The sequence below is a fragment of the Vitis riparia genome, chromosome 9 (assembly GCF_004353265.1).
Source record: "Vitis riparia cultivar Riparia Gloire de Montpellier isolate 1030 chromosome 9, EGFV_Vit.rip_1.0, whole genome shotgun sequence".
In the NCBI taxonomy this organism is placed as follows: domain Eukaryota; kingdom Viridiplantae; phylum Streptophyta; class Magnoliopsida; order Vitales; family Vitaceae; genus Vitis; species Vitis riparia.
The window spans coordinates 3,006,318-3,068,677 of NC_048439.1; the positions used below are offsets into that span (position 1 = coordinate 3,006,318).

A 62,360-nucleotide genomic window follows, 5' to 3' on the forward strand; every position below is an offset into this window, starting at 1 on the left:
GAATATTTTATTTAGAGGTGTGTTTAAATAAAATACTATAAATGATTTTTGAATTCTTTAAAAGCGTTTTCTAGTTTTTCATTAGTGTCTTAGATTTTATTTTTATCTTTTAAAATTCAAATGGAAATATATAGAGATATTTGATGGATGCAAATATAAACACGGTGCCGAAGAATAGGAAAAGATAAAACTATTTTTCAAATTTAATTCTTAAATATAATTTTGTTTCAAAAAACAATTTATTGCTCGTTTTAAAAGTTGTTTTAAAAAAATTTAAACCATGACCAAGAAAGGCCTCTTTCATATAAGGATTTTTATGGTCAGTTTGTATTGATTTATTAATTGATGTCTCTAGTTGGGCCGGAGAGATTGGATATAAGACTAGTGGACTTGGGCTGAACCCACTAGCCTGGGGTGCTTAAGAATCTGTCCAACACATGCTCGAAATAAAGCCACTTGCCGAATATTGCTTTGATTGTGGCCAGGCCCATTGTTACAATGTGGGCCTGGGCTGAGAAAGACCCAGTGATAGATCATTCCCTTTCATAAAAGATTTGAAAGCAGAGCTCCCTAAAGCACTTAAATTCATCAACCGAAATATCCAAAGCAAATCTTACATGGGATATCATAAAACCCTAAACACGGAAAATATTACACCCTTTTTATCTAGGGTTGGGGGTGCAGGATAGGGATTGGTGGATTTGTGCACATACGCCAATGGCCATTTGCCACATGGCACTGTTGATCCTCACTTGCGCCGACACGCGGTCTCGACGGGCCCCACTTGTCTTGCCAACTGAATCATTAAAGAAAATGAAAGCAAATGAATAGATTGGCTTGGTAATAAACAGAGTAATGTACACATTTTGGAATCTGACTCTTCAATTTTCACCATCTTCTCAAACAGAAGGGAAAGGAAAATGACCTGAAAATAGGTTTCAAGCTTCTTTCTCAGAACTGCATAATCTTTCTTCAGCTGTTGGAAGGTCTTCATACATCTGCATGAACAGCATGTGTTCATGCAAAGCCATCAGTTAGAAGCAAAGATTTTAATTCAATTGGTCTCTTTCATACAACATGAATCAATCAATAGTAAACAGCAGAGAAGCCAATGAATCAAGATTTGGGAAAAGGGAAAAATCAATAATCTGGACTGTCTACTTGGGGGTTTGATTATGAAAAAGCTAAGTAGAAATGGACTTACCCTTCTCCATTTCCTGCCTTGCAATATTCTCTAAACAGTGTGCATTCACCCTTTACCTTTTTGGCTCCAATGCTGCATCCAATAAGAAAAAAGGAGAAAAAAAGGGAATTATTTGTTAAAACAAGACAGAATATACTTGGTGATACCTTAAATGAATATTTGTTTTATGGGTTTTTTTATATTTTAATTTTAATTTTATTTTATTTTATTATTTTTTATTACCTTGAAGCACTTCCTTTGAACTGGTGCATGTAGCTGTCCAACTTAGAAAAATCAAGAGGGGTCTTGTCCCTGCATAGACCCACAACAACATGACATTAGTATCTTGAAGACATTTTCTGGACAGACATTACTGTCAATGCTTTTATTAAGAATAAATTTTGAACGTAAGCAGATAATTCATCTGAATTCACTTACAGTGCCTGGTCTATGTTAAGGACGAGTCGAGCTGAATCCCGGTAAAACAATGTAACAACTTCTTCTACAAAATTAGGGTTAGCATCATCCTGCAGTTCCTCCAGCTGAACGAATTGCTCATCAAGAAGTCCCTGCAATGGCAAATGAATTGCTTAGCAGTATAGTCAGGTGCATTTCAAGTACCCACATGCATACATGCATACGTCCAGCTATGAACACATTCAAATCCTAGCTAGCTCCAATTCTCCGTATACCTGGTGGGATTTTCTTATATTTCCAACACAAAACTACACAAAGCCAACACTTGGAAGGTTAAGAGGTTCAGAAGAGAAAGGAGAAAAGGAAAACCTGATCAAAGAGGGACTGCCTCATGTGGGCAACTTGTCTATGCTGTTGAGTTCTTTCCATAACACAGAGAAGAAAGCAAGGAGAGAACAGAAGAAAACTATACTACTTGAAGGGTTTGTAGTAGTGGTGAGAATGCAATATGCTGTATGGCATGGGCAAGGAGGGTTTAAATAAGAGAGGGAGAGAGAGAGTAGTGTGAAGGACAAGTGAGATTTGGGTATCAAAGCAATGAGAGCTGGCTTTTCCCACTTGATTCTTGTCAGAAAATAAGAAAATTATCTAGTTTATGTACCAAGTGCTCTAGCGTTTAGTGCACTCAATCCCCCAGGATTCTGTGAAAGCTTTCTGAAAAATCATATAAACGGAGAGCAAGGTGAATCAAGGTCGAGAATAGTTCTGCAACTAGTCTTATCTTGCAGGTAATCACAAAGAAAGATGAGGATCCGTATTCAAAATAAAGTATAATAAAAAAAAGAAGAAGTCGGTTTGATTGATTGACATTCAATATTCATCTTATTTTTCTGCAACACTCAGGAAGAGTTCATGTAAATCCACAACAGAAAGTAACATATATAATTTACAGTGGTGGTAGGCATTTCAAGAAACGGAAAGAAAACAGTATAAAACGCTTTTGAAGAGATAAGAGGAGAGAGTAAGGTGGGTAATTGGCATTGAGAGCGACAATGCTGATGGTGATAATGATGTAAGGAATCACTTTTTCTCTGGTTTTGTGTGCTACCAATATAATATTGTTGTGTTCTACGATAGCTGAATCAATAAAAAAGATAAAATATATGCTTTGGCATATACCATTTTCCTTTACTAAAAAAAAAAAACCATGCTGATGGTAATGGATTTTGTTGTACAACAAGAGAGTGTTCGGTTTTTTGGCTTTTTAGTGAAAATAATTTGTTTTCAGAATTTAAGTTATTTATTTTTTTACTTTTTCATGACTTATTATAATTTTTTATTAAATAGAAAAAATAAAAATATGTAGGTTTTTCTAAGTTGAAAAAATTACATATTGATTTTTTTATTTTTTAATATTTAATAAAAATAAAATACTATAAAAACAAACAATCTAATATTTAATATTATTAAGTATTAAGATTTTATTTAGAATTAAGTCAAAAAAAACAAACGCCACATAAGACACATACAGTGAAGATGATGAATTAAATTCCAAATGGGTACCAAAATTTTGAAATGACAATTTCTTTAAGTTATCTATTTGTTCGATACAATGTTACGTGGTATAATTCCTGTCATTATTATTATTATTATTTTCATGGTTACAAAGGGTTGGAAACTCAAATCAAAAAAAGGCACATATGCAAGAAAAGACAGCCCACTCAAAGCCCCATTTCCCTTTCCTAATGCTATCAACCTTTTGCCCAGACATTTTTCCAGAGAATTTCCTTTCTACTATTCTATCAAACACTTGTTTCATGATGAAACAAAACCATATTGATGAAAAGACGGGTCTCTTTATAAATGCCTAACCTACTTAGACAACTAAAAGTGGAGACAGCAGTTGATTCTATGACAAGGAGATTTTATTTTTATTTTTTCATTTTTTTATTTTTTTTCTATTTTTTTATTTTTATTAATTAAAAAGATCAAGAACATGAAACAAGAGACATCTTTCCATAATATACAACTCAGAGTAAAAGTAGATTTGATTGATTCTTTCTTATTTTTATACAATCATAACCCTTTGTTGTTTCATCACCTCTATACATTGTTTTCTTTTCTCCCTAAAGGAATTTATACACTGCAAGTAGTCCATATCGGGAGAAAGGCCTAGAATGTTTATTAGGTTCTATTGCAAAATCGAAAGATATTTTTTTGGTACTTTTGAATCCCGGGTTTTGTATTCAAGTTTCATTTGTTTATACTCTTATACTTTGATTTAAATTTTACCGTGCACATTCAATGATCGAGATCAAAAGTTGTGATTCAAATATTCTGCCGCATCAATACATGCCAAAGTCTATGATTTTGGTGACATTATGTGTCTCAGTTGGCATAACTTGTCCCGAGCTAATGGTGCCATTTTCAACCCTATATCCATGATGTGATGAAGGGATCAAGGGCAGACTATGATGGTAGGCAGGACTCTCAGTCCTTCAAATCAATGTCTTCACGGAAGAAGCCTAAAATATTCTGTTTCGAGTCAACCATCTGTTATATCTTACAAGCTCGAAGTTCATGTGCCAGGGAACCTAATCATGGTGGTCATCTGCCTCATGCTGAGGCCAAATCCATTAATGATGAAGAACCCCACAAGCTATGTCCTGAGTTTACATTACAAAAACTTCCCGATGGAGTCATGAAGCATAAGGAAAGTAGCTAAATGGACAGGTGGTCTTTAGTTGCATGGGCATGGACAAAGTGGGGGAGGGGGTTCATACATATAGGTAGACAGGATCATATTGTTCTATATGTTGCTGTGTGTGTATATATTGTTTGAATTTTAGGGAAATAGGAAAATGCCTGGTTAAGTGGGATTGGGTGGGAGAAGAATAATGGCAAGACCACACATCAAGGGAAGAATCATTGGTACCCAAAAGAGGAAAAAGAACAGCCAGAAAGGAAATATCCCAATAATGATTGACAAAGGAACTTTACCTTGCAATACTCAGTGGTCCTTAGTCATGTCTTTCTCAATCTCACCCTCACTCTGCAATTTTAGCAAAAATGTTAAAAAGGGAAATGAGTGTCAACGAGAGGGAAAATTCTAGGGTACCAGGAGGTACCCTACCCAAAAGTTTTTAAGCCATTGGATGTCCAATATTACATCTTGGCCATCCATTTTAAATTTGAAAAAAAAATCCACTTAACTGGTTAAGGGAAGAACTGGTTGTGGCCTTCCGGTCTCTTGTTCTTTAATTTCTTCTGCTTCCGTTCTCAACAATTTTGGGTTTAAATAAAATAAATATTGAGATAAAAATAGAATTAGAAAAAAATAAAAATGAATTTGATGTAAAATTTGAAAACATATTTATTAACAAAAAAAATTTTCATCATACACCATAACTACATTATTTTATTTTTAACAAATTATTAAACATTTAAATTGGACATAAAAATGAATATGGTAATATTTTAATATGAAATGGATATTTGTATTAAAATTCAACATTTTGATAATCATATGTAAAGCTTAGGTAATTAGAAACTCTCCAAATTTTATATTTTTTGAATTTAAGTTTTTAAATTAAAATTACAATAAAATAAATTACTAATACTTTTTTGAGTTACTAATGATAGTATTTTTGAAAATAAATTTATAATTACAAAAAATTAAAAACTAAAAATCGATATGAAAAATGTGATGAAGGTACCAAACATATATTTATCACATTTTTCATATTGTTCTCATATTTTTCGTACCCTAAATTATTTGTATTTTTAAAATTTTAGATTTACTTTTTAACTTAAATGACAATAACATAGTTTAATAATATTATTTTGAATTATTATTGATAGAATGGTTTAAAAAACAAGAATTCAAAATTTTAACATTGGAAATGATGTAAATTATCCTCAAAAAATTAGAAAATTAAAATACTAAAAAATTGAAAATAATACAAAGAATATGAGGAAGTGTACGAAGAATATGAAGAATCTTTACATTCTCCATACTTTTTTCACAATAATATTGTTTATTAATACTAATTAAGCTTAAAAATCTTCACATCCTTCATACCTTACTTCACATTCTCCGTACCCTCCAAATTTTCAAATATTTCAAAATGTTCAAATTTTTTTTCACTTAGAAATACAAATATTATTGTTTATTGATACTAATCAAGTTTAAAAATGATGGAAATTATTCTCAAAAAAATCAAAATTTAAAATACTAAGTAATTGTAAAAGATACAAAAAATGTGAGGAAGAGAACAAGGAATGTAAGGAATTCTCACATTTTTAGCACTCTTCGTCATATTCTCTTTACCTCGAAAATTTTACAATTTTTCAAAATTTTCAATTTTTTTTTTCACATGGAAAAACAATAAATATTATTTATTAAAACTAATTAAGCTTAGAAAAGATGAAAATTATCCTTAAAAGAAATTAAAAAAAAAATAAAACAGTAAAAAATTGAAGAGGGCACGAAGAATGTGAGAAAGAATACAAAGAATGTAAGAAATCTTCACATTCTTCGTACTCTTTCCCACATTCTTTGTACCCTCAAAATTTTTTAATTTTTTCCACTTAAAAATATAATAATATTATCTATCGATATAAATTAAGTTTAGAAATAATGAAAATTATCGTAAAAAGAATTAAAAAAATTAAAACACTAAAAAATTGTGAGAGTATGAAAAATATGAGGAATCCTCAAAATTTTCATACCCATTCTTGCATCTTTCATACAATTTCTCACATTTTTGGTACCTTGGAAATTTGACAATTTTTTTTTTCATATTTTTGAATTTTTTTCCATTTAGAAATATAATAATATTGTTTATTGATATTAATTAACCTTAGAAATAATAGAAATTATCCTCAAAAAATTTAAAATTTTAAAGCACTAAGTAATTGTAAAAGGTATGAAAAATGTGAATAAAGGTACAAAGAATGTGAATAAGGTACAAAGAATGTAAGGAAGGGTGCGAAAAATGTGAGGCTCATATTTTTCTTACCATTCCCCACATTCTTAATAGAAATTTGACGGTTTTTCAATAATATAATAATATTGTTTATTGATACTAATTAAGATTAGAAATGATGGAAATTATCTTCAAAAAAATTTAAAAATTAAAATCCTAAAAAATTGGAAAGAATACGAAGAATGTGAGAAATGATACGACGAGTGTGAGAAAATCCTAATATTGTTTATACCCTTCTTTATATTCTTCATATCTTTGAAATTTTATAATTTTTGGAATATTTTGATTTATTTTTTTATTTAAATTTTTTTGCACTTGAAAATACAATAATATTGTTTATTGATATTAATTAAGCTTAAAAATAATATAAATTATCCTAAAAAATTAAAATTTTAAAATACTAAGTAATTGTAAAGGATATAAGTAAAAGTATAGAAAATATGAGAAAATGTACGAAAAATGTAATGAAGAATACGAAGAATATGAAATCCCTGCATACTCCGTACCCTATAAATTTGACAATTTTTCATATTTTTTGAATTTTTTTCCACATGGAAATATAATAATATTGTTTATTAATACTAATTAAACTTAGTAATTGTAAATGGTACAAAAAATGTGAGGAATAGTACGAAAAAAGGTAAGGAATGGTACGAAGAATATGAGAAATCCTTAGATTCTTCGTACATTTCCTCACATTTTTCTTATCGTGGAAATTTGAAAAATGTAATTAAACTTAGAAATGATGGAAATTATCCTAAAAGATATTACAAAGTTAAAATACTAAAAAGTTAGAGATAATACAAAGAACATAAGGAAATGTATGAAAAATATGAGAAATTTTATATTCTTAATACTCATCTTTACATTCTTCATACTCTTATTCACATTCTTTGTACCTTTGAAATTTTACAATTTTTTGAATTTTTTTTCCACTTGAAAATATAATAATATTGTTTATTAATACTAATTAATCTTAAAAATGATGAAAATTATCCTAAAAAAAAGTTAAAAACATTAAAAAATTTGAAAATCTTTTTCAAATTTTAATAATTTTTTTCTTGAAAATATAATAATATTGGTTATCCATACTAATTACGCAAATAATGAAAAATATCCTCCAAAAAATTAAAAAATGATACACTAAAAAATTGGAGAGGGCTCAAATTATGCTTAGAATTAATTGAAATCATGCAATTTTATTTTCAACTTCCATTGGTTTTCCTATTTTCAATATTTCATCCAACTTGTCCCAACAAAAATAATCAAATTTACAATAAAAAATTAATAATATAATTTTCAAATACTATTTAACAATAAATACTTATTTTTAAATTTATTTTAATTTATTTAAAAAAATTCCAACTCCAAATAGTTATTATATTATTTAAAAAATACTAATTACACACATTTTTCCTACCTTCTAATTTTTCTAATTTTTCTAATTTTTTAATTTTAACTTTTTTTTGTCACTTCTAATAGCATCAATATTGCTCGGCATACTAATCACCCTTAGAAATGATGGAATTTTTACCATTCCAACATTCCGCTACTCTCCAAAATTTTCAAATTGTTTATTTTAAGAATTTTTTTTCCACTTCCAAAAAATCTTTTAAATATTTAATCCCATCTTCTCCATTAAAAAAATAAATTACAATTAATAAAAAATTAATAATTGATTGATCACAATTCTAATTTTAATAATAAATACTCATTTTAATTTAACTATAATAAAACCCAATATCATAAAATAAGTGGCAAATTTTATTTCAAAAAATGATCATTTTTACAAAATTTTAAATATTTTACAATTTTTATAAAATAAATTATTCAATAATATAAATGGTGGTTGTAAAGATAATTTAAATGTAATGTGGATGAGATGGCCGGTTGGTAACTTGTAGTATTGGTTATTCTGAATTTTTTATTCATCTATACCTTACATGTGGCTTATTCTTATTGGTTAAAAAATGGAGGTATGGTACCGAAAAGGACTTTTCACTACCATAGAATGACCCAAAGAAGAGATTCTCCCTTTATTCCTCTGCCACACCCAAGTGATAGGAGAAGAGATGTTTTCACAGTGCTCTCTCTCTCTCTCTCTTGTTTTCTTTTGCCAATGTGTGGTCACATCTGCTCCTTTGTTAAAGAATTAAAAGCTGGGGGTGGGTGGAGTGGGATCAGAATATGATTTTGTGTTTCTTGGCATATATTGTGATTCTTTTCTTCCTATCACTGTCTCCTATGTTGATAAGAATCCCACTCTGGACAGTGATCACTTCCGGCTAGTAATATTAGGTCTGCTTCTAGACGAAAATTGGTTTTTTCTCATTAATCTATCACCCCAAAAAGGTTACATCAGCAAACTGATGATGACCTAACAGTGCCCTTGCTTCTTATCCTACCCAAATGGAAGCCAAAAATTTCAAACAGTATATCGTCATAAAAGTCAAATTCATGATTAATAGCAATAACAACATAGCTTCCACATTTACTATAAAAAAAAAAAAGAAAAAAAAAAAAAGAAAAAAAAAAAGAAAAAAAAAAAGCTGGTTCCAATTAAAATTTTATGCAGTTGATTCCAAGTAGTTCAGATGAAGATGTATAAAGGTGGATTTGAGTATTACTGCAAGTGGATTTGAGTATTAATGCAGGTGTTGATTCTAAGTATTGGCAAGAAGGATTTTGTGTCACAATTTACTCTATGTAGACATATTTCAGCACAATTCTTTTTCAGTTTTTTAATCTCTTTTTATCATTTTCATTGTTGTATTCGGCTGTTCACTTATTCTCCAACCTTTTAACTTATACGTACTGCCACTTCACATTAGTGGGGGAAGGTCCTTACCTATGGGGCCAGTTGTGGGCAAGGAGGAATTTGAACCCCTGACACGATGTTTTTGTATCATAGTGCATGATAGGCACTATGTGCATATCATCCAAGAATCTTTAACATCTTCCTTACTTTTCCACGTCTCGAGACTACCATGCTGTATATGAAGGTTATATCTTAGTTAGTCCATCCAACTGCAGCCATCCAATCACCTTAACAACTTCAATCTCATTCATAGAAAGATGATTTTCTTTATCCTGTTGATAAGAATATGTCCCCAACCCAACACCAAGAATAAAAGGAAGAAGAAAAAAAAAAACAAAAGTTACCAACCTCATTTGTAAGCTTGAATTGTAAGAAACAGCATTGAGTCAATCTAGAAGCACTCCCATCTGTGAGCAGACATTTCAATGAGGCTCCATTTGTAGCGACTAAGATCAATTCCTGACCTAAAAATTGAAAGAAAAAAAGAAAAAAGGAAAGAATAGATCATCATGTTTCACTTGGTTATCTTGTCAAGTCTATATGATAGTGTTTGGTAGCATTTTTTGTCAAATTGCATTATGCTATGCATTAATCTAAAGGAAAATTTTTTGCCAGTCTTGCCTGGCATGAAGAGAAGCACATGAGTAACTACAGGCATGACTTTGAAGCCATTGCTGTATGATGTGATTTCATCGACCAAACACCAATGTAATTCTCAGTTTTGGAAAAGCAGGTGAAATTATTTGGAATCTTCAGAAAACAACAAAGGCAAAACTGGATTTCTTTGAATTCAATAATCAAACTTACATCAACTAGTGGTTGCAGAAAGAATAAATCAAGAAGATTCAATGACAAGAAAGGAACATGGTTTCATGCAATGGTTTAGGGAGAGGTTAGTGTTGCCGCATCAAAGAATTAGCCACGTGGAACCTTCTTGAAAAATATCCATTTTCCCTCATCGAGAATGTGCTCATAATCAATTATCCAAACTTGTGGGCATTGATGCAATCATACAGGAGTTTAACTTTAAGGTTGCTTTCCTACTGACCGTTTAACAGATATTCTTCTCGCAGCATCAATTCCACTCATCTTCACAAGAATCCCATTTCTTGGTAGACATTATTGAAGCATCTGCACTGTAGGCAGCTTTTGCTCCCTCTGCCGAAATTCTATCCAAGTAAACTGAATGAGACATGATCCTCGTAGCAGTCCTGGAAAAGTAAGAACACAATGATGATGGAACCACCAAAATGAGTGATGATAGAGCATTGGCCCAAAAAGGGAAAAGTTAAAATGGTAAACCTTTCAAGAAAGAAAACATCGTCCTCTACCCGGTGGTTAGAACTTATCTAACAAATGCAATAGTTTCAGCCATACAATTTTCTTCCTCAAGATGCACAAGTCTGCATTTCAGTGCAAACAATATTACATGAAAGTGTGAGATCATTTCTAAACAGCAGTGCATAATGCGGAAAGTTCATACTATACAAACATTTGTGGTACATCAGATCTATGTATATGTATGGAACTTAAAAGGACCAAAAAACAAGAAGATATTAGGAACCAGTTTGGTTTGAGGTTAAGTAATATCCTCTTTAATTGTGTTTCAAACCCTCCAAGGATTACCACCTAGTTTTCAAATTCCTATCATAGATTCATATCACATCATGGATTCGTTACATGGCAAACCCTATCCAGCTTTTGCACAACACTTCAATCCACATTCCAGGCAACATTATTTTTTGATGGGAAAGAGTCCTAAAGGAGATTCTCTGAGATTATAGAGGATTTAGAGCTAAGGGACCTACCTCTGCAGGGAGGTCCTTACACTTGGTGGGGGGCCGTGAACAATCAGTCTAATTCTAGGCTCCATCGGTTTTTGGTTTTGGAGGATTGGGAAGGTCGCTTTACAGGGGTTGTTCAGTATGTCCTCCCTAAACTGGTTTCAGATCATTCTCCAATTTTGGTAGATGGGGGGGTGTGGTGTGAGGAGAGGCCCAATGCCTTTTAGATTCAAGAACATGCGGTTGAAGGAGGGCTTCAAGGTTAAGTTGCAGGCTTGGTGGGAGAATCTCAATTTTAGTGGAACTACTAGTTTTGTTTTGGTTGCGAAGCTGAAAGCCTTGAAGCCATTATTGAGAGAATGGAACAAGAATGTCTTTGGCAAAGTTGAAGTTAATAAGGATTTGGCTTTGAATTAGGTGGACTTTTGGGACAAAGTAGAGGTTGCTCGGCCACTTGTTGTTCATGAGTTGGAAGCTAGGAGAGGTGCAAAGGAAGGTTTTAAAAAGTGGGTTCTCCTAGAAGAAATTTCTTGGAGGCAAAAATCAAGGGAATTGTGGCTGAAAAAGGGGGATAGAAATACTAGATTTTTTCACAAGATGGCTAATGTGCGCAGGAGGAAGAGTTCAATGTCACAGGTTAAAATCAATGGTGTTTGGTTAACTGAGGAGAATGAGATCAAAGAAGGAGTGGTGAATGAGTTTAAGCTTTTGTTGTCTGTTGTAGGAGGGTGGAGGCCCAGTATTAGTGGCCTGTCTTTGGTGAGGTTGGAGGTTGTTGAAAGGGTGAGGCTGGAGGAGCCTTTTTCTGAAAAAGAGGTTTTCAAGGCTCTTAAGGGCTTTAGTGAGGATAAAGCGCTTGGGCCTGTGACCGAACTTCTCTATTGTACCAAAATACTTAACCTTTTTACGTAGAAACTCTGGTCAAGAAAAAACTAGAGAAAGAGTCACTACAGCTTTTGTAATATTCTGGGTATCGTCCTCAAGGACTGACTATTGGAAATTGTCAATACTAGAATAAATGAATTGCTTTTGTTTATATCCTAAAGTGAAAAAAAAAATGTGAATAATGTGAAACTAAGTAAAAGAAATTAAATTAATAAAAAAAAATGAATATTGATTTTAAATTCAATTGATTCAAGTTTGGGGTTTTCCACAATCCAACTTAGGGTATAGAAATTAGAGAAAACAAGGGTCTTTTAAGTAATATGATCTTTAGGGTTTTGGAATCCTTAGCCGCTCGCGATCAAATTGAGTTCTATAACTCAAAATTGCATCCAAAACCCAATTTTTCCTTTTTAAAACAGATTCCTAAAACTATCAAATGAATGAGACTGATTACCAATTTAAGATTTGACTTTTTAACCCTTCCTACTCCTTATAGCTTTGTTTAGGGGCAAATAACGTTAGGGAAGACGAGGATAACTAATGATCAAGAATTACCAAGAATCACTAGTATCAAGTAATAACCTACTGTATTTCCCTAAACGAACTCACAAGGATAGGATAAAAAAATGATAAATTGTCACCTAACCAATAATTAATCTCATTGTTATAATAATTTAATCATTGTCCCTATAGATTTCCTAGCCCTTAGGTTTTCGTGCTTCAAGCCCCAAGTTGGCTCTTAGCCTCTCATGGGGGTGATGTCACATTCACAATCCATAATAGGGTAAAAATTCATAATTTGAATTAAAAGAAACTAAAAACAATATATTTAATAAAGAAAAAAAAGAAAACAAACCAATGTTCTCATCTTCTTCCACCTTCAATGTCAAACTCTCCGGAAAAAAATCCAAGATCCCTAAAACCTAGAATTGGGAGAGTTTATATAATACCATCAATTACCTAACATGTGGCAAACTCTCATTAGCCACTTATTACAAAACAATTTCCTAAAAATGATTAAAAAATAATAAAATGGTGATTTCTAGTCGTGTGGGGTCCACTTAGGGCGGATGGAGTGCCCTAGATGCCATTCCCGAGGTAGAGGGGGCAAAACATCAAAGCGGCAATGGGTGAATTCGAAATTGGTGTCATTTCAAAGTGGATTTCAAATTCATAAGTAGAATAGATGCAATTCCCAAGGTAGAGGAGGCGAAACATCAAAGTGGCAGTGGGTGAATTCGAAATTGGTGTCATTTCGAAGTGGATTTCCAATTCATAAGTTGAATTTCGAAATCATTTCGAAATGAACCTCCAGCTTGGTGTAATTGTCTTCAAATGGCCATAACTTCTTCATTTCAGCTCCGATTTGCACACCGTTTGAAGCATTGGACCCCTGACTTCCCGAGCTTCAAAACGATATATAATATGTATACAATGGACTCCAGGAAGTGCTCTAAATTTGTCCTCAAAGTCAGAATATATAATGCCATCAGATTTTTAAGTTCTAAATTTCCATGCAACTGAATCTTGCTTTATGCCTCATTTTCCATGTTTTCTTGCCTTCTTTCTTACTCCATAATGGTCATTTCTCATCTTCCAAACGCATTATATCCTCGTCTTGCCTTTCCTTACGGTCCATGAGTCTTGACTCACTTATTTCTTCATTTAGCCCTTTCTTGATCTTTCAAAATCTAAAGTGGTTCAACTTGCACCATTTTCTTCCCTTGAACCTGAGATAAGTCTCCAAAGTACAAATTAAACTCATGGCTAGGGCCTTAGCATTGATTTAGGTCAAGTTGGGTGATTTGAATGTCTTTTGGTGCATAAATCATATAGAATATGTGCCATTATAGCACATATTTTGGCTCCAATCAGCCTGATAGTTTTTCTATGAATTTCTAGCAATCCTCATGGAGGTTTGTGAAGGAGGAGGTCATGGGGTTTTTTGGGGAGTTTCATGATCACAATTGTTTTGTTAGAACTCTTAATGCAACTTTCCTAGTCTTGATCCCGAAAAAGGGATTTAAGGGAGATTTAAGGGATTTCAAGCCAATTAGTTTGGTGGGAGGGTTGTACAAGTGGTTGGCCAAAGTGCTAGCCAATAGGTTAAAGCTAGTAGTGGGTAAGGTGGTCTCCAAGGCCCAAAATGCCTTTGTGGAGGGTAGACAAATTTTGGATGTTGCCCTTGTTGCTAATGAAGTCATAGATTCGATTTTGAAGAGTAATGAGGGGACGGTGTTGTGCAAGCTTGATATAGAAAAGGTGTATGATCATGTGGATTGGTCCTTCTTGCTTTCAATTATGGGTATGATGGGTTTTGGGGAGAAATGACTCCGGTGGATGCAGTGGTGCATCTTTACAACGAGTTTTTCCGTTTTGGTTAACGAGACTTCCTAAGGATTCTTCCAAAGTTTTAAAGGTTTAAGACGGGGGGACCCACTCTCACCGTACTTATTTGTGATTGCTATGGAGGCACTTAGCTGTATTCTAAGGAAAGCCGTAAGTGGGGGTTTTTTGTAAACCTGTAAGGTGAGGGATGGAGGGGGTGAAGGGGCTCATGTGTCCCACTTATTGTTCGCCGATGATACTTTGGGTTTTTGTGGGGCTTCTCAGGATCAGATGAAGTATTTAAGTTGGACTCTACTGTGGTTTGAGACCATTTCAGGGCTGAGAATTAATTTGGATTAAAGCAAGTTAATCCCAATGGGATGTGTGGAAAATGTGGGGGCTTTGGCTACAAAACTTGGTTGTAAGGTCAGGAGTCTCCCCTCCTCTTATTTGGGATTGCCTTTGGGACCTTCTTTTAAGTTTGTGGCTGCATGGGATGGGGTGGAGAAGAGGTTTCGAAAGAGACTAACAATGTGGAAGAGACAATACATCTCTAAAGAAGGGAGGCTCACTTTAATTCAGAGTACTTTGGCTAGTTTGCCCATTTATTTCGTGTCTGTGTTTACTTTGCTTAGGACGGTCAGATTGAGGTTGGAGAAAATTCAGAGAGATTTTTTTGTGGGAAAATGAGGCTCTTGAGCGGAAACCTTATCTTGTAAGATGGACGCTTGTTTGCTTAGACAAAAGAAAAGGGGGTTTGGGAGTGAAGTGTCTTTCTTCTCTTAATAAGGCGCTTTTGTGCAAATGGAGTTGGAGGTTTGCAAATGAGAGAAAAGCGTTGTGGAATCAAGTGATTAGGGGAAAGTATGGGGAGGAGCAAGGGGGTTGGTGCTCCAAGGAAGTGAAGGGTGGGTATGGTGTGGGGTTGTGGAAAGTAATTAGGAGGGAGTGGCATGTTGTAAGCAATAGACTCTCCTTTGTGGTGGGCAATGGTCAGAGGGTCAGATTTTGGAAGGATAGATGGTGTGGAGATTCACCCTTTTGTGTTGCTTTTCCTACTTTGTTTGCTATATCTACGTCCAAGGACGTTTGGGTAAAAAATGTGTGGAGTTTCATTGAGGGAGAGGGGAGTTGGAGCCCGCCTTTCTCTAAACCCTTCAATGATTGGGAGATGGATGAGGCGAACAGTTTTTTATTAGGTCTCAATGGGAAGAGTGTTTAGCGGAATGTGGAAGATAGGGTGCTTTGGATAGAGACTAAATGTGGGAAGTTCTCTATTAAGTCTCTCTACAAAGCCCTTAAATTTGGCCCATCAACCTTTTTCCTATCGATTATCATTTGGAATTCATGTGTGCAGCCCAAAGTGAGTTTTTTGGGTGGGAAGCAACTTGGGGGAAGGCTCTTACTTTGGATCAGCTTCAGAAAAGAGGATGGCCACTAGCGAATAAATGCTACCTTTTCCAAATGCATGAAGAATTGATAGATCACATCCTTCTCCACTGTGCCAAGACAAGGACTCTTTGGGCGTTGTTTTTCACTCTCTTCGGGGTGGGGTGGGTGCTACCAGCCTCTGTTAAAATGACGTTCTTGGGTTGGAACAGGTCTTTTGTGGGAAAAGAGAGAAAGGAAGTTTGGAGAGCAGACCCTTTACGTATTTTTTGGACTGTTTGGAAGCTAAGGAACAAAATTGCGTTTGAAGAAGTTGTGTTGTCCATTCAAAGACTTAAGAGTTCTTTTATTTATCTTCTTCGGTCGGAGACGAAATTGTTCATAAAAGATGGTCCTTCGACTTTAGTTGGTTTCATTGATTAGATAGGTTCTCATTGAGGGTGGTTTTTTTTTTTTTTGGACCCTCTGCTTTTGAAGGCTGTTTTTTGTCCCAGCCAGGGAGGGGGGTGCTCCTATGCTGTATCTTTTTGAGTCGCTATTTTAGCATTTCTTTTCAATACAATTTCTTCTCGTTTACTTAACCCCCCCCCCCCCCAAAAAAAAAAAAAAAAGGAGTCGGAGACCTTGAATCCCAAACTTCATCACCTTGGTTTCAGACCTCGGTTTTGACTTTCCAGTTTGCTACTGGCAATTTATAACCAAAAGAATAAAATTAGAGGCACCATGTCAGTTGCAGATGGGCTTTAAAAGCCCTTCAGTCATGATGATCATCACGACCTGTCAATCTGAAACCTCTCAGAAAACAACTGTCTCCACTCTTCCTCACCTTCCCCTATGGCTTTCTTATCTTTCGATGCCTCACCATAAAGGCATTAACTAGAAGTGAAACTCGGTATCATACCAATATCATAGGCAAACACTAAGCATGTAAGATACTATGCACCATTTGAAACTGACAAATAAATTAACACTTCAAATGAACTCAATTTTACAACATCTATCATTGGACATTCACAGAGACAAAAACACATGAAATGAGAGCAAAAATCAAACATCGTATATAAATGAAAGCAGCGTTATATACATAGAAATGTGAACAGTGAAGAATGAATTTCAAAGAAGACCTTGCATCCAACACTTCGATTAAAACAAAGTTCATAAAATTGCTTCCCATTTTAGGCATTAGTTTTCTGGAAGAATGGGGTGGATACACAGCGTTATTCATATAATCAAATTGATCACTTCAATAACATGGCATCATCTCTTTATCACTGATGTGCAACTGAGATGATGACAAGTGTCAGGAACTCTATATATGAAGGGATGATACTTAAGCATTCAAAACAATGCATTTTAAAGCAGATAGGGAAAAGCAGGGATTTAGGAGAGAATGACTACATCCTGTACACAGAGTCATAACAAAGTGTATTTTTAATGGCCAAGAACATGGGGAAGGGAGAAACCATGAAACACATCATTTCACTGAACAGAGGGATGACTGATGAAGTTGTTTCATTGCAACAAGACACAAGCGATGAAATTTAAGAGGAGAATATGAATGACAGTATACTTGGTGTTGCACAGGCAGAAACTAAAAAGTCAAACAGCAAACTTTTGCTAGTTGAGAAAAGATAATAAGAAAGCCAAACTGCATTTTCTGGAAGAACAGAAGTAATATGGAGAAAGTTGAATGGTATTAGTACAAGTAAAAAGAGGCAGCTCAAACTGAAGAGATGAACAGGCAGTAACAAGAACCATTCAACAAAGAGTTTGAAGGTTGAACTTTCATAAAAATTAAAGTTCAACAAGGAATCAAGTTGGAAGTTCTTAAAACTAGACATCTTTAAAGCAAATCAAATGCAGAATTCGAAATGGTGGCAGCATTTTATTTTTTTATTTTTCTGATAGGTAAATTTTTGGCCCCATTGGGACTTGAATTTGGAACCTCCCACAACTATCCCCAACCCTTTACCACTTGAGCCAGGCCTCAAGGGCTGGAAATGCTGGCAGCATTGTTTTCCTTTGAGAGAAAACGGTACAGAACTTTTCAACTATCTACTCAGAATCCCATAAAGAGAATATTAAGATGAGGGTGCTGAGAGAACCATCATGAATAATTCAGTAATATATCAAAAACAGCTAAGGTGTGAGAACAGAATGGTTTAAAATTTGCTTTTACCTTTGGTAACACAGAAATAGGCCATGTTTAACAGACTACTTCAGCAACTGGCAATAGAGAGTCATTCCTTGTCCTTTATGGTTCATTTAGAAGCCTGCCAATCTAGACCTTCATAAAAATTGCTATCAGAGCAGGTTGAACCTTCAATGGATAAATGCTCCTGATACTTGTAGAGATCTAGAAACTCAGTCCTGCGGCCATCATCACAATCAAGCCAATCACATGTCAGAATCTAATTTTTAATGTAAAAGGTTTCTACATCATAATTTTCTAATGGTATACATCAGCAGATGTTGAAGAATGCTAGAGCAGATAGCTATCTTTGAATCACTGCAAGTCTTCATCATCAAATTTCAAGTGCAAGTCTTCATCTCATTTAAGCTTGGTAAGCATCATTCAGGCAATGTTGATGTCAGAGCTTGAGGATTGAGTCCTCTCAAGAATAGTTAAACACCCAATGGCATTACCAAGGAACAGATATAAGTAAACTAGCATAAAACACATTCACAAATAACTAACAAGACATGGAGACAATAACTACTGCTGTTTCCACATGTCTAATAAAACAAAATGCTAACTGGTTTAAGTCTGAGAAGTTTTCAACATACACCATAGAGTTTTAAGTTTAACAATTTTTCAGAGATTTTAACATTAAGAAAGACAAATAAATGAAATAGCAGCTACACATGAGCAATTGGTAGAACAAGAAGCAGTTGTCCATGTCTCACAGGATTAGCCGCTCTCCCCTAGAAGCTCTAACCCCCTCTCCACCCAGAAAAACCAGCCCTGCACACCACCCAAGAAATCAATCAACATATCAAGACACAAATCTGACAACCTTTATTAATGATCTAATAGTAATTTTACACTGAAAAAGATGCATGTGCATGTCATGTTCACATGTATGAATGGTTTCAAAAGACAAATTTCAATGGGACATGGTCCTCAAGTGTTCTCACATCTCTTCTAACACTACCATGTCTAAAGAAATGATGAGAATGAGAACCGCAAAAAATTCCAGTAGCATATATGTATATATGAAATTATGTATAACTATATATGCATATTTTGGGAGAGAGAGAGAGAGAGAGAGAGATCCCACTACCACTTTCAGTGCCTATATTGGTGCCTTCTCTTTCGTGATTTCAGGTCGACAACAATAATTGAAATGTTGTCATCACTGTACTCAGCAAGTGCACAGCAAAGGAGACTATCTGCAGCAGAGTGGGCTGGGGGTAGTGAACTATCATTAAGCAGAGCCTTCCTGCGCTCCTCCCTCAGTGAATTGCGAGCAACCTTTACCACCTGTTCATTGGACAGGACATCCCATAAGCCATCACTTGCCAAAATCAGACATTCATCCTCATCACTCCTTGTTGTGAAAGTAACTTCAGGCTCTGAAATAATCCATGGTTTCAGATAGTGGTCACCTGAAACTCATTAAAACCAGACATGCATATTAAATAAAAATGGAATAAAAAGGAAAGCACAGATCATGCAATAAACAGGCTAAAATACCACTAACAATCGAACTTCAAGTAGTTTAAGAATTTGTGCTTTAAGATACCAGGTAAACTAAACACTTAATACTAACTTACCTAGGACACTAATCGGTAATGAGTCAGTAAAATTAGAACGGAAGATTCACAAAAGTTAGCCTGGACATACCATTTACTGCACATCCCTCACACAAAACCTTGATAAAGCCCCAGTGTAAACTTTGCGTGATGATTATCAGTTCTTTGACACAGAAATAAGCAGAAGTTTGGATCTTATGAAGTGAACAACTCATATACAACGTTCTTGTCAAGAACTGTTAACATGAAACATGATGCATCAGCATCACAACCTTCAATATTTCTTAAATCACCTGTGGTTTTGATTTTGATTTAGCTTGTATCTTGCCTTTACTTCTTTTCTGATGGACCCTTAACAACTTTCTGATATGCAGAATATCTTCTATTTTACAAGGTAAGATGGAAGCTATGGGCCCCCTATAATTTTTCTGCGGACGAGGTTGATGAGTCCAGACATCATCAACTAGTCTCATTTCTATTTTTGAAAGAAAACAAATGTTAGCACTACTGTTATAGTGAGACATTGCATCAAGAAACTAAACATATTGAATGCTTAACAGTTTCTGAACATGAAAAAAGGAAATCACGTGCTCATGTTTTAGAAAAGCGGATGTAAGAGTTATAGGGGAAAAATGAGACCTATTGCTCTTGTCATAGAAAGAATTCCTTCTACCCTTGGACCCTGCCAATATAGAATTTGGCCACCTGCTTCCTCAATTCGCGCCAGTTCATCTTGTCGATCAAGCTGCAAACAAAACAATGTCAAAGAGGATCCATAGCAGCGGCTATATAGGTAAGATTAATGCAGCTAATATGCACAAATGTGCATTGCATAATGCTTTTGATTGTTCTTATCTATTAAAAGGATACTGATTAAATCAAATGCAAGACCTAAATGAGACAAATTGCAAGTTATAGTATGCCAGCTTAGCAGCAACCAAATACATGACAAAAAGAACACCTAGATTGAGCAAAAAAGAAAGATCCATGAATACTTACCTACAGCAGAGTGGCATTAGAGTTATATAGAAAGCTAAAACAATTCTAGTTCAGATAAACCATTTACAAACTCAGGCCAACATGTTTTTATTATCCAAATTTCTAATCATTATGCAACCCTTTTTATAGACTGATTATCATCCTATTCTTATGAGGAACAGGCCTGTTGGAGGTTCTTTTTAGTAGGAAACAAAGGATTTATTAGAAAAGGAGGGGAAGCAACACCCATCCCAACTGTTTCATCAGGCCTTATGCCCCTATGAAGATCATTAAGTACAAAACCCATACTGCTGCACCTATAAGCAAAACCTAGACAAGATCTAACTTCCAATCTCAAACTAATTATTATAGAAAAGTCTGCCCCTAAATATATGCAGAAAACCAGCTAAACAAAACTTCCACATATCTGAAAATTGATTGGATCTGATGGAGTTCAAATGGGTAGAAGTCAAATCTGAGTTGGTCTAAAATTGCACCACATCAACACAACTTGCTACTCCATTCACAAATTCTTAAAAAAAATCTTCTAAAGTTTTGACCACTTTGAAATAAAACTTTCATGCTCCTAGCAGTGATTAAGAATGAGTTAGCTATGTGCAATGTACAAAAATATTAGGCCGTCTAAGTAAATCCAGGAAAAGTAGCAAGAAAGCATATTCCAATTAAAAAAAAAAAAGGGAATCAACAATCCTCCTAATTTGGAATCTGAGACAAAGATATGAAGTTCCCAACATGGCATGGATCCCACCAAGGTCAAGATCTCAAATATAGAATTGACATGAGCTAAAACTCTACTTGATCAAACTTCTTCATACTCCTTATTGTGAAACCCCCATTTTTCACTAATAATATTAGTGTCAGTATAGAGGATCAAATATGAACAATTGTGCAAAAAACACACCTGAATCTACATAAAGTGGTAACTGAACCCTAAAAGTATCATTCTATAGATTTCAAAATATCTCATCCATAATAATTATTATTCATCAATTACTCTCAATACCAAAAAGGCCAATTCTCACAAGAATTATACTAAAATATCACAATGAAATTCAAGAGAGCTCATTCTCACAAAATACATGCCAAAAAGTTTCCCTATTCTTTTTAATCCCAAACTCCAAAGAACCAACAAATAACAAAGAGGCCTAGGCCACAAGAGTGAGGAATACAACATACAGTTGCAAATCAAGTTCTGATAAGGAATAGTGACTTCAATCTTCAAAAGAAAAACCTCAAATGAAGCTTTGCCTTAGAAATAACTTCATATAAGCAAATATGATAGATAAGATATTAGAATTCAAGACAAATTTAAAACCTCTGAACCAGAAGAGGAGGGGGAAGGGGATTATTGATTTCAACACAGCCATATTTTCCATGTCCATATCCTTGTTGGCTTGTTCATTGTATTTCCATTTTTTTTGTAATTACTGACAAGAAGAAGCAAGGTGTAGTAAAACAATTCAACATTAGTTAAATGCTTATGTACTTTCGGTGTGAGTTCCTAAATCATAACCAAAACAACAACAATGAAACACATTTCACGTTTCAGAAGAGACCTTGTGGTCAACAGTTAATGGAATTGCTTGAGTCCCACGGCAAAGCACAGCCCTAGAATCTCCACAGTTGGCAGCAATGATCTGACAAGGTGACACAACCACCACCAAACTGGTTGATCCCACTGAGTATGGCGCTAATGCCTTGTCTTTTAAAGCATCATCTGCCCTCCCATAGGCCCTACATAATGCAACCTCCCACCTTTTACTCCATTCATCACCACCTCCTCTTTCCCACTCTTCTGCAACCATTTCATGAAGCATCCTTGCACAATAGCAACTCACCTGTAGATGAAAACCAAACAGTGAGAACTGTCAGCACTAATTCAAAACATGTGGCATTTGCACTTATTGGCCATTACTAACTAACATATTTCTACTCTCAAATATGTACTACGAAATATTAAGAAATCAAATTAGTGAAAAGCAAAATTACAGAAAGCTAAGTCAAGTTGAAATATCTGAATGCAAATGCACAAACAAAATAAGCAGGACCTAAACATATGGCAAATCAACATCAAAGGACGTCAGAGAAAGTAGAAAATCACACTAATTACAGATTGGTATAAATTTCAATTGTAATCAGAAAGCAAACAGAAAGCTTTGGCTTCTGGTAAAGAGTAAAAGGAAAAAGCAAGAAAAAAGAAAGAATAAAAGAAAGCAAAACAAAAGGGAGACAACATCGATTTATTTCTCCACTCCATCTTTCCTATTCAATTCTGTAAGCAAAATCCTCCTCATCTTTCTTTTTTTTTCATGGATAATTGATCCAAAAAAATAGAAATAGTCGCTTCTAGCTACCTCCCACCCAGTACCTTTTTTTTTTTTTTTTTTCTTTTTCTGATACACAAGATATACTAAAATACACCCAACAAGGATAAGTGTGAGGAGGTGGTATCACACACCCCATGTTCATGGGAGACATACAAAGAGCACTAATAGGAATAACGTTCTACATCTCGAAATTGAGGTTCTCTGTTTTAATGAATGTGTCTCTCAATGGCCTTTTCCAAAGCTCAAGGGGTTTGAGATAGCGGTGATCTTCTCTCCCCTTATTTGTTTGTGATAGTGACAGAGAGCTTGATTGTGGGATAGGGGATGAGGGTTTTGTTCCAAGATTCATGGTGGGAGGGTGAGAAGGAGGAGGTGTAGAGATTTCCTGTGTACTTTTTTGTTAATTATACATTTCTCTTTGGAAACCTCTCATGACATTTAATTTATCTCATGTACACTCTTCTTTGGTTTGAAGTGGGCTCAAGTTCAAATATCAACTTGGAGAAGAGTAAAAGTGAGTTAATCTTTGCAGGAGAGGTCCAACACATTAAGCAGTTAAGTCTTGTTGTAGGGCTCTGGTGTTAGAAAATTGCCATCCATCTATTTTAGGTCCCCCCTTGGTGTTACTTTCAAATCTTTTCCAATTTGAGAAAAATCTTTTGTGAAACCTCTCTCCCACTACATCGCAAACTGAAAAAGAATACAAAAAGATTATATTCTTTAAAACATTGGTACATTTCTAAACGTGGCAGATTAAACCTTCTAAGGATTATCAAGCTTGCGATGAAGTTTCATTATAGGACCAGCTCAATAGTGGGTAATGGAAAGAGAGGTGTCAACACAACATATGATGTCATGATTCTATTTTAAGAGCCTTGTATCCCTCCTTGTTTTATATTGTTGCTTCTAACATGCTTTGATAGTTTTGATGCTTGGGAGGAGGTAGGTGGTGCGGGCACTTACACCCTTCTTTCTTAAGGAATTTTCATGATTGGGAATTAGATAACATGGATTTTTACTAAAGTAAATTCAGCAAACAGTGGTATAGATAGGGATTGCAAGGACAAATGTCATGGAGGCTTACTAGGGGAAGTTCTTTGTAGGTCTTTTTATGGGTCAATGGAGTTCGTTCCTGTGTGAGGTGGCACAAGAGTTTTGTGAGGAAGAAACAAAACAAAATGTAAGATGGCCTCATTCTATTTGTTGTAAACCATTTGATTCAATTTCTAACTAATTCTCTTGTTCATCACTTTTTCTTTTGTCCAAAATTTGCTTCGGATGTCGGTTTTAGTTATTTGTGATCTCCTATTTTTCTTCTTGCCCTTTAGTGCCCCCCCCCCCCCCCCCCAATTTGACTAATGCAATAAAATAGTTATTTGCCTATTAAAAAAGGAACAAAGGCCCTAACCTAGGCTAACCTCACCCTAAACAATCAAGAAACTCTAAGAACAAAGGATTAGTCACCATACACAATTCATGAACCAATCAAACAGAACTTTGAGAAAAGAATCTTTCAAAGCATATTGCAATTGGGCATTCAGTTAATTCTTGTTTCCAATTCTTTCTTTTATGGGCACTCTTTGGGGCACATTATCTCCATAACACACATGCCATATCCAACCTGAAAACTAACACTACTCTATTGCCTCTGATTTCATTTAGCATCACCCAATCACTTGAATAAATTCTATTATCTAAAATCAATTCCTATCAAACACAATCTGGCCATGGATACTCTTTATAGGAGCATTATCTCCTTAAAATCACATGCTACATCAGTCCCGTAAAACTAATACAGCTTTTTTGCATCTAAATCAACAGCACTCTCTTATCTAAATTAACATCTCTCTCTCTCTCTCTCTCCCTCTCTCTCCCTCTCTCTCTCTCTCTGACACATTATCTCCCTACATTCACATGCCACATCAGTCCTCTAAAAATTAAAACTTCCCTATTGCATCTAATTTAATTTAGCATCATCCGATCATCAAAATCCCTTCCATGTCTAAAATCAATTCATAACAAAGAAAGTTTAACCAAATTCTCTCCTTTTAGGGCGCATTATCTCCCTAAATTTACATGCCATATCAATCTCATAAGATTAACACCTTTTTTTGGTATCTAATTTAATTTAGCACGTCCAATAAACAAAAAACAATTCCTAAAAAGGAAAATTCATACTTCAGTCTTCAGCTAAAAGTATAGAACTCCAACTTTAAGTGTCCTTATAAAATATTAGAAATCAGTAAGTGACAGTCTGATGGATCCATCCGAAGATATATAACAATGCTCACTTTTTTACTTATCCTAACTGGAAGGGTTTTGTTTAATTCGCCATCTAGAGCAGGTCCAATATGAAAGCGATCTTGGTAGGATCTCAGCAACTGATTAAGATCAGTCAAGAAAATAAAAAATAATTTTTATTCCTCTCTCTGTACATTTTTAAACTCATCAGTCACCTAAAAAAGAACATCTAAGGAAACCCTAAAATCTCACAAGACCATTGACATTGTCCTTTCCCTAGCCGATACTTTCATTATAACATTTTTTTTCAAGCCATTGGAGCATTATATATGAAAACTCACAAAATGATGACAATATATAAGTCAATGGCAAAACCTTGTTATGACAATCTAAACAATTATTATAGAGTTAAACAAATCACTTAAGACTCAACCAAGATAACTCAATCCACCCTAAGAATGAGTTGAATTAAATCAACTGATTAAAAAATCCAGATCTTAGTATATTAGTTACAAGTTCGCTCAGCCTTGTAAACCCAACATGAAATGCCAAATTAAGCCAATCTTAGTACATAAAATTCCTAACTCCCTATATTTAAGCTCTACTAATACCCAAGTGGTTCTCTTTAATTAATGGATCCTAGAACTTATTATTTTAACTTAATAATTCCGAAAAAAATGTTATGTTGTAGGGTCCCATTCATTATTTTTATTTTGTTTTATTTATTTTAATACAATCCCATCCTAGGCTTAGCCTATAACAGCCTACAACATGGTAACACAATTGTTAGATAGACAAAATAGATAAATATTAATAGGCACTTAACAGAAAGAAAGATAGAGAGAGAGCTGTAGGATTGGGGGTTGGAGGGGCATAAATTTGGGGTGAACACGACAAAAGGCCCAAAAAAAGCCTTAAAAACGACGCACCCCTCCTAAAGAAATCAAGAAACATCATAAAGAAATGTCAACCATTCACAGAAAATATCAAGATAAATCAAATAAAACATTGAAGTAAGACACCTTTAAGAACTAATTCAAGCACTTATGGTCTTCGAAAACTTCTTGTTCTTTTTTTTTTTTTCAATAGGCAATCAAATTTATAGATATGGAAAAAATTACCTATCGAAACAAGGAAAAAAGAAATGGGCATCAAACAACAAAGCTAAAAAAAAAAAAAGAGAACAGTACATCAACTCTCTTGCTTGGCATGATCCAACCAATCTACAAAATCAATCAAAGACATTAAGACTTATTTTATCTTTAACCTAACTCATACTAAAAGTTTGCTTATGAATGATCATTTCAGCTTTTGATCAAACTGCTCCTCATTTTTAAATGCTCTGTGATTTCTTTCCTTTCAAATCATCCAAATATGCATAGAGGAATGACTATTCATACCTTCTTAAGTTTTCTTTCACAAACGAACCATGCCAACTTAAAATAGTCTCTCACCATGAAAGGGAACACCCAAACTATGCCAAATAAGAAGAATAATAACTGCCATAAAACCCTTCGTTTGGCACAATGAAGGATTCTTCTTCATCTTTACAAAGACAACATCTATTTGCTAGCAACTTCCCCCTCTCTTTTGAAGTTAATCTAACATTGACACCTTTCCTTTACTGGCTTCCTAAGAAAAAATACTCACTTTAGACAGGTTCCAAGAATTCCAAATCATGCCCATTAGGAGAGAAATTGATCTCCAAAATAGAATAAGGGGATTTAACAAAAACACTCAATTCTTCGTATCCATCCTAACCACCCTATCATTGTCTTTCCTTTTCATTGGTTTATCTTGCAATCTTAAGAAAAAGCTCAACAATACCCAACTCCAAATCATTTTAAGTGTTAAAAAAAACAGGAATTCCAATGACCCCACTATATTTGTCTCATTTAATAAATCCATCACCCAAGCCTCTTTGGATGAGGCTAAAGCATATATTAGAGGGAAAGGACAAACAGAAGGACTCATCCTCACACTATTTATCCTTCTAAAAGTTTGCTTTTCTCCTATTATTCACTTTAAAAATATGTCTCATCCTTTCCTAATTGCTTTCGATAACTCAACCTTACAGTCATCTTTCACATCTCAAGAATGACAACCCTCTTCTTTCTTCCCAAACTTCCCCTCTATAACTTGCTTCCAAAAAACTTCCTCTTCAAAAGCAAATCTCTAACTCCACTTTCCAAGGAGAACCTCATTAAGTGATGAAAGACATCTAATGCCTAGTCTCCCCTTCCTCTCATCCATGCAAACAATCATCCATTTCAATTAATTCGACTTTTGCTTCAATGCCTCACCTCCCCATAGGAAATCTCTATGAAACTTCTTAAGTCTCAATCGGACCTTCCTAAGAACTAAAACAAGGACATATAGTAGATAGGAAAACTAAATAAGATGCTTTGAATCAACATGAATCTCTCCCTCTTTCAAAATATATTGTTTTTTCCATATCAACAGTCTTCTATGAAACCTCTCTTTTGCCCCATCCCATACCGATATTGATTTGAAAGGAGCACCCAAGGGTAGACCCAAGTAAATAGAAGGAAGCTCTCTTATCCTGCAACCCAACCCCAACTCATCCACATTAGTGACCCCTTTCCCCAAATTTAGATCAATCCGTTTTTTTTTCTAAGCTCATTTACACCTTCGAGATGGTTTCAAACCACATGAGCAACCAAATTAAATGAACCATTTAATCTTAAGAATCCTCACAAGAAAACAAAGTATCATCTACAAACAAAAAAAAACAAGTGGGATATCTCTACTCTCTTGCCACCCCTTTCCACCCTAAAGCCCAACAAATAACCAACCTCCTTAGCACTCTCCAAAAGACAACTCAACACCTCCATCGCCAACACAAATAAATAAGATGAGAGATGGTCCCCTTGTCTCAAACCTCTAGAACTTTAAAAAGAAACCCAAAATAGATACCATTTACAAGCACAAGGAACTTTATTGTGGATATGCACTATTTAATCCATCTAATTAATTTCTAATTGAGATCATCTTTTCAAGAATTGTAAGTAAGAAGCCCTAGTTAACATCATTGCAACTGCTCCTCATTAGCTATAAGTGATGCATCCAGAATTTAACTACACTCTACAAAAGCATGTATCAAAGCAAATATACATGAGTCCTTGTCCACACCTTTGATTGTCTATTCTGCAAAAAATTAACATGCCAAATAAACAAGTCTTTCACTGACTACAATAGTACCCAAGAAATCCAAAAAAAGCTATAGGATAAGAGATAGCCATATCATGGGTCTTTTTCCCAATAGATGAGAATGTGGTTGGTTGATTCTTTCTCACACTTACACAAGTGACATCTATTAATAAATGATTGACTTTTCCTCATAACAAGACAACACATGTACTGCATAAAATGACTATTGAAGGATATAACTACCTAATTAGGGTGAAAGAGCAAGGATGCAACCAAGCAACACAACCACCTGCAAATGCAATTTCACGACTATGCAACTTTATTTTCTTTTCTTTGGTCCAACCAACACAAGAAAATTCATATTCAAGCCTTCATGTTAAAATTTTGGATCCACGTTGGGCCCAAAAATAACAATTTTCTCATTGATTATTTATTAGCATCCTAACATTGTTTTACATAAACGTCCAAGGAACCTTAAAAATTAGGAAATTTCTAACTACAAATTTAAGAAAAAACCTAGAGACATAGAATAGGTCTTGGCACATTTTTCTCACCCTAAGATATTAGTTGATTTGTGCTACTTAAAGTGTCGTTTTTATCCATCCACAGTAATTAGTGTTATTTCCATAGGAATTAATTTTTAAAAAAACAATGAATTGATGATTTAATTGTCTCATTTCAAATAACCATCAAAACTTTTTTTGATAGGCTACATAATACTCATTAAAACATTTTATTGGCATACTAGAGAAAATAATAATAATTTAGAAGCAAAGAAAATTGTAACAAATTGTATACCCCCAAAAACAAGTATTTACTAACTTGGTTGCACGTTTACTTCCTTAGAACATATGTGTTAAGACTAAACTACTTGAGGATTGAATTTTTTTTTTTTTTTTTTATGGATAAATTTTGTCTCCATTGGGACTTAAACTTCAAACCTCTTGCAAACCCTCCCAACCCTTTACCACTTAAGTTGCCTCAAGGACCAAGGTTTGCATAATAATTCTACAATTATCATTGAGGCCTACAATAGCAACAAAATATTGCAGCTCACATGACAAATGTTACATATGCTCACCTTACATGCATTTCCATAAACAATTTATGCATGGCTTCAATGCTAATGATTTAAAGTTCCTCTTGAAGAACACAAAGTTCCACTTCATTGATTGTTTCTCGGTGTAAATGTGAATCCAATCATTAATAATCGCTAATCCTACTTGAGTAAGCATCCTGACCTTGCAACTCAAAATTCTCTTTAAGATGACAAGTTGTATAACCAAGCTTCAAATGGATTAAAACAATGAGATGATAAATGGTCCTTTGGAGTCGAACACACCAAACATTACCGAATCTACTATTAATTGTTGTGTAGAACTTTGTCTTGGGTAATTTCACTTTTTGGCGAACTACCAACAAGTGTATTCATGTGCAAGTGTATTCACGTGATCTCTAATGCAATAATATTAACAAGGGAAGCATTGTTCATTTGATGAAATTGCAATTCTTCCACAATCTCAATTTCCCTTTCAAAGAACATAAAGTTCTGCTAGATTAATAGCTTCTTAACATATGTATAGAGTGAACCATTCATTACCCTCCACCATCTTAACTAAGCCTCTTAGACTTGGTAACTTTTTTTTTTGAATAGGCAAATGATAATCCTACTAGCTTAATATTCCCTTTAGAATGATAGCATGCATCCAACAAACTTCAAAGTGATTACAAGAATAAGTTGTCGAAAGTGGCACTCTAGCAATTGGAAATGTCACACACTTCAAACCATGGTGCACAATTGCTGAAGTGTGGAAACCCATTAGGGTAGCCCAATTGGTCAAGGTGAGCATTGGGAAGTGTGGTCCCAATAGGTGGCACATGGTCTTAGGTTTGAATCCTACCACTAATGATATCTTGAATTTAGCCGGTACTAGTTGTTGATGGGCAGTCAGCATCCCGAGGTTTGGGTCCCCATGAAGAGTCCTAAGGGCTTGGCCATGAAAGGTTCCTTGGTTATTAAATAAAATAATAAAATAAAAAATTGTTGAATTGTTGAACGAGACATGGGTAGATATCGAGATCAACTAGAATGACAATAACGATTGTGAACAATAAATATGCAGGTAAATGAGTTAAAGTGATGGAAATAATTTTGGAAATTTAAGAAATATTGACCAAGCTGATACCAAATCAAGGCCTCACATAACCAATGGTACCAGAACAGTTTAATGCCCAAAGTGGTCAGATTGAAAACAAGGAGCGGATGGGAATTCTTAACTATTTTGTCTTGATCCATTAATAAGTTCCAGATGGCTAAAGGGTGACAATGGTAATTTGGCTGGATATACAAAAGTATCCTTTGATTCTCTTGTACCTTCCAATACAATGAATATTTGAGAAAACTTTTACAAAGAAGAGGCTGTCGTTTGAAATGTAAGAATTTTGAAGTTCAAAAACCTCTTTCTGTAAGCTCTTGTGCAAAAGCAAGTTAAGCTGCCTTGCTGGAAAAAAGCTTCTAAGTTCCAAATCTCTACTTTAAAATGATTTAGCTTGTTACCAAACACTATGGAGATTTCAGAGCCAAAAACACAGCCAGGAAGTTCTTTCAAATCGTTGAGCCAAACAGGGTCGCAATTTAGATACATAAAGAATTACAAACTAATATATGAATATCAATTGTAAATTAACAAATGAATATTACCATTAAACAAAGGCAGCAAAGCGCTACTAAACAATCAATGAAATAGAGAAAACGAAAAAAAGAAAAAAGAAAATAAATATACCAGAAAAATAAACAATCAGAGGATTCTGAAAAAGCATAATTTAAGAACATTCAACATAGGCTAATTTACTTCATTTTCCAAAAAACAAAAACACTATTTTCTAGTAATCTATATGAATCAAACAGCAGAAAACTATTGAGAAACATTTTCTTCATTGATGTTTCGCGGATGGTTACGAGAATGAAATACCTTGTCTCTGCCTCCTTCTCTCTCGAGTGTAAGTCGCTTACTGTTTCACCTTTACTGAACAAACAAAAAACTGAAAACAAAGGCATTTTCCCTTTTTCTCTCTGCTTTTCCCCAATTTTCCCTCGACCCAAACGGATGGTTAGGGTTTCGTCGATCAGACCAGGTGAGGGGTGAAAGGGGAAAACCGATGTTAAAAATGAGAGAGTCATACCTTCCGGAAGAGAGTGACAAAAACCGATCAAAAAAGAAAGATTCAAATTAAAATGTTAACCAATTTATAAAATATTATGGTGACAACCATATTATGTTTATATTATTTTACTTTAGGCTGAGGGCTTCATGATGTGGCACTTTTGACGCTGAGTGTGTCACCACGTCACACTCCGAAAAATCGCACCACGTGTGAGCCTACACTACTGACCATAGGCACGTGCGCTATTCCCAAAGAAGATGATGCGAGACTAACTTGCATTGCCTGGAGACTCTGGACCCACACGTGTGGCCTTATTTGAGGATTAAAATAAATTAAAAAGGGAAAATATTATAATTACTGCTGTCAGATATATTTTTACTGTTCCCGATGCAAAAGCAACCAATCTGAGACAACGAGGAAGTATCTAGAAGAGGGTCCACTTTGTGGGTCCTAACAAGACTCAACAAGTCAAAAGCCTTTCCCACCTGGGACAAAAGCAGTTGGTGCATTTTGTCTCATTGGAAGCCACGTGGTCAGAGAAGGGTCTTCCCTCCTTGAGTAATGTCTGACACCTAGGTAACAGACACGACTACCATGCGCCACGTTTCAAGGTGTATTCACCGACGAGTGACGAGTGACAATCACGCGCCAGCATTTTTTATATTTTATTTTAGCAGGAACATATTTGAGTCAGCCGCCGTAGATTTGTTCTCTCATAGCGGGAAGTGATATAATTTTTTTTGAATTTTTTTTTTCTGTTAAAAAAAATTGATACAGAAATTGAAGAAAATTTTTGTTTGAAGTCAGAAAACGAAAGCCAGCTTACAATTTATTTTTATTTTTTCGTTTTTATTTTTTATTTTTGAAAAGTGTTTTCACTGAAAGGGATAAATCACAGAAATGGTACTAGCACCGCTTTTGAAACAGCCGTGCTGAGATGCAAGTACTATCACTACTATGAACTATCAAAATCATCATCATTAAAACCCAGACAGTACACAATCAGAAGCCGAAGGAGGGAAAAAAAAAAGCGGCAGCCACAAATGGAATTGACAAAATAATTACCTGAGGGCCTCCATGGCCATCGTAGAGGCCAAAGAAGTGCACTGGCGAGTCCTCAGCGGCGTAAGTGCACTCCGGCGCGGTGCATCCACCGACCTGCTTGCAAGACAGTGACATAAACCCAGGGACAATGGCTAAACTATCCTCCATTCCCGACCGTTTTCCCACGTCCGAGCTTCGTCCCCAAGACACCTTTTTGTTATCTTTCCCCACACAGGTTGGTACTCCGGTACCACCGGCGGCGAGGGAGGAATTGGGGCACACTGGGATGGGAGCTTCGCCATTTCTGGAGTTGGAATTCCCATTCTGGCTAAATGAACTTGCTGGCCTTTTGCCGGATACGTTGGGCGGACAGATGGAATCACAGGGAGCGCGGAGGTTGAGGATGTGGTGAGCTTCAAAGGGGTGTGCCATTGCAATTGGAGATGGAGAGCGCAAGAGACAAAGAAGAGAAGAGGTATTGAAGATTTGAGAAACGGCGGAGATAAAAGAGTGGAGAGAGGAGTCTATGAGGTAGGGTTTGTGCCAACGCGTGGAAAGTTCCGAGCAAGCAAATGCCCTTAGTGGCAAACCCCTTCTACGTGCATGGCCATGTGTTACTCCTACGTCAAAACCCCCCAAAACGGCACCGTCTCACTCCACCCCCCAACTCTTACACCGGTTGCCAACGTGGCATCTCCTCGTTCGTCCTCCACCGTACACCCCATGCACCCCACCCGCACACGATCACTGCCACATCACAACCTTCTACACCTCAACTCAGCCCCTCCCCTTCAACAGACGCCTGCCACCTATAGAGCTCGGCTGGTGGTACACCACCCTTGCATCACCTTACGTGGCACACTGGAGTAAAAGGGCCCCACTAATGAAGGGCTAGGATCGGGTTTTTTCTGTACAGTTGTGATCTTCATTTGAACCCAAAAAAAAAAACCTACATATCATTTATGTATCAATTCCAAATCAAGCAGTGAATGCAAAAATACCAAAACAAGTAAGTATATGCAGTCCCTGGTGGCAACAAATGGTACATTAATTTTAGAAAATAAATTTTTTTTAACGTTAATTAATGCCCATAAAATTAATGTGGCTCTTAGTGGGTAACTCCGAAATGGAATTTGAATGTTGTTTCGAGGGTGTTTGTATATTTCGGCGTGGGGCTCGAAATGACGTCGTTCAATTATAATCACTCCCCATTTTAGCCCCAAGAAACTTTTGTCGTTTCCTTTTTATCTCGGTTGTCGTCGTTTCTGCACCGACTGAACCGGCGTTGTACTGAGACGTTTCCAATTCCGTCAGCCCGCCAGAGTTTTTTCTCTGGTTTTTCCTTCGCTTTTGCACATCCATATGAAACGGCGTCGTGTCGGGATTCACTTTACTCCATTTCTGTCAATTCTTCCCCAATCAGGAAAATGACGGCGTGTTGAAGCCGCTTTTCTAAACGCAGGGAAACGAAGACGCTGATGCCCTTCAGTTCCGATACAACGACGTCGTATTGATGCTTCCTCTTCACGTTGCTTTAATGTGTGCTGGGAAACTGGGACGTCGAGGTTTTGAAACATTGTTTCTTCTTGAATTCAAACGACGTCGTTTCAGTGCTCCACAGTGAATGTACTTTATACTAGAGGTGGTAAATCATGTCAGCCGTCGAGCCAAGTTTTTCCTTCTATTTTTTCTTAGTTTCTTCTCTAGGTGGGTTTAATTTTGAAGCAATGTGGGCTCTGGGTCATCTTCTTCATTTGCATTTTTGGGTGGGTTCCGAATCTGGAGTCGTCATCATTTGTTTTCTTCTGCTAAGAAGGCGACGACCTTGACCTAATTTGTTTTTCACCCTCTCATTAATTTTCATAGCTGCCAAACAGACACCTTTTGTTTCTGTTCCCCGTTTTTCCTTGCTTTCCATCCTCCACTTTCTTGGTTGTTTGTCCATTAATTTGCAGGGTCATACATCAATGGCACGGACACTTTCTTGGATTGCCCTTCAACCATCTCATTTTAAAACCCTTGGATGATGTTTATTTCTCAAATGAAAATTAATTGGTGTGTAATAATGATCGGACAAACCCTTTATCATTATTTGAGTCATCTATTTTCGAGTTTATGGTCGGTATTTGTACATTTTAAGTATGATATCTTACATCAGGAAAAAGTTTGTAAAATTATATAGATAAGATTTAAATTTATTTTCTATAATTTTTCAAATTAACCGTTGTTTAAACTTTAGGTCTTTACCATTTTTTTCTGCCTTATTAAAAATAAATTTTCTCTTCACCTTATTTCCTTTATTTTCAACTCCTTTATATTTTCTTATTTTTATTATACCCTTTCTTTTTATTACTTTTATTTTCTACTTTAGTTATTAAAATTAATTTTTACATTAAGGAGTTGTTTGATAAAACTTAATATTTATTATCCAATGACTGAACTTGAATTTAAATTAAATTATATTTAAGTTGTTGACTTAAAATCTATTACTTAATTCTTACTTAAGCATTAAGATCGATTGATAAAAGTAATTTAAAATATATTATAAATTATCAAAGTAATATATTTATCTTCATAAATTATAATTAGGATAAAAGAGTGAAGGTCGTGAAGTAGCAAAAAAAATCGTGAAGTAGCAAAGAAAACAGTAAAGATAACAATGATAAATTGAGGTAAAAAAGTAAAATGAAAATGTGAATTTAAAAATAAGTTAATTATTTTTACTTATTATTTAAAATTATTTTTTACTTTACATCATAATATTAAGTTATCTTACAAAACATGCTTAATTTATTCAATGATTTAAATTAAATTATTAAGTCATTTTAAGTTATTAAGTTGATTTATCTAACACCCACCAAATTTATTATTGAAATCAATCCTAAACATACAAAATATTATTACTTTATGGATTGAAATTAAGTTTTATAATAATCCAATGAATTTATTATAAAAAAATCAATAATAAACATTCAAAATATTTTTTTTTTAAAGTAGCCATAAAAAGTTCATAGTTTTCATTATACACTAATTTTAATGCTAAGACCTTAAGCCAAAAGTAAATCTTCCTTATACATCATTGACATGCCCTCTTGTTCAAAATTTCCAATAATTTCACTTTTTAATTTATTTCTAATATATATATTCAGTCTAATAAATAAAATAGAATATTTATACAAATCAAATATATTTATCATATTTAGTGTAAATTTACATTTTTTGTATTTATAATACTAATGTTTTTTTATGTAATAATGACTTTTTTTTCCTTGTTTTCAACATTTCAAAAAAATAAAAATAAAAAAATAAAAAATTTAAAAATTAAAAATTGTGAACATGCTTTGAAAGAGGGTTTATGTTTCTTTCAAATGAAAATAAAGGTCTATGATGTCTTATTATCCACAATTAGCATAAAGTCAGACATGGTTAGCTTGGTGCCAAACATATGACCAAGTTTTGTATACTCCATTCCACTGTATTGCTTACTAGCTAAATCCATGGTATATTTTCCGTCCTTCCTCATGTGCTAGGAAAAAGGACAAATATACCCTCGAGTCTCATTTACCTTTATATCTCATTTACCTCATTCATTGATCGACCCAGTGTTACTGATGATAACTCATCCTTCTCTCCAGGGGTCTTGAACGAGCACGGACAAACCCATGATCGTGAGAACATAGATGAACTCGTGTTCGCGACAACACAGGAATATGACCGAACATACTCACAAATTTCATCCAGCTGTTCGAGTTTGATAGATACCAATTCCGTACCTTATCATTTTCCTCGACCATGTGATGTTTCTTTCCAAGTGACTCACATCACACATCCGCATCGTCTCACCAATTCAGAGTTGATGGGCATTGGGCACACAGCTAACGCATGCTATAGCTAAATTAATCCAATGATTTGAACCTCTACCTGCTGTTTACATGTAGAAAGAATACATATTTCCAACAAAATTAACCTAACCTGTTACACAAGGGCAATACCACTTCATACTATTAGAGAAAGGTTAAACAAAACAAGATAATGGCCTTAAAAGAACTATAATACAAAATGAAAATTTCGCACAAGGAAAGAACTCCCCCTTCTTCCCACTTCAAACTGCTTGGACTACACTGTTCTTGCCCTTGCCTAATTCCGATCCACCCACTGAAGTGTTTGTGTGGAATGCCGACTGCCTTGATGGTGCCCCTAGTAATTTTAGGGAGAGCGGTGAGGAATCTATATGGCCATTGTTGATCTCTCCAAGACTGAGCTGAGACATGCCCACAAGTTCATCTACATTGACAGGTTCCTTGGGAAGGACTGGAATTGGCTTGAGGACTTGATGAGATGACTCGGATTCCTTCTCTTCCTCGGCTGGAGCTGCATTTGGTGGCCAAAATGGAAATGGGACGGGTAGATAACCTGGGAAGAATGCAGGAACCACTGGTGGGAGTTCACTACGTGGTATCACAGTTTCTTCAGCTTCTTTAACCGTCTCTTGGGAAATTGTTTCCATGGGTTCGAATTCCATGTTAAGTGAGAGATTTAGAGAGGGTACTGAGCTTGCATTGTCAGTTTCTCCAGTCTGAGAAGTCGGGACCAAGAACTGTTCTTCTGGCACAGGAGGTGTATCTGTGACCTGACAAACAGGCAACAAATAATCAAAACAACAGAATCGGTGGAAGGTCGTTCCATGAAACCTACTCATTCAACAAACCAAGACTGATGTAACCTGTTGTGCCCGGATGATGTACAAAAAGTAATTGTCATAATGGAGGAATCACCAGTTTGACCACATGGCATTGCAGAATAGAAAGAGTTACCCTCCTTTCAGCAATATCATACTAATCATCTGTTTTTCTTTCTACAAAAATATGCCTAATCCTCTATCTGATGATGTTGGCTAATGTGAATGGCAAATTAAAAAGGTGAACACCAGAGGGGAGACAATATATGTGTGTGCGCTTATGTGCATGAGTGCATGGAACAGGCAAACCTATAAAGAAGCAAGACAAACCATGTCTGGAACCATATCAAAAAGGCTGGAACGCCTCTTTCTTCGGGTAGCATTACTCTGCCGAATGAAATACTTCTGGGCATGACTTGCTACCTGGGTAGGAGTTCTTGAAATGACATAGTTACGTGATATCCCACGCCAGTCTCCTTTACCCAACCTCTGGAGACCAAATAAGAATAGCCGGTGCTCCTCTTCTGTCCAAGGTACACCTGAAAACCAAATCCCAGTAAAAACAAGTTGAAAACTGGAATGATTATTGAAAAGAATCAGAAACAAATTGATAAGGTAACCTCTAATTCAGTATAAGCATTTGAGATCCCTTGAGGCTCCATCAAAACAACAAATTTACAATATAACAAGTCAATTACTGCTAAGGTAATGAACTACCCATCATTGTTTGTCAACATTTTGCTAGTACAGCCATTGCTTTTGAAAGCAAAAATCACTTGGACCCAAGAGAAGTAGTTTCAAAATGCTAACCAAACAGTGCCCTAGTTATCCCAATCCTCAAATCTTAAAGTATTTGAAAGGTGAAGATCCAAAAGAGAAACTTGTTAGGAAACCTTAATCGAATAAATCAAAATCAATCATCATGGAAAACATACAAAGATAGCTGACCGAGATCACATTGGACCACAAAGACCTAAACCCAAAATGTACCTTCTATTTGGCAGAATGATCTTGTTGGGATCTGTATCAGCATATGAATTCAATGGTGAAGTAAATACATTTTCATGAAATTGATACAATCGCAACAATCTAGATGTGGAAAGTGATGCAGTTTGAAGCAAACTTCAATCACAAAGAGAAGGACTAGCGTTTCTCCTGTATATCTTCAACAAGGGAACATAATCTTGGTGACACACTGCAGCACCTACTCATGAACCTGAAGTAAAATACTAACCGCCCAAGCTTATTCAACATTTTAAACCCTATTTCCCCCATATCACCACTGTGGTTTAACACATTTATACCGTTAACTCCACACAGCCCTACATAGAGCTTATGGCAGTAAATGATGAGAACTCAAGTAGGTAGAAACAATAAGATGTAATATCTAGAGATGGCAGTAGAAATATGCAAAAACTACTCAAGCCTGGCTGAATCATGCTTTCAGTATTAATAAGAGGTTACCCTTTATAATCTACTAGATAAAAAATTATCATAGCAACAAATTTAGTAAGAACTAACTAAAACGGATAAGCTTTTAAACTTATGAAACTTCTTCAATGCCACTCCCACTGCCAGCACCCAATACGACCACCCCCACCTGCTAACAACAACAATGCCGCCACCAAAAGTCACCAGCACCAGCACTTGCCCCAAAGTACCATTTCCACTACCGCAGCCATTACCAATATGACGATTAATCAGCTGCTCCTCATCATGCCTTCTGTTACCCCCTCCAACATATCAATGATAATTTTTCTTTAAAGATAGCAAGAAAATATATGTTATATGATGGCAAAGGAACCCAGTGACCTGAAGATGCACCGTAAACAAAAAATATTCAACTTCACCTTTCCATCAATGGTTCCTAAACTTGAATAACCTCTTCATTTACACATTCATCAATCAAGCATCCCCAATTATGGGTGCCATATGAATCAAGGGTAAACAGAGAACTATCATATCATACACAATACTTTGACAAAAGGGTTCCACCATCGCAAAAATGAATGATTAAATACTACCCGACAACAACAGTGATCACAAAAAAACAACATTCACTTGGCAAGACTTATGATTCCAACATATAGTTAAGTTCACACATCAATAAACTATGTGATGTTTTCACTCCAATATTTAGCTTACATCACACATAAAATTGAATCAAAAAAGTCATGAATTGACAGTAATAATTTTGTAAGTCAGTTAAATCTTATGACAAAAATAAAGAAAGAATTCAAGGGAAAAAATGATAAAAATAAGATCCAAAACAAACATTGACCTGAAAATATAATTCAATAAATAAGAATTATTAAAAAAAATATAGAAAAAGAAAATTAACGAAGACCGAGTCAAATTATAAAATTTAAAAAAAAAAGAAAAAAAAAGAGGGTGATGAACCAACCAATACACCCAAAATAGCACGAATGCATACGAGTTGAATTCTTTAGCCAAAAAAACCTCTGTTTTTTAAAAAAGAAAAAATATTGGATGTACCTCATATGCCCAAAGCGCGTGACTTTTCCTGCAACATGAATAAAAACCATGATCCGAAAAAAGGAAAAAATAAAATTTAAAAAAAAAAAATTCATCGAGAAAACCCTAAGGAGCTAAATATTTTGGTGTGTCTGGTTCATGCACAGAATTTTTTTCCAAAATTAGAAAAATCCTTAAAAATAGAAAAAGTTCTCATCCACAATTTTTTATTTTTTTATTTTATTTTTTGAAGTACAAGAATTTTTATTTTTTAAAATTTTGTAATTTCCTTAAATTTTAGTAAATTAAAAATAAATAAACACAACAAATAATAAATGCTTATTAACCAAAATAATCACATCATTATCAACGACCAAATCCAAGACCTTATCCAAAATCACATCACATGAAGCAAAAGAGATCAACATTTCCAACACCACCAAAAAATTAAAAAAAAAAATCAAATCTTATTTAATTTCCAAAAAATCAAATAAATCAGAATACAAACCAAAAACAAAAACAAAAAAAAACAAAAAACAAAAACAAAAACGAGAGGCTTCTAATTTGTTGATGTGTGTGTGTGTGTTTTTTTCTTTTTTTAATGGAATTACCTTTCTTCCGTTCACCACGGCGATTGGAAGAGCAAGTGGCCTGGCCAGGATCGTCCGATAAGTAGCCGTCGGGCTCGTGAATCGCGTCGCGGAGGGGGTCGGAGGACGGCGAGCTAGGGTTCGGCGAAGCCGCGGCGGAGGAGGAGGAGTGGTAGTGAGCGGAGGAGAGGCTACCCATACTTGCGCTCTTCTTGATGATGGAGCCATCTGTGAGCCGAACTCCGAACAACTTCACTCCGCCGATACCGCCGGCGACTGCGCCGCCACCGCGGGAGGGGCAGGTGCGGGAGTTGTGTCCGTTGGTGCTGCAGTGTGAGCAGCGACGAGTCATGACGAGTCGCCGCCGCGTGACTCGAGAGAAGAATAAGCTTACTCGGTGTGAAGGGAAAACGAGTGAAGACGATCACATGTAAATCTAAAAAATGCGCTGTAAGGTCTCGGAGAGAGGGAAGATATATTTATACGAGCCTACGAGGAGAAGGAGATCTAATGTTGGGCTTGGTTTTTGGGTTAATTACAGATTAGCCTGCGTGTCGTGCCGGTTCGTCCTGGATGGACTCTTTTATCCTCTGAGGATAACGTCCTTCTTTTCGCGGGCGTTTTGCACTTAAGTCCTTTTACTATGTTATATTTCGATTTTGCGCGAGTTTTTTATTTCAAAAAATCTATTTATTTTTCTCAATCGTTAAAAATACAAAAAATTCTAAAAATAATTTTAAGGGCCTTTTTTTATATCCATTTTCAAAAATAACCTAAAAAAATGAAAAGGACTTAAAAATATTATAAAAAAACATCATTTTTTTTCTTAAAAATATAAAATAAAAAATAATTTTTAATTATTAAATATATTTTCTATGTTTTTTATTTTAGATAATAAAAATATATATTTTAAATAACAACCCCAACATACTCTAAATAATCCATGAAAACTTTTATTTTTATTTTCATTTCCTCACTATAATATAATTTAAATATTTTTAAATTCCCAATTGATTGATTTTTTTCATATTTTAAATTTTTTTTAAAAAAATTGCTCCTTAATTTGTGGCGTGACATTGTACTCGTGTCAAAATGCCTTGGGCGACAGGCAAATTTATGTGGCTTACATCAATTCAAGCATGTCGGGCCTTTTTCTTCAAAGCATATGGAATATTTTCATAAATAGAATCATTACTTTCTCATAAGTAAATTAAAAAAAATAAAAAAATCCCAAAACACTCTTTGTTGCCGTGAATTTTGCTTCCAAATTAAATTCAACCGCCAGCTTCTTGTTACGGATATGATGCCTCCATTTACTTATCTATAAGAATAAGACGTAGCCCAAATTCCACACGGCTTTCAAGTCGTAGCATGCACAATAGTCCAAGATAGAAAAGGTCGAAAACATTTTATGAGTCCCAAAGTCAAAAAATTCGTCTCTCCGTACAAAATTTATTGTGTTTGTTTGGTTATGGAGAAAATGAAAAGAAACTAACAAGAATATAAAGTATTCTTAACGTTTTTGTTTTAGAATTATTTTCGAAAACAGTTTTTTTCGTGAAAAGTCCGATTTGAAATATGAAATATCTGTCAATGTGTTTTGTATGTTTTCACAATAAAGTCTTTGATTTTTTTTATTTTTTATGAATGTTGGGAAAAAAGTCCGATCATTTTATTAACCCTAATGTTGATTGAGGGCAAATTGGGAAACTTAGAGTGAAAAGGAGAGCAAACTTTAGAGTGGGAATACATTTTGCCACGTGTCCTAGCCAATGACAAGTGGCCATGTGGAAGCAAGGGTTAGCCATGCAAAGTGATTGTTGCAAAAGTATTTTTGACTTGAAGGTATTTTTGTTAGTAGTAATTTCGTTAATTGATATTTAATGCTTAAGCGATTAAGGACTTACGATGATTTTAAGTAAAATTATATTTTAAAACTTATTATGTAGTGGATATTTTGATATATTTTTCTAATTTTTATTTTAAAAATAAAAATTCGACACAAATATTTTCCTTCCTTAATTTTAAATATTTTTTAAAATGTTTTTAAGAGTATAAGGCAAATTTATGATTTTTATCTAATAGTTAAGATATCTTTATTTTTAAAAATAAAAATATATAAAAAAATTCCCATGATCACTTAATTATTAATTTATTAAGATTTATTGGTAAAATTATTTTAATTTTTTCTAACCATTAAATTGATATATTTACCTTTATTATCGTTCAGAAACAAGGGTCGAGGAAAAAAAATATACATTTGCACGGTTTTAAAAAGTTATTACTTTGACTTATTACTTTTAAGTCATTTCCAATTTTAGATTAAAAAATTAAGTTACTTAATTAAATATAATTATATAAAGTTTAAGAGTTTTATTAAGTTATGTGGTCACCATCAAGCTAAGGCCAATCCAAAGCCTTTTTCAGCATGATGACAGTAAGAGATAGGGAGAAGGTATCCGTATTTGCCTTTGCCATCTAAGCTTTTCTTTTCTAACATTTACTGTTCCTTAACAAGGCGCGTAGGGTTTGTTGGTGGCCAACTCCTACAATTTCACCTCAATTATTGTGTCATTTGCATCCTCCACTTTGTCACGAGATATAAATATTCTTCGGTATCAATACTTCCACGCCACTTTAAAATTCATTTCCGTGGTGAAGAAGAATACATTACAAATATAATATTTTAAATTTTTTCGCTCATTGGATATAAAAAATTGTATTAATCGCTCAAATAAAACGAAGTTAATTAGACTGAGTCAATCCCATATAAAATCTTATATTGAGATCGGGCTCACTCAACCAGAAAGTTAACATTATCGAAATGTGTGCAACTATTATAAACCGTATGTTTTGAGGAGTGTACCGTATACGACTACGAACTCACTCAACAAAAAAGTTAACATAGATAGTACAACTGTTATAGATCATACGTCTCAAGATAAGCTCACACAACCAAAAAGTTAACATCATTGGGATATTGTAATTAACTTTGATTACAAGGTTAATTAAATACCTTTTATACAACTAGACAGAGTTTTATGTGCAAAATTCATATTGAAACTTTTTATTTTATTCGATGTGAAAAATTGCATTGATCACTCAAATAAAGTAAGGTTAGACAAATAAAGGCGATCCTATATAAAATTTCATATTGTGATATGATTGAGTCTTATTATGAAGTTAATCAAATAAACAAACACCTCTCAAAAGATCAAACAGAGTCTTGTATTAATACGTAAGACAGACTTTAATTTCATCTAGAATGACTTATTTCATTTTATATAAATATTGTTCAATTTAAATCCAATAAATCATTCTAATTTTAAAACGAGGCTATGATTGAAAAAGAATTTATTATATACGTATAGCATTGAGAACTTTTATATCAGGGCAAATATTTCAAAAACCAAAATATTAATCGATTAAATTATTCTCAAAGGACAAACTAAGTCCTAAAGTAATTGCCTTTATTTCCGGTGATTTCACATTTGGTGTTTGAATTCCAAGTCCTTTGCACATCTTACCTACCACCGCAACCATCAAACTGGATCGAAATTTCCTTCAATTCATACCAAAAGACCATTTTACCCCCACATTTAATTTAATGTTACTAAACATTAAAAACTATAGACAACCATCAGAGTCTCTGAATATTTGGACCATACTTTGAAAACTTTATCAACTGCCCTATTCCTCTGTCAATGGGCAGTTTAATAAAAAAAATCATAAAAATCGGCGGCCGAGATAAAGAGTTGGCATCCACATATCAAGCGATTCAGAGCCCAATACACAGTTGTTTTGGTGTGAGTGCCAGCACACAAAAGAAGCTAATAACAATGCAATGGTCATAGTCTCATAGACCTAGTACTAAACAAATATCATATATGATCATCAATTCCCATTGTCCCACCTAAGACTATTTTAGGTTTGACCCATTTAATTTTTAATCACAGAAGTCATCTGATGCATCATCATAGCATAGATGTCCCATGATTGGACATTTAATACCGTCCGATTTGCTCACTTTCGTCCTTGAGTTGACCACAATGTGCCCCCTCTCATCAACCTTTCAAGCATAGAGGCATATTACGAGGGCGGTATGATACCAAAGTTGCCATGTTCTGTTTTGCTTATTTGGTCTCGTAATCTCGTAAAACATAATATTCATTTCGTATAAAGATGAAGATATTTATGATATCCGTAAAAGCGAAAGTTTTTAACATTACATATATAAATTTTAAAATCGTAAAAGTCATTTCAAGCCCAAAGTAATAATATGATCATTTTCTTTATCAGATCTTAATTAATTAATTAATTATATATATATATATATATAACATCCCACTAGATCATATTAAAATAAATATTCTCATCTTTCCATTATTATTATTATTATTAAATAAATTTTAAAAAATCCATTATAAAATTGATAGGATTTTATAATGATTTGGGAACCTTATCTCAAGAAGAAGAAAAGGTCATGGACATTTATAATGATTTTAGAACCTTATCTTAAGATAAAGATGAAAGTGGGATATGTGCAGAGGGAGATGGAGGGGTTTGGAAAGGATGCTTTTTACAGGAGACACGTGGCAGCACATGGTTGGGAAGGAAACTGGATGAGGAAAAGTCAAGGTTTGCAGACTTTATAATATATATCTTCCAAGATAACATAGAGCGCCCCCCTCTATCTTTTGTCTGCAGGATATCATAAAAATATTAATTTATATTATCTTGGGAGGGAACTTCCAGGAATCTCTGGGTGTGACTTTATCTCATGTGAAATTATTATTATATTTTATTATATACCCCTTTTCCTTGGAGTTTGAAGTAGGATATGGGTTAGGAACTTAGGAGATCTTTTCAATATTCATCTAGAGGAAATTACGACGAAATTAAGGGCATGTTTGGTGAATTTTTTTCAACGGTTTTGAAAATGGTTCTAAAATAAAAATCATTTTAACCCGTTTTTGATATTTTAAAACTAATATTTTATTTGTAGTCATTATACTTGTTTATATAATCATTTTTTTAAATAATTTTTAGAAAATAAATTAAAATAATAAAAAATAGTTAAAAGATGTTTTTTGAAAATATCATGTTTTTTTATTTTTAAAAATAAAAAATAGAAAATAAGGGCATGTTTGGTTGTGATTTTTGAAAACTATTCTGGAAAACAGTTTTTAAGAACAGTTTTTTGTGTTTTCAGAAGAAAAAAAAATTGTATTTGGAACTGAATTTTGAAAAACTGTTTTTGTTCTAAAAAAAAAAATCATGTTTGTTGAGTTAATAAAAAATTTTTTTAGAATAAATAAAACAAAAATCATGTTTGAAAGTTTTTTTTTAATTAATAAAGTGTTTTATTTCATTAATTTGATATTATAAATATATAAATAATTTTCATATGCATAATTCATTTAAATTTAAAAAAAAAATATTTCATTTTGAAATTTTTACACCTATTATAATTTTCCTAAATAAATGATGACTTTGTAACCATGTGTAAGGAATAAGAAAGGGTTTGCGGGTGGGGTGTGGTGGTTGGGTGGAGCTCACCTTCGTGGAAATATAAAAAACAGTTAAGAAAACACAAAAAGAATAAGGAGAAAACAATTTATTTTTTGAATGATGAAAAAACAATGAAAACATCCTTTTATTGTTCTCAAAAAAATGATTTTTTAGAACACAGAAAACACAAAAAACAATAATACACTCCCTTCTCCAAACAAGTTTTTTTTTGTATTTTTTGTTTTTAAGAACATAAAATAGTTTTTAAAAACAAGAATCAAACAGACCATAACTTTTTAGTTGTCAAACCCGTTTTCCTATTTTTTTTTAAATAACAGAAAATTGATTTCAAAAATAGTTATCAAATAGACTTTAAATTATTTTATATAGAAAGTATATTTTTTTTTTAAAAGTAAAAATGTATCTTAATAACACCTAAGATTTTTCCTAGTATTTAATGTGATTTAAGGTTTAAAATTAATTTTTCTGCCAAGCCAACTCTTTGAAGATCCATTTTTCCTAATCTCATTATTTATTTTGTAACTGGGAAAGAAGAACAAGTTTTCTCTTGAAAGACATTTTAATTGTGGTTGACTTCTTTTCCAATTTTAGTTGACCCACCTTTTCTAGAAAATAGAAATAATTATAATATTTGAAATAAATTTATGTTATATTTGGTTTCAAGAAAGTATTAAAAAAAAATAAAAAGAAAATAATATGAAAAATTATTTTCTCAATTTTATTATAAAAAATTTTAAAAATTAAAATATAATTAAATTCAACTAAAACTATACATCTTTTTAAATTATCTAACATTATATATGGATTTGAAATAACATATAAAAATAATTTTTTTTTTACTTTTTTAGTATTTTTCTTCAAAATTTTCCAAAACCAAATATAACATAAGTCATTAAAGGTACAAACTTTTTATATTAACAGTTGAAGATGTACGATAAAATCTAAGTATTTGATAAATAAGGTTAAAATATAAAACAATGAATCAAAATATAAAATAATTAAATTTGAATTTAAAATAAAATAATAAGACCCAAATATGACGTGGTATAATTGGGTACGTCCTAATTTGATATTATAATAAGACATAATATAAAATTAGTCAAATTTCTCTACTTCAAATTAGATAGGAGATCCAACTTAAGATCTTTTGTTAAATAAAATTATGATATTATGTTGAATTATTAATTTTTAAAAAAATTAAAATTTATAAAATTTGAAATGATATGATTGATCACGTTTTTTTAATGTTGGTAATTCGATATTATAACAAAACCTAATATTTTAGATTTTTTGGAATTGGGTAATTAAAGATATAGGATGTGTCGATCAAGAAGAGAGAGTAGTGACATTGAACGTAGACAAAGGAGTGTTGGAAGCCATAAGAAGAAAGATAAGCATACAAATGAGTGAGTTTGAGAAGCAAGAAGGGTCCGTGGAATTATCATCTATTTAATTCAACAATTGACAGTTTTGACTTTTGACCCGCTTCTAAAAATTTGCACCACAAAATCTAGGGGCCAAGCTTCTCATTGGGCCGCCCTCGTGATCCTCAAAAAAACAAATCCAATTATCATCAATTTTTTTATGGATTGTGACTTCCACTTTCCATGGATTGCATCACACTCGCCATCTTATTCAACTTTTTAAAGTGAGTTTTGGGCCAAAACATCCATTTCGTGGAAGAAAAATAAATAAATTTAACGACTTTTAAAAACTTGAAAATGACTCAATTATCACGAGCCGGGCCAAGGCACCATGCGAGCCGTGTCTTGGGTCAAGCTTCCAAATTTCCATACCTTAGTGATATTTTCGAGACACGACATGACATGGGGGTGGTGACGACGAGGGGACCGGATCTCGACTAGCAGACTCATAGAAGGGCAGAACCATATTATTACAAATCATATTTTTCTTTTAAAATCTAAGTTAAAACCTCAATTACGATTTTACTTCAAGAATAAAATCTTAATTATTAATTATTATTTTATTTTTTAATCTGAAATCTCAATTCTTAATGGATACTTTATTTTTTTATTCAATAAAAAAACAAACACCTATATATATATATATATATATATCCTAACTGACATAAAGCAATGATGTAAGATTTTGAATTGAGTCGTTTAAATAGAAGACATGACTTTAGGAAGAGTAGAAGTACCATTCATGTAAGCAATTCATGTGGTTGACTCATGGCTCATCCAATTTGAGGATGATAAACCACACATGGAAAACCCCTTTTTTCTTTTTTCCCACTTAAGCCCCATTTAGGTGGGGATTGAGAAGAACAATTGGATGGATCCAACCTACTGCTTTGCTGAATTTGATTGTTGAGATGATAATGAAAAGACATGGCACCTAAAAAAATTCCCTTCTTTGCTTGCTTCTAAGCCTAGAAATTTTTCTAACAAAATAGTTTCTTTGTTTTATTATTTATTTTAAAATTACAAAACCATATTTAAAAAAATTACAATTTTATAAAAAAATTTATAGTTTTAAGTTTTAAAATGCCACTTTTTTTTTTTTTTTTTTGAAACAAAATTAAAAGATGGGATGGGTTTGAACCCAAAGTATCAAGCCTAGGGCATTTCCCACTTTCTTTCTTTCCCCTTCCATCAACATCTATGAAAGAGATTGTAGCTCTGATGAGCATCGTCCATGAACAAGCTCTGCAAATGAATTCTTTGGCATTAAAAGTCATGAGCTTACCATAAATTCTAAAGGGCTGCTAACCACGAATTGCGGTTTTCTTTGTCCACCCTTGAAAAGGACATGCTCCACCACATTATCCATGACTCATGACAACAGCCTAAATTTTAGGTCTTGGTGGGATGATGAAAGAAATGTTAGGTCACCCAAAAAAAATGTAAAAGAAAAAGTACGAGGAGAGAAGAAAAAAAAAAGTTAAAAAATGTGTGTTTGAACATGTTTTCTAAAATTTGTTTTTAAAAATTATTATTTTTTTAAACTTAAAAAACAATTTTTGACAACAAGTTTAAGAAGAACATAGAACTTGTTTGACTATATTTTTTGAATCTTGGTTTACAAAATTGTTTTTAAGTTCAAGAACAAAAGAATTGTTTTTCAATGTTTTATGAAAATGAAGGTGTTTGACAATTGTTTTTAAAAACAATTTTTAAAAAGGAGAAAACAAAAAAACTTGTTTGGATAAGTTATTTTAAAATAATTTTTATGTATCAAATATGTTTTGATTTAAAATTTATTTGACTAATAAAGAATTTTAGGAAGAAAGAAAAAGAAATTTAGAAAAATGATTTTCAACATTGGTATTAAATGGTGAAGAGAGAAAAGGAATGGAATTATATCTAATTTTATTTGTTCTTTTTATTATTTTAGTTTTTCTATGTTTTTTAAAAAATTGTTATTTATTTCACTTTATTTTTAAAAACTGTTATAAGATAATAACAACCAAATACTCTTATGAATTCTTAAAAACATATTTTTGTTTTAAAAAATAGAAAACTGTTTTTTAATCATAAGACCAAACAAACTCATAGCTAAACGGGCTCATGTTCTTTTTATTATTAAAACCTTTTAAAAACAATTCCTATTTATTCTCTAAAAATTATTCTATATTTTACTTTTTTTTTAAATTGTTTTCAAAGAACAATGCCCAAACAATATTAGAAAATTTTAAAAACAGTTTTCATGTTTTTAAAAACATAAAATTGTCTTTAAATCACAAGCTGAAATAAACTCTAAATTTTTTCATACTATGTTTCAAACTCGTTTTATTTATTTTAACATTTCTATATGAAGATTAAATAATTTGAAAATATATAAATTTTAAATTTATTTTTATTATGCTTGATTGTGATTTGAAAAATAACATAGATAATTATTTTCCTTTCTATTTTTTTCAAACATAACTGAAAATTTTGGGGCAATAGGATATAAAGTTAAATAATGAATAAAAGAAATAAAAACGATATTTTAAAAAAAAATTTAAGTTTTCATTCAATATACTTCTTATTTTCTATTTTTTTAAAATAAAAAATAGTAGTAATCTCTCTCTCTCTCTCTCTCTCTCTCTCTCTCTCTCTCTCTCTCTCTCTCTCTCTCTCTCTCTCTCTCTCTCTTAATATATATATAAACAGTACTTATTTTAAAAATAAAAACTTTTTAGAAAATTTTAAGATATCAAATTTTGTTTATTATCTCAAAAAAAAGTTAGGTAAATTCTTGTCTTTTACAAAAGGTTGGTTATGTTAAAAATCAATGCTCTTGAAAGAGGATAAAGGTTGGTTATGTTAAAAGTTTTTAGGGCTCTATATGGGTGCAAAATTGATCAGCCAAGTTTTTAAATTATTATTTTTTTTTTTACTAAAATAATGTTGGAAGGTTAAGAAATATTAATATTTTAAAATTAATTCCAATGGGTTTAAAGTAGATATCTCCTATTGGTTGTTATAAAATATGCTTATAACATAGAAAGTAAATTAAAATTTTAATTTTATACTTGTTTGTTATTTTATTTAATGTTTTAAATCTTTATAATGAATATAAATTTTACTTAGTTTTTAATGTTTTTAAATATATCATATTTACAATAGAGAGGTGTTTTTAAATATGTAAAATTAATAAAATGATATGGGTTAAATGAGTTGAACATGATTCGATCATTTTGATATAATTAAGCAATTATATAGATCAAAAATGAGTTATTTGACATAATTAAGTAAACGTGTTACATGGGTTAGATAGGTCTATTAGTCAACTATGAATACAACCCATTTATTAAAAGGTTATACAAGTTGATACAATTATCCTACACTTACCTAAACCCGTTAAAATTTGTATTTTCAAGTTGTGTTGTCGGGTTGCAACAAATTTTCCACCCTTAAATACAACCTCCTTATGTTAGTATTAACTCAACTAGTGTGGCCAAAGTAGTGGTGCTAGTGTTTCTGCTTCTAGTTATGCTGCCTCCATAAGAGAGAGGGGTGATGATAGAGATGATAATTATGATAAAAATGGAGATGTTGGCCAACATGAGTCTATTCCTCAGTGAAACCAATTTCATACATTGAACACAAGATAAAGACCATGACTCTAGAAGATATGGTTTAAGCATAATGCTATCACAAAGTTATATAGAGCGGTGAGACAACAAAGGATGACTATATTTGATGAGGAGTCCATTTTGGCAATTTTGAGCCTATATGTGGAGGGACTTAATATAGTGATTCATCAAATAATATTAATGTTTATTCTCCTAATATCACATGTAATCGTAAGCTTCCTTCAAATTATATGATGATTTTAAGTTCAACTTATAACAACTATGACATTTTTAACCATCATCCCACACAAATGTCATATGGTGTTCTAAATCAGATGTAAGGAGAATTTCAATCAAACATATATATGAACTTAGAGTTTTCCATTCACGGTGACAAATAAAAGCTAAGAGATATGTGCATCACATGTTCCTAATTTCAATTAATATTATACAAACTTCATGTCATCACATCAATATCATCTCTATCAAAATGATGTTACTTTATTCTAAAGTATCATAAAATCACATCCACCCTTATTTTCGTTTGAAAGGAAACTGTTAGAATATAATTTATAAGCCACTTGACATCTAACGAAATAAAATATTTACTCCATATTAGTGTTAAATTTACATCCGCTCATCTCTAATGCTTACATCCTTAGTCCTTTGTAGGGAAGTAGCCGCTCTCAATACTTTTCTTTCCTTGCCTATGCGAGGAAACCAAAAGTAGGGAAATATATATATATAATCTTATATCTTTTTAAATTCTATAAAATTCAATCAACCACCAATATTCCACACGTCTCTAATGCTTACATCTTACATCCTTAGTCCTTTGTAGGGAAGTAGCTGCCCTCAACACTTTTCTTTCCTTGCCTATTCTAGAAAACCAAAAGTAGGGAAGGAAATGAGACAAGGGCATAATATTTTTTTTCTCCCACTCTACCAGTCTACCCATTCAGAGGGGATCAAGAAGAACAATTGGATGGATTTGACAACTACTTTCTGATTATGATGGATTTGAAACATGAAAAAGAGTGAAATTTTTTCTAATGGTGAAATATTTGGCTTAGGCTCACAAATTCTCTTTGCTTTTCATGTCAACTCCCATGTAAAGAACCAATACTCTCTTGAGTTTTTCCACACCTTTGAGAGAAAAGGACATGGTCGGCCACATCCATCAGATCAGCAGCCAAATTTCCAAATTTCTTAGGTGTTTGGAGATTTTTGGGATGGGCCCAATTCACTTTTTCCAAGCCTAGACCATAATTTTGGACACTTGTGAGCTGGCTAGATGACTAGATCAATGGGTCAACAATCCCTAACGTAGTGGTCCATTAGCCCATTCTCTAGGGATGCCCCCCTACCCGATATGGGCAGGCTCTCAACCCGTTTTAGAAGTTTCATTTGTTATGGGTTTGATTATAACCCAATTTGTGTATGATTTATTTGTTGTGGATGTGATTACGGGTCAATCATGCATACCCAACTAGTTGTTCTACTTGTAAATTTTAAGAATTTTGATGAAAAATAAAGCTTTTATTTATGAATTTATTAATTTTACTATATTTTGATAAATTAATTTAAGATTCATGTAATTAAAAATATTGAATGGGTTAAATAAATTATAATCTTATAATATTCCACCTCAAGGAAAAAAGAATTTTGATACTGGATATATAATTGACTTTTCTTTATAGTATAGAACGCTTTAAACTTAGAGACAATTATGTTTTAGGAGTAGATGAATCTGATAATCGCCTTAAAAGTCATATATTTTGCATAATTCTCGATAAGAATATGAAAAATGATGGATAAAAATGCGTTTATCAAGTGTTATGTTATCTTCTATGTAATCAACCTATATAGAATCCTTTTTTACTCCTCTCTCACTCCTTTGTCTATGGAAGACATCTTTTGCTTTAATCCTTCCAAAATATAGGTCTCCATCATCTTCCCTCTCAAGATCAACCACAATTGCATAGATAATCTCCGCCCACTTGGTAGTTTCCAATATTTAATAGATCAACCCTTTTGTAATTTGTTTTAAAATTTTAAAAAATCCAATAATATAAAAATAAATTGTTATTTTTTGTGATAAAATTAAAAATTGAAGAAAAAAATTATGAAGTTAATTTTTTTTATCTTTCATTTGATTTGTAAGTATTAAAAAAGAAAAAGAAAAATTAGAATATTTAATTTGAAAACCAAAAATAATAATAACCTTCATAGGCTTACATTAAGAAAGTAATAATTTTTTTTTAAATATTTAAAAAATGAGGTATTGAAATTTTTTTGCTATCTCACATTTAAAATTTTTTAAAAGTATTTTTTAAAGATTTAATACTGACCTATATTTTATTTAAATAAGATTTTTTTTTTTAGCTATAAGAATTATTATTACTTCCTATTTTTAAAAATAAAAAAATGTGTTTAAAAGAAATCTTAATATTTTAAAATTTTAAAATCTATAGGAATAAAAAAATTATTTTAAATTTTAAGATAGTGACAAATATTTTGAGATTTTGGGGATTCTGAGTTTCAAAATTATAAACCATATTTGAGAATTTAACATATTTTGGTCTATTTTCCATTAAATAATTACCACCTTACCTATTTTGGATTTTTTTTTTTTAAATTTCATTTAAAGATTTTCACCAGTCCACAACATTTTTCAGGCTAGACTTAAACTACTACTACTACTACTACTACTACCCATCAGAACATAACTTAATAGAAGATAGAAGGGAATAGGGGGTAATAAAAAGGAAAAAATAAGGTGTAAATGATTAAAAAGAAAGAACATGAAAATTAAACTTCAAGCCAACACTACAGGATCTTCCCACCCATTCACCGGAATGATCGATATGCAGGGCTGTACATGCAGTTCTCAGCATACTCCACCAGATTTTCCGGCTGAGGGAGACGGGTAGCCAAACCTGCAAATCGAGATCATTTCATAAATGGAGTTTCAAGGGTGAATATGCAGAATTTCAGATACTGTGAATTCAGTGAAAAGAAACTCACCAAGCTCATAAGCTTTAGCAGCCACATTAGCGGCAATATGGGCTGAAATCTTTCTGATATTAGAGAATGGTGGGTATATCATTCCCTTGTCGAAGTTCTCCTGGGTTGCCTGTTTTGCCAAAGCTTCCGCTGTCCCAAGAAACAAACAGGGCATGGATTTAATGAGGATTTCATTAAAATGTATAAACAAAACCCAGTTAGATAGTTACTATAGAAGGTGCAGTCCACCAACTTCTAAGAATTTTGTTCCCTTCCACCAATCTCTACCAAGCCGGTTATATATATGAGATTAAGACAGCTAAAACCAAAGTTCAAACACCTATCTAAAGGATTTGGGTTGTCGGAACTTATTGAAATATGAATGAGGGGCCACCTATCATATTTTTCCTTCCTAAAAACAAAGAAGGAACAGGCTGAAGTTTCATGAAAATGGACCAATTATACCGGTCAAAAGTTCCCAACATCCTACCCCTTCTGGCGATTTTCTTCAATACAAAAATGAATTATTGTCTAAATTCCACCGAATTACTCCAGAAAAAGGGCAATATCAACAAAGAAAATCTTGACAAGTTTGTAGATTAGGAGGTACTGATATTTTCAAGACCCCAAAAAGCAACCGAAGCTGTTTCTATTGCAAATAAAAAAATCGACTCTTTCAGGTCCAAATAAAAAGGGAAAGGTGGATCCTTTTCAACTTTTTTTGCACTTACAGGCTGCCAAAAGCATGTCGTCATGCACACGGATTGCACCAGAGATGATCAAACCCAGACCGAATCCAGGGAAAATGTATGCATTATTTGACTGGATGAGAAAGAAAAATAGCAGCAAGGTCAGTCCCCAATGCATGATAAATATTTAAGAAAGACTTGAGAAATCTAGAGTTAAAACCTGTCCAGGCACAAAAACTTTCCCATTGTATTTGACAGGGTCAAATGGGCTTCCACTAGCAAAAATGGCACGACCCTGTAAGTAAAAAAAAAGAATGATATTAGAATCATAATTGATTATCTGAGTGGTCAAACATAAGCCCAGGATATGATGTAATGAGATATAGAAGCATCAGGCTTATTTTACCTCACTCCATGTATAAGCTTCTTCAGCTGTACATTCAGATTGTGAAGTCGGGTTGGAGAGAGCAAGAATGATGGGTTTCTGCAAGCCACACCCATTTAGTCATTTTCTTCTAGCTGGACATGCATCTCTTCCATTAATCAAACAGATGGAAAGACAAGAAATTACCTCATTGAAGGAGGCCATGGCCTCAACCACCTCCTTGGTAAATGTTCTGCCTACTCCTGAAGATCCAATCAACACTGTTGGCTTGATTGCCTGACAAAGCAAGACAAAAGGGTAAGGAGGCCAAGTTTGGGATCTATCTAATGTGCGCATGAGAGAGAAGATAGTAGAGGAGGGAATGAGGAGGTGTATCACACCTTAACAGCATCTACGAGATTTTTAATAGGCTCATGCTCATGAGCCCAGGGCTTCTTGAAATGTTGAAGTGAATCCATGCGGGAGCTAACAATCAATCCCTGCAAAATAATATGTGGTCATTTTAACTGATGCAAGGAATACAAGAGGCCACAAAGAAGAAAATACTTCATTTTGGAAGGAGCAGATTGAGTTTGTACTACCTTTGAGTCCACAAGCCAAATCTTCTTGCGGGTCTCTTCCAGTGGAGCTTGTGTCTGCACAGAGAAACAAGTATAAATCTCTTGTACATTTATACTCTACATTCAGCGCTTCCATAAAAAACAACAAAGACAGAAAAACGTAACATAAGGATGATAGTAGTAAGTTATTTACCTGTTTTGACATCTCAAGAGCTATGAGTTCTGCTATTCCAGTGCCAGCCTGCAATCACCAAAAGAAAGACATTGAAGCAGTCATGGAAAAGCAAAACAAACAACAAAAGAAAGCCCATTAAGAGAGGCTTCAAAATTGTACAAACACATTTACTAATTACGATTTCTAGAAACCCCCTAGTTCTCCTTGCCCTCTTCTTTCCTCTGGGGTTCTATTCACCCATTTACTTATTTTTACGATTCAATGATTTCTTTTAAATTTTGATTACAATTCCACCTCTTCTTTTTACTTGTTAGAAAACTAATCACAAAGAAGATTAGAATAAGGCGCTCACCTCTCCAGCACCAAGGAATAAAAATGTATGTTCAGCTAAGGTTCCCCCAACTAAATTTAGCGCTGAAATGAGCCCTGCAAGAACCACAGATGCCGTTCCCTGTAGTAAAGTAAATAACTCAGGTATTAGACGTGTTTTATCCGATAATTTCATAGATCAGACCACCTCAATCAATCACCTGAATATCATCATTGAAAACAAGATGAGTTGTACCATATCTTGCAAGCAGATCAAATGCGTTGTGGTTTGCAAAGTCCTCAAACTGTATAATGTGGTCTAAATGTTAGAAGCCTCAAGAATAAAGTACTTTACGAAATAATGAATTTAATGGAACAAACAGGCAATTTGAGGAAATAGTAACAACTAATGAATTGATGACTTTGCCCAAGGCCAACCAACAACTAACCTGAACAAGGACTTTCTCCCCATAGTTCTGCTTGACCGCACACATGAATTCATGTATAAGTTCAGCATATTCCTAGAATGGGGAAGAAAAAACCACTTCAGAATTCCAGAATATTACATAACTTATAAATATAAATTCTAAATGGTAGTTGAAAAATTGGCATTCAAGGCAAAAAGAAAAAGGCAAAAATAAAATTAAAGGTAAAAAGTACCTGCCCAGTTGCCCTCTTCTGCCGGAGCCCGATATAGAACTCATCATCCAATAATTTCTGATTGTTTGTTCCCACATCAATTGTAACTGGCAAGCACTGAAAATGATTTCATAGACCATTTTGTTATCAGTTACAACCAGAAAAAATCCATTGGTTGCACACCAAGTTAGAGAAACGATGGAATCGTTTTTTATGATGTGGAAACCCACTAACCCTGCTTCACAGGATGGGGAAATCATGGTAACATGACCTTTCCCCAAGAACCAAATATTGGGTAAGTCACAGAGCTCAAATTTGGGACGTCCCTCTCACAAAAGGGTGTACCTACCAGTTTGAGCTACCTATGGGTTCAAAATGATAGCATCATAAATTAGCTATTGAATGTAATTATGGCATGGTTTTTCTGGATCCTCTACATTTGTTTACTCCGGGACTTTCCAATCAAAAATCAGCATTCAGGTGCCATTATCAATGGTGTGCTCATACTTTATTGAAATGAAACCAAGTGAAAAACTAAACACCCTTAGAGTAGTGGTCCATATCCAAAAAGATGGATGACATTTCCCATGTACTGTGATGGCATGCAGGGAAGCACAAAGTAATACTAGTTGTAAGAAAACTTACGGCTGAGGGACGAACTCCTCCAAGTGCAGTATATAAAGACAGTTTCCCTACTGGTATCCCCATACCCTGATAACATTAAACAGATTGTCGTTATTGGCACAAAACCCGAGAGAGAGAGAGAGAGAGAGATCATTACAACTAATCCAATTCCAGAGCTGATTGGGAGATTCATGATTTACCATATTTATGTACAAGAATTCATAAAGCTCAAATCCAAATCATAATTCATTTACCTGGCAACCAAGATCCCCAAGCCCCAAAATTCGCTCCCCATCAGTGACAACAATAACTTGAATATTCTTCTCAGGCCAGTTCTTCAGTACCTCAAGAATCTTCCCCCTGGCAAAAGACTAATCATCAGTTTCAACACAAACTAAGAAAAATTCCAATTAACTACTAGAATGGGAACATAAAAATAATGCTCGATGAAACATACTTCTCATTCAGACTAATGAAAAGGCCCTGAGGACGCCTCAAGATGCCTCCATATTTTTGGCAAGCTTCACCAACCGTTGGGGTATAGACAACTGGGAGCAGCTCCTCGACATTATCCATGAGTAGCTTGTAGAACAGCTTTTCATTTCTTTCCTGTGTACCAGACAAATACCAAATCAAGATCTCTTTTGACCATATCATATTAAGCATAGTGATAAACTAGGTACACACAAATTATTTATTTCCAAGAACTACTTCAGGAATTAATTTGGAAAAATTCAGGAGCAAAAAGTAGGGGGAATGCTGATGGCAAACACAAAATGCAGCAGCAATAACCAAAATAACGATAATAGTGATAACTAGTTAACTAGTAAAGCTTTAATATTATAACACTTGTTGCATACAGTTGAAGCAAAAGACAAGCATATGATGGTTCCAACTAATAACTGAATAGCCAAAAATTCGAAAGAAGGCTACCTGAAGATCCATCATTGCCATGTACTTCTGCAACGGAACAGTATACTGGCGGATATTGGCCATCAACTTTTTTACCTGGTAAGTAGAGGCACAAAAGTTAGAAAAGCTTTGTCATATCGGCTAAACAAAAGAATAGAGAAAGAAACAGCAATAAGGATCTATAGCTGGAGCAATGCCATTTAGGACAACCTGAAGATCTTGAGAGACAACAGCTGGAGGGAGAAGGCCACGTAAATAATGGTGATCTCTCTCTTTTTCAGTGAAGGCAAGCCCTTTATTATGATGTGGATTCCGCAATAACGAATAACCGCTACAGGATAAGAAAGAAATTAATGAATAAGATACCAAAAGAATAAATAGTTGTCGGGAATCGTGACATTCAACGGTAATGTATCAAAAAGGTCACCATTTCTTAGCAAGAAGAACCAAGAGACCTAAAGAGAAAGTCTGATCACTAAGCCCGCTCGTATCAAAAAACGATAAATCACAACTTCATTGGAAAAAAATATTATGCAGAAAAAAAAAATTCTGAATAAGAATATTATACTCTTTGGCTAACAAGAGATTAGCTTATCCAACGGCATCAGCTGAAAAAGAATATATTTACTACCAATACAAAATTGAATCTTAATACAAGATCTGCATGAAGAAACACAAAAGGAAAAATGAAAAATTAAACCCTTGAGATCATTAAGATGTACTACATTCAATACAAAGACCAAAGTTCTTAGGCCAATATAACAAAACAAGACAAAACAATAAACAAACAAGAAAACCCGAGGATGAATTGAGTAGAGAACTTCAATCAAACAAATTGAAGAAGGATTACAGTTTACAACAACAAATAGGAATGAACTACTTGCAGGATATTATATTCATTTTTATAAAACAAAAAGTGGAATCAAGCTGAAAAAAAAAATCCAATAATACCCCACCAAAGATATAAGCATTTATTAAGAAATCAGATCCAAAAACTGCAAATATTTCATTTCAGATTTCAGACATATACAAGTTATAAACAATACTGAGAAATCAATAAGACAGAAATATAAAATTGTCAACCAAAATACTAGGAAAATATAATTCATGAATCAAAATGACAACATAGCAAGATGAACAATGGCAGGAATACTGTTCAAAAAAGAAAAGTTCAGATCCGACAGACACATACAAAATTTGATTACGTAAAGCAATGAACTTTGTCAAGGGAAGTTACAGCTAACGATCAGACAATAAATGACTGAATGGCATAAAGAATCAGAAAGAAACAAAAACATCAAAATAATCAAAACCCAGAGAGAAGGGCAAAAAGTGAAAAACAACAAGAAAGAGAGACGTGATTCAATCGCCATTGTTGATCAATCTGACCTAGCGACGGTTATAGTCCAAGGAGTAACAATCTGATCCTCTGTGGCGGCATCCTGGCCTTGAACATCCCGAGCCCCACCACTGACCGCGGATTTCGAATCCACCTCAAGCACCGTGTTACCATCCCTCAACTCCTTCAATGTACTCTCCATCACAGCGCTGACGTTTAGCTCCCCTGCTCTGCCGTTGGACCCCAAAGCCAACACTACCGGAGGTAGAACCTTCCTCTGAGACACGCTCCGAGAAATCCCGGAAAAGCCCGAGTTGCTCTGTCAAAACCCACAATCAATTCTCATTTCCACCTCAAATCACAACAAAAAAGCAAAGTTTTTTCACAGAAAGCAACCTCGTTTGCTCAAAACAGAAAAGACCCAGAAATGAACAACAAAAACAACTGCTTTTGCAAATTCAGAGAAGTAAGAACCATTAAACTGGAGATTTCCAAAACGGGTCGGGTTTATATTACCAGGAAACTACTGCTGTTCAACGAGATCATGGTGACAAGAGAGTTTTGCGCCCTTCCAACACTCAATTCAGGAAGAAAATGAGAGATGCAGAGAAACTGTAAGAGAGAGTCTTCAGGTCAAGCCCTCCTCGCTTTTCTACTGACTCTCCTTCTCTCTCTGCAGCTGTCGCTTATCTGAGCTAAGAGAAAGAGGGAGAGGTTGCAGACCCGGCAGCGAAAGAGGGAGTTTGGTGACCTCTTCTCTCTCTTATACACTTTCTCTCTCTATCCCTTTTTTCTGAAACTATGTGTTCTGCCCACATTTCCCAAACTGCCCTATACTTTTCGCACTTTCTCCCTCCACCCAATTTTCCCATCAATGCTCTCCCTAACGTCCACGTCATTGCCACCTCATCCCATCATTGCCACGTCACAATTAGCTAAATCTCTTTCCAGTCTTCCTAAAACCATGTTCTTTTATTTTCCAAATTGTGCTGTTTTTTTAATGAATTTAATCACTACTCTCCAACTAAAAATTTTACATTTATATCCATGTGAAATGGAATTTATTTATCTACTCATCTGTACAAGTGGCATTTCCTTTTCTTTTTTTAATAATGCTTTGAAGATAAGAAATTTTTTCTATTTTTATTTATTATTATTTTTAAATTTTTTTACTATAAATATGAATATAAATAAAAAAATTACTTCTATAAAAAAGTCAAAAAAAACAATATAGAATGAGACTTGAATGATGGGACACCCAAATTATGAGGCTTATTAGGGTGGTGGTTGTGATCTAAGCATGGTTGATAAGGACGTGTTTGGCCTCTAATGACGAAAGTGAGAAAATTGAGGGAGTTCAGGATGAGTAAAATCCATTTATTTGCAATTGGGTTTGTCTTTTTCCTTCACACTTTCATCAGATTCTCCATCACGAGATCTCATGGCTGTGATGTTGAGGTCATTCGCGTGGCGCCTTCTTCTTAAAAATTCATTGTCACAAAGAACCTCCTCCAAGATATTCGCCATCCTTCATAAGATGTTGGTTCATGTGGGTTTTGTTGGACTTCAAATTTCAATCACCATAAACCCTAAAATCATGCCTATTTTTCTCCATATTTTTATTAATGTGTTTGAAAATGTTTTTAATTGAAGTATTTTTAATGAAAATATTTTCTCAAGACGTGTTTTTTTAAAAAGATTATCTATAAAGTGTTTTTTTTAAAAACTTATCTTTAAAGTGTTTTTTTTTATTTTTATAAAACAATATAAATTATTTTTTATATTTTTAAATATTTTTTAAAATTGGTCAATCATTTAATTTTTTTTTTTTTGTCAAAAACATATTTTAAATTAAAAATATTTCCTAAAATTATTGTTAAATAAATTTTATTTTTAATGTTTATATTTTTATATTAATTTCACTTAAACTCTTAGGCTATATTTGGTTTTCAAAAAATTTGAAGGAAAATGTAACAAAAAAAATAAAAAGAAAAGGTAGAAAAAACGAAAAAATGAAAGGAAATAAAAGATATATTTAAAGTCAATAAATTGTTTTTATACATTATCTCAAACTTTTTTTACTTATTTAACTCTTTTATATGAATATTAAATAATTTAAATATATATCAATTTCTTAATAATTTTAATTATATTTGACTTTTTTTTTTTGTATTTTCCATGAGAAAATTATTTTTCTTAATAATTTTTTGTTTTTCCTAATACTTTTTGAGAACCAAACATACCATTATAGTTTTGGTATCAATACATCTAATCATCATTGATTTTAATTTTTAGTTAGCACTCTTATAAATTTATTTTGTTTATAAAAATTTAATTTTTAGAGAGATTTTAGATTAAAAAAAAATAGATTGATATATTTAATAATTCTCAAAAAATAAATTTTATTTATAAACCATATTTATAAAGGTACTTACTGATAAAATTTGAAATCAATAATAATTTAAAATATTTGTATTAAACCTATCAGATGTAAATGAAATTAACCCTATATTTTCTTTTAAGAATTTGAATTTTCATCGATGTTAAAGTCCATATATTATACCTTATTTCCCCGAACCTAAAACTTAATTCCTTTTAGATTTCATTTTAAACTTGAAATTAAAGAAAAGGATAGAAGAAAGTGAGGGGGGAATCATTTATTTATTTATTTATTTATTTATATAAGTGCTAATTGATTAACCTTAAAGTTAGATGCATCAATGCAAAATTATTAAAAAGTAAAATTTGATAATAACATCTAACTACAAAATAATAATGAAGAGCCACAAAAAATAGTTGGATGGATGTTGGAAGAGAAGTGTAATTGAAAGTGAGTAAGTGATGGTGAGAAGATTAGGACCCATGCACATTGTTTTCTCCTTGATGGTAATAGGGACAATGGGCCATAATGGTATACCACCCACACTTT

The 62,360-nt window shown here is 33.5% G+C and overlaps 4 protein-coding genes across 7 annotated transcripts; all 4 read right to left on the bottom strand.

The window, feature by feature from the left end:
* Window positions 1-541: 541 nt before the first annotated feature.
* LOC117922529 (histidine-containing phosphotransfer protein 4) lies at window positions 542-2,469 on the bottom strand. Its single transcript, XM_034840668.1, has 6 exons — window positions 1,970-2,469; window positions 1,622-1,752; window positions 1,427-1,495; window positions 1,205-1,276; window positions 926-998; window positions 542-796 (listed from the first exon to the last, which is right to left on the bottom strand). The coding sequence occupies exons 1-6, from the start codon at window positions 2,027-2,029 to the stop codon at window positions 749-751; spliced, it is 453 nt and encodes a 150-aa protein (XP_034696559.1). The 5' UTR covers window positions 2,030-2,469; the 3' UTR covers window positions 542-748.
* Window positions 2,470-10,163: 7,694 nt separating this feature from the next.
* LOC117922524 (probable protein phosphatase 2C 6) lies at window positions 10,164-31,501 on the bottom strand. 4 transcript variants are annotated; one of them, XM_034840658.1, is made up of 7 exons: window positions 31,259-31,496; window positions 22,104-22,385; window positions 20,188-20,293; window positions 19,077-19,401; window positions 17,972-18,757; window positions 10,738-10,809; window positions 10,164-10,617 (listed from the first exon to the last, which is right to left on the bottom strand). In XM_034840658.1, exons 2-4 carry the CDS (start codon window positions 22,362-22,364, stop codon window positions 19,082-19,084), a joined length of 687 nt encoding a protein of 228 aa, XP_034696549.1. In that variant the 5' UTR covers window positions 22,365-22,385; window positions 31,259-31,496; the 3' UTR covers window positions 10,164-10,617; window positions 10,738-10,809; window positions 17,972-18,757; window positions 19,077-19,081. The 4 variants fall into 4 exon arrangements, with proteins under 4 accessions (XP_034696549.1, XP_034696548.1, XP_034696550.1 ...); XM_034840657.1 differs by having other exon boundaries at window positions 10,709-10,809; XM_034840659.1 differs by lacking the exon at window positions 10,738-10,809.
* Window positions 31,502-36,381: 4,880 nt separating this feature from the next.
* LOC117922104 (transcription factor MYBS3) lies at window positions 36,382-40,686 on the bottom strand. Its single transcript, XM_034840125.1, has 3 exons — window positions 40,260-40,686; window positions 37,504-37,712; window positions 36,382-37,125 (listed from the first exon to the last, which is right to left on the bottom strand). Exons 1-3 carry the CDS (start codon window positions 40,588-40,590, stop codon window positions 36,598-36,600), a joined length of 1,068 nt encoding a protein of 355 aa, XP_034696016.1. The 5' UTR covers window positions 40,591-40,686; the 3' UTR covers window positions 36,382-36,597.
* A 12,730-nt stretch (window positions 40,687-53,416) lies between these two features.
* On the bottom strand, window positions 53,417-60,192 carry LOC117922181 (NADP-dependent malic enzyme-like). The gene is made up of 20 exons (XM_034840221.1): window positions 59,948-60,192; window positions 59,482-59,750; window positions 58,303-58,423; window positions 58,114-58,188; window positions 57,638-57,789; window positions 57,435-57,540; window positions 57,202-57,267; window positions 56,578-56,673; window positions 56,367-56,438; window positions 56,139-56,222; window positions 55,961-56,059; window positions 55,627-55,674; window positions 55,455-55,508; window positions 55,254-55,352; window positions 55,060-55,149; window positions 54,895-54,972; window positions 54,709-54,783; window positions 54,531-54,621; window positions 53,821-53,949; window positions 53,417-53,732 (listed from the first exon to the last, which is right to left on the bottom strand). The coding sequence occupies exons 1-20, from the start codon at window positions 59,975-59,977 to the stop codon at window positions 53,644-53,646; spliced, it is 1,923 nt and encodes a 640-aa protein (XP_034696112.1). The 5' UTR covers window positions 59,978-60,192; the 3' UTR covers window positions 53,417-53,643.
* Window positions 60,193-62,360: the final 2,168 nt, after the last annotated feature.

Bases quoted from the DNA above. Each gene is read 5' to 3' on its own strand.
- LOC117922524 (XM_034840659.1), bottom strand. From the start codon at position 22,364: ATGCTTCATGAAATGGTTGCAGAAGAGTGGGAAAGAGGAGGTGGTGAT. The intron at 20,294-22,103 runs GTCTCTTCTGAA...TTTTGTTTGCAG, and splicing joins CATTAACTGTTGACCACAAG to CTTGATCGACAAGATGAACT. The intron at 19,402-20,187 runs GTCTCATTTTTC...AATGAGTTTCAG, and splicing joins TTCTATGACAAGAGCAATAG to GTGACCACTATCTGAAACCA.
- LOC117922104 (XM_034840125.1), bottom strand. From the start codon at position 40,590: ATGACTCGTCGCTGCTCACACTGCAGCACCAACGGACACAACTCCCGC. The intron at 37,713-40,259 runs GTAATTCCATTA...TTTGGTTTTCAG, and splicing joins CCGTGGTGAACGGAAGAAAG to GTGTACCTTGGACAGAAGAG. The intron at 37,126-37,503 runs GTTTGTCTTGCT...CCTGTTTGTCAG, and splicing joins TTGATATGGTTCCAGACATG to GTCACAGATACACCTCCTGT.
- LOC117922181 (XM_034840221.1), bottom strand. From the start codon at position 59,977: ATGATCTCGTTGAACAGCAGTAGTTTCCTG. The intron at 59,751-59,947 runs GTAATATAAACC...GGGTTTTGACAG, and splicing joins TGAACAGCAGTAGTTTCCTG to AGCAACTCGGGCTTTTCCGG. The intron at 55,509-55,626 runs GTAAATAACTTA...TTCTCTGTGCAG, and splicing joins CTCTTGAGATGTCAAAACAG to ACACAAGCTCCACTGGAAGA.
- LOC117922529 (XM_034840668.1), bottom strand. From the start codon at position 2,029: ATGGAAAGAACTCAACAGCATAGACAAGTTGCCCACATGAGGCAGTCC. The intron at 1,753-1,969 runs GTTTTCCTTTTC...TTGCCATTGCAG, and splicing joins GGCAGTCCCTCTTTGATCAG to GGACTTCTTGATGAGCAATT. The intron at 797-925 runs GTCATTTTCCTT...TTAATGATTCAG, and splicing joins AGCTTGAAACCTATTTTCAG to TTGGCAAGACAAGTGGGGCC.